At 51.7% G+C, this 68104-nt stretch overlaps 4 protein-coding genes and 1 long non-coding RNA gene across 21 annotated transcripts; 2 read left to right on the forward strand and 3 right to left on the reverse strand.

Annotated features, from left to right (window-relative positions):
• Positions 1-5450: 5450 nt before the first annotated feature.
• On the forward strand, positions 5451-21614 carry KCNN4 (potassium calcium-activated channel subfamily N member 4). 4 transcript variants are annotated; one of them, XM_038528679.1, is made up of 10 exons: positions 5451-5534; positions 8767-8975; positions 12079-12174; positions 13428-13855; positions 16299-16434; positions 18590-18700; positions 18863-18981; positions 19291-19360; positions 20490-20657; positions 21078-21614. In XM_038528679.1, exons 2-9 carry the CDS (start codon positions 8817-8819, stop codon positions 20652-20654), a joined length of 1284 nt encoding a protein of 427 aa, XP_038384607.1. In that variant the 5' UTR covers positions 5451-5534; positions 8767-8816; the 3' UTR covers positions 20655-20657; positions 21078-21614. The 4 variants fall into 4 exon arrangements, with proteins under 4 accessions (XP_038384607.1, XP_038384606.1, XP_038384609.1 ...); XM_038528678.1 differs by lacking the exon at positions 5451-5534 and adding an exon at positions 5626-6491; XM_038528681.1 differs by lacking the exons at positions 5451-5534; positions 8767-8975 and adding an exon at positions 5628-6491.
• Positions 19588-30610, reverse strand: LOC102153684. 2 transcript variants are annotated; one of them, XR_005354574.1, is made up of 4 exons: positions 30170-30610; positions 29486-29540; positions 28181-28322; positions 19588-21579 (listed from the first exon to the last, which is right to left on the reverse strand). It is a non-coding gene; the product is annotated as an uncharacterized LOC102153684 (long non-coding RNA). The 2 variants fall into 2 exon arrangements; XR_005354573.1 differs by having other exon boundaries at positions 19588-20705; positions 30170-30603.
• SMG9 (SMG9 nonsense mediated mRNA decay factor) lies at positions 30357-52058 on the forward strand. 9 transcript variants are annotated; one of them, XM_038528668.1, is made up of 15 exons: positions 30357-30652; positions 31347-31478; positions 33252-33407; positions 35855-35929; positions 36021-36285; positions 36379-36476; positions 38012-38124; positions 41264-41375; positions 43242-43337; positions 43756-43841; positions 46365-46471; positions 47201-47308; positions 47482-47610; positions 47850-47994; positions 51682-52058. In XM_038528668.1, exons 3-15 carry the CDS (start codon positions 33258-33260, stop codon positions 51821-51823), a joined length of 1626 nt encoding a protein of 541 aa, XP_038384596.1. In that variant the 5' UTR covers positions 30357-30652; positions 31347-31478; positions 33252-33257; the 3' UTR covers positions 51824-52058. The 9 variants fall into 9 exon arrangements, with proteins under 9 accessions (XP_038384596.1, XP_038384600.1, XP_038384604.1 ...); XM_038528672.1 differs by having other exon boundaries at positions 51685-52058; XM_038528675.1 differs by lacking the exon at positions 51682-52058 and adding an exon at positions 48468-49019 and having other exon boundaries at positions 30359-30652.
• LOC612400 (interferon-inducible GTPase 5-like) lies at positions 50982-55858 on the reverse strand. 5 transcript variants are annotated; one of them, XM_038528687.1, is made up of 4 exons: positions 55732-55858; positions 54106-54234; positions 52381-53025; positions 50982-51748 (listed from the first exon to the last, which is right to left on the reverse strand). In XM_038528687.1, the coding sequence occupies exons 3-4, from the start codon at positions 52981-52983 to the stop codon at positions 51737-51739; spliced, it is 615 nt and encodes a 204-aa protein (XP_038384615.1). In that variant the 5' UTR covers positions 52984-53025; positions 54106-54234; positions 55732-55858; the 3' UTR covers positions 50982-51736. The 5 variants fall into 5 exon arrangements, with proteins under 5 accessions (XP_038384615.1, XP_038384610.1, XP_038384611.1 ...); XM_038528682.1 differs by having other exon boundaries at positions 52381-53300; positions 55732-55857; XM_038528683.1 differs by having other exon boundaries at positions 52381-53300; positions 54106-54386; positions 55732-55803.
• Positions 55859-56230: 372 nt separating this feature from the next.
• LOC476445 (interferon-inducible GTPase 5-like) lies at positions 56231-59365 on the reverse strand. Its single transcript, NM_001286980.1, has 2 exons — positions 59291-59365; positions 56231-57764 (listed from the first exon to the last, which is right to left on the reverse strand). The coding sequence occupies exon 2, from the start codon at positions 57697-57699 to the stop codon at positions 56305-56307; it is 1395 nt and encodes a 464-aa protein (NP_001273909.1). The 5' UTR covers positions 57700-57764; positions 59291-59365; the 3' UTR covers positions 56231-56304.
• Between the last annotated feature and the right edge of the window lie 8739 nt (positions 59366-68104).

A 68104-nucleotide genomic window follows, 5' to 3' on the forward strand; every position in this document is an offset into this window, starting at 1 on the left:
TGTATATACAGTGTGAGGAAGGACGATGAGGATGAAGAGAGTGGCAGGGTCCCCAAGGGCTTAAAGTGTCAGGTGAAGACAAAGTTCCCTGAACTTGTCCCTACAGCCAATGGGGATCTATGGAAGGACTTAGAGCAGGGGAACAGCATGGTGGAAGCCCAGTGATGGGAAGCTCTCCCTGTGACCATGCAGGGGACAGACTAGGGGGACTAAGACTGGAGGCAGGGAAAAGAGAGAGGAGACTCGTCTCTCATTCAGGGCCAGAGTCCACTGAGTGTTGAAGGGTTGGAGAGAGAAGGAGGGAAAAAGAAAACTGAGTGTGTGAGGGCTGTGGGTTAGGAGGAGTAAACTTCCCATAAGTGGAGGTAGTGGTTTCCTCTGGAAATTGGGAAAGGACTGTTGTCACAAAGGAACGCCAAGAAAGGTTCTAGGGAGGAACAATATAACAATATTCTCTCTGGGTGCCCAGGGTGATTTCACGGGGGTTCACAATATGACTATTTGTCCAAAATATACCTCTGAATGTTATGTACTTTCTGCACGTATGTACATTTCATACAAAAAAAAATAATGCCAACAGCAAAGTTAAGGCCAGATCCCAGGTCTTTGGACTCCCATATGGTGGCCTTTTAATCTTTGGTGATAGAAGTCAGAATAGTGACCATCCCTGGTGTGTCAGTTGGGAGCAAGAACAAGAAACCCTGTTGTGACAAGAGAGATGCCCTATGGCTTGATCAGGTGCTGGTCACACATGCCCATACACAGAGAGAGCTGCATCAATCTGCGCGCTTAAGATTTTCAAACCTTACAGTGTGTAAGCTGTAACTTAATGAAAAGAAACAAAATTCAAAATACGACATATAATTAAATGATATCATGTCTGGGATTTGCATTAAAATAATAGAGGAAGTGAGGAAGTGGGTGGAGGTTAAATGCAATTAGCCATGAGTTGGTAGTTGTTAAGTGGGTACATGGTGGTTTATTATACTCTTCTTTTCACTTCTGTATGTTTGAAGTTTTCCAAAATAAAAGTTTATATGTATGAATGTATGTATATGTGAATAGATAAGCATGTAAATAGTTAAGACAAATACCTACTGAATGCACAGTGACCTGGGCATTCCTTCCCTTAGGAACTCAGATGTATGCCTTTTCTCAGTGATCCAGATGTCCCAATGCCTGGACGGATCATATACGCATCACTCCTTTCCCAAGATTCATCTGACCTCTCCAGCTCAATGGAAGTGGGAGCCCTATTCAGCACCAAGGACAGATCTGTAGCTTTGGGTCTCAGAGCCACAGACCGCAACTTAACAAATTGGGGTGGAGGGACACAGGACAGGGAAATGAAGAAATGGCATCCTTCCCACCTCCAGGACAGTGTGGAACAGGAAGAGGGTAGAGTCAAAGGACAGCCAATCAGTACCATTGAATAAGAACATTCCTTTCACAAATATCCATTGGGGATCTCCTATTGCCAGGCACTGTTCTGAACACTGGGGATGACAAAATCCCTGTCCTAAGCAATTAAACAAATAAGAAAATAGGATTATTTAGATAATCCCAAGTGCCATGAAGACAAAACAATTAAATAGGATACATTATTCTTTATAGAGGAGGGGATCATTTTTAAAGAGATGGTCAAGAAAGAGGACTATATCTGAGCAAAGGACTGGATGACGTAAGAGGATGATTCATGAGGAGATCGGAGAGCAAAGCACTCGGGCAGAGGGACAAGCCAGCGCCAAGACTCTGAGGCAGGAAAGAGCTTGGCAGGTTTGTGGATCAACAGGAAGGCCAATGTGATAGAACAAAGCAGATGGAGGGGGAAAGTGGCAGGAATAGTTTTGGTAAGATAGGACTAGACATGCAGAGAGAAAGAGAGAGGAAAGGTATGAAACACAGAGATTGGAAGCGTCCAGAAAAACCCAGAGGTGAAAAGAGAAGCAAAATGATACCATCTGCAATTTATAAAGTACAATTTCTATTATCTATTCCATTATATATGCGGAATATATATATTGATATATGTGATATAATATATATATATATTGATCTTTGAACAATGTGGGTTTGACCAGTACAGATTCACTTATACACAGATTTTTTTTAATTAATTTATTTATTTATGATAGTCACAGAGAGAGAGAGAGAGAGGCAGAGACACAGGCAGAGGGAGAAGCAGGCTCCATGCACCGGGAGCCTGACGCGGGATTCGATCCCGGGTCTCCAGGATCGCGCCCTGGGCCAAAGGCAGGCGCCAAACCGCTGCGCCACCCAGGGATCCCATACACAGATTTTTTTGATAAATACAGTACTATAAATGTATTTTCTCTTCCTGATGGTTTTCTTAACATTTTCTTTTCTCTAGCTAAGAATACAGTATATAATATGTATAACATACAAAATATGTGTTGATCAACTGTTTATGCTGTCAGTAAGGCTTCCAGTCAACAGTAGGCTATTAGTAGTTAAGTTTGGGAGAAGTCAAAAGTTATGTGTGGATTTTTCAACTTTGTGTGGGGACCGTACCTCTAATGCCCCCATTCCTCAAGGGTCAACTATATACATATTCATATGTATACATATATCTTTTTATTATGGAAAACTTCAAACATGAAAGAGAACAAAATAGTATGATATTTATTATTATTGTGTAACAAATCACTACAAAATCTAGTGTCTTTTAAAAAAGATGTTATTTATTTGAGAGAGAGCTGAGAGCACGAGTGGAGGAGGGGCAGAGGGAGAAGTAGACTCCTTGATGAGCAGGAGGTGGAGGCGGCGCTTGATCCCAGGACTCTGAGATCATGACCGGAGACAAAGGCAGATGCTTAACCACCTGAGCCACTCAGGCACCCAAAACAAAATAAAAAGTATATTATTTCTAGTGATCCTGAGGGTTGACTGGGCACTTCTGCTTGCCTCTCTAGAGGTTACTCATGCTGCTTTATTCAGTTGGGGCTAGACTGGGCTTTTGGCCAGGGTGGCTTGATTCTCCTCTGCATGGCCTCTCCATGGGCTTCGTCACAGCGTGGTAGTCTTAGAGTTCTAAGAGAACCAAAGAAGAGGCTTCTAGTTCTCTGAACAACTGGACCTCAAGCAGGCCAAGTATCATTTCTGCAACAAGCAAGTCACAAGCCAGCCAGATTGAAGTCACATGCCAGCACAGACAGGAGGAAATATTGGCAGCAAGCTTTAGAGACAATCTACCCCAAGTGCTTAACGTACACCCAGGTGCCTGGGTGGCTCAGTCAGTTAAGCACTCAACTCTTGATCATGACCCAGCTGAGGTCATGATCTCAGGGTTGTGAGGTCAAGTCCCCTCTGCACTGGACATGGAGCCTGCATATGATTCTCTCTCTCCCCCTCTGCCACTCTACCCTCTAAAAACAAAACAACAACCAAACACATATCTGGTCTTGTGTTGAGGACTGTGGATATTCATCTAATTCTCAAGCATTCCTGTGACATAGGTATCATCCCCTTTTTACAGGACACACAGCTAAGGATCACAGAGCTACACGTGAACACAGGTCCATCCCTGACTCAGGCTGTAGTCTACACAAAAATAGTCAGTGGCCACGACTCCCAGACTGTGAGATATAATTATTCAGTTTTATACTAAATAGTATATATATTAAATTATAAACATAATTTAATGTATATATGATGTAACATAATGTACATCATTTTTAATTGGTGGAGAACAAAGATATATAATGGACGAAGTAAAAAAAAAAAACAGAGAGAAAGAAAAAGGTATGCACTTGGAGACAAAAACCTGGAGATATTGGCGGCCCGGGTGGCTCAGTGGTTTAGCGCTGCCTTTGGCCCAGGGCCTGATCCTGGAGTCCCGGGATCGAGTCCCACGTCAGGCTCCCAGCATGGAACCTGCTTCTCCCTTTGCCTGTGTCTCTGCCTCTCTCTCTCTCTCTCTCTCATTAATAAATAAAATCTTAAAAAAAAAAAAAAACACCTGGAGATAGAAACGGAGAAACAAAGCCGATAAGATACAGAAAGAATCAAAGACTTAGAATGAGAGGCAGATCGAGGGAACCACCAAACTTCCTTTAGCCTGAAAGCTTTCTGAGGGCAGGGATTTTGTTTAGTTTTTACTACACTCTCAACAAGAAGCAGAACGTGGCACTCACTCAGTAGGTGCTCAATATATGCTCACAGGACACTAGACCAGCAGGTGCCTGCGGCTCCCAAGGCCACCACGAGGTGGCAGTATCCCGTGCCCTGAAGCCTCCAAATGCTTAAATCAAAAAGCCCAGCCGTGGTGGATTTGCCTCCACAAGCCTCTGACTTTCGTGAAGGATGTCTTCCTCCTGGCTCGCCCCGCCTTTCCCTGCACAAGCCCGGGGCGACGAGTGACCTTTCCGCCTGAGACACCCTCTTCACTCTCCTCCACCACCCTGCCCAGTTAAACAACCCTTTGTCCTTAGCCCCTTCCGGCTGGGCCCCAAGGCACCTGGGACCTTTCCAGGCCCGGAGATGGGGCTGGGATGAAGGTGGGGCAGCTGGGATGAGGCCAAGGAAAAGTCCCAGGGACTTTGGAATCCGTTCTTCTAGCCTTCCTGGACCAGGAGCATGAGATCCAGCCCCCTCCTCCCTCGACCCCCAGCCCCTCCTCCCTCAGACCCAGGAGTCCAGGCCCCCAGTCCCTCCTCCCTCAGACCCAGGAGTCCTGCCCCCAGCCCCTCCTCCCTCAGACCCAGGAGTCCAGGCCTCCAGCCAATCCTCCCTCACACCCCCAGTACCCCTTCCCTCAGACCTCCAGGCCCCTCCTCCCTCAGACCCGGGGGTTCCAGGCCCCCAGCCCCTCCTCCCTCAGACCCAGGAGTCCAGGCCCCCAGGCTCCTCCTCCCTCAGACCCAGGAGTCCAGGCCTCCAGCCAATCCTCCCTCACACCCCCAGTACCCCCTCCCTCAGACCTCCAGGCCCCTCCCTCAGACCCGGGGGTTCCAGGCCCCCAGCCCCTCCTCCCTCAGACCCAGGAGTCCAGGCCTCCAGCCAATCCTCCCTCACACCCCCAGTACCCCCTCCCTCAGACCTCCAGGCCCCTCCTCCCTCAAACCCAGGGATCCAGCCCCCCAGGCTCCTCCTCCCTCAGACCCAGGAGTCCAGGCCCCCAACCCCTCCTCCTTCAGACCCAGGGGTCCAGGTTTCCAGCCCCTCCTCCCTCAGACCCAGGGGTCCAGGCTCCCAGCCCCCTCCACCCTCAGACCTAGCAGTCCACATCCCCCCTCCTCCCCTCAAAGTCTCATGCGGCAACCCACCCCCTCCTCTGAGAGGAGCAACCTATGCAGAGAGGTCCCCTGGTGTTCCTCCTCCCTCTCTTTCACAGAGACCCCTCTCCCTCTCCACTCCCGCTTCAGGGTTGGGACCAAGGGCTGAGTCACAGGAAGCTCTGGGGCCCTGAGTCACCCCCACCCCCTGGCTCAGCCCCTCCCTGGGCTGGAGGGAGCTGGCTCTGGAGCGGTGTGTCCTACCGACTGACCCCCACATCCCAGAACTTCCGTTTGGAGGCAAGTGCCTTTCCCACTGTGACCCCATTGCTGCCCACCCTGGCCTCTCCCGTGGCCAGCCTTTGCTCCGTTTTTCTCTCTTAGTTATTGTGGTCTCTTTGGAGACAAAACTCCTGTCTGCTCTGACTTTCATGTCTCGATCCCAGCTTCTGCTTTCCCTTCACCTCCACGTCTCTTCTCTCCACCTCTTTGTTTTTCTCACATTCTCTCCCTGTCTCTGCCTCTCTCCCCCTCCAGCTGCACCACTCGGGGGCTCTCTGGTTGTCCTCCCACCCCCACCCCATCAGTTTTCACCAGGGCCCCGCACTGAGGCAGGGCTGTGCAAGGGCTGGAGGTCTCCGTTCCGTGGCCTCCGACTCAGGCCGCTGCAGCCTCTGTTGTCTGGCCTCTTGCCCCTGAGTGAGGCTGGTGGGAGAACTAGAAAGGACAAGGCTGCCCCCAGGAGAGAGCAACTGAGGCAGAGACAAGCATGGAGGGGTCCAGAGAGAGAGGCAGAACCAGAGACAGCCAGACAGAGAGAGGCCTAAAGGAAGTCCGGAGGCAGAGGAACTGAGTCGCAGACAAAGACAGAAACCTAAGGTCAGCAAAAGGCAGGGACACAGAGCATTCCGCCGAGAGAGAGAGAGAGAGAGAGAGAGAGAGAGCGAGCATAGAGACAGAGACAGAGACAGAGACAGTGACAGGGAGAGAATGAACTAAAGGAACAGGGGGACACAAAGATGGAGATACAGAGATGATGCTAAGAGAGACACAGAGACACAAAGAGTCTGAGAGACACAGAGCCAGAGACAGGAATGGAAACAGACACAAGGATGGAGAGAGTCAGAGATCCTGAGAGACAGAGCTGGAAGAGATAGAGGTAGAGAAACAGGAGAGACAGGGAAAGGCAGAGCCAGAGCTAAAGTTAACACAGACCCAGAAGCTTCCAGAGCAGGAGAGACAAGGGAGGAGTCCGAGGTAAGGCCCGAGAACCGGAGAGGGGGGAGGAGAAGTGCAGAGACCCGTGCCAGGCCACAGGGGTGGCAGGTAGCAGGGGTGCTCCGGCTGTAGCCTCAAGACTGCCCGGGGCAGCGTTTTCTCCCAGCGGGCACACGTGTGGTATCTGGGTGTGCCCGGGTGTGTCTCCATCACTCTCCCGCCGTGTCTCACCCACAGTGGGAATCACATTTGTGCCATGGAGCGGGCGGGGCACCGGCAGGGGTTGTGTTTTTGTCACTGGGCGTGTCTGTGTGTGCGGTTTGGTGTCTCTGGGTGTGTCTGTGTGGGTTGTGTTGGTGTGTTGCCAGACGTGTCTGTGCGTGAGTGTCTCGTTTCCCTGCGGCTGGCGGGTCCATGTTCCTGCATGACATATGGAGTGGAAGAGAGTGGGGTTAGGTCTGTGAGTTGTCGCTAGAGTGGTGACCTTGCTGCCACCAGCAGTGTCTCAGAGGTCGGTGTGTGCAAGGTGTTCTGTGTTCCCAGGCCAGCGTCTCCCGATGTGTTGCCTGAGGAGGGTTTGGATCTGTGTCCTGATGGGCAGCACACAGATCTCATGTAGTACTTCCATGCTGCTGCACGCAGGGACATTCCACACTGTGTCACTCTAGGAGTCACAGTGCATCACTCTGCATTGCATTTGTTCTTCTGTATGTCACTGTGTGTTGTGTCTCTTTATGTGTGTTATCTGTGTAAAGGCGAGCTATCATTCAGAGATGTGACCTTGTGTGTCATGTCCAGGGATATGTCCATTTCACGGGCCTCTCCTTTCCCTGCTAAGAACACAACCTGGGTGGCCATCCTCAGAGCGTGTTGTGTTTGTGTGGCTGTGTCTTATACTGCACCGGAGGGTATGCCCTGGTGTTATGTGTGGTGTCATTGCAGGGGTAGGTGTTGGCTGTGCCAGTGGGTCCCTCTGTGTTTTATGTGATACGTGGTGTCCAAAAAAGGTTGTGTCATTCTGTATTTGTGTATGGCTCTGCCTATGTTGTGTTTGTGTGGCCATGCATGTTGACTATATCGCGCGACAGGCCGCATGTGGGCATAATTCAGATGTGGCTTGTCAGAGGAGACGTTGCATGTTTTACTTGGTGCCTGTTGCATTTGGGATTCGGGATCCATGTGGTCTGTGCCCTGCTCCTCCTTCCCCTGGGTACCATTCTGGGTTGTGTCTTCTGTGATGCGCCAAAATATATCAGAATATCTTACTTTGGGTATGCGCTGTTTGGGTTTCTGTGTGGGTCTCTTCATGCATCCATTCCCACTGTCCTAACTGTACATTTGAATGGCATTGTGCGCTGGGGTATATTGTGTGTCGTGGCGGGTCTGTATGTGCTGTGAATCATTCTATGAGCATATATATTTGAGTTGCCATGTGCCACGATGTGTATCAGTGTGCATTTCTCTGTGTGCTGGGCGCTTGAGGTCTGTTATGGTGTGGACACAAAGCTTTGGTCTGCACATGTCAGGTGTCACTCCATGGGTGTATAATATTTAGGACACTATTAGTGCATGGTTTACACAGGTATATGAAGTGTGGCATTCGGGTATCACTAACATATTGTGTGTCTGTCTAATGATTAGTATGTGTTGTGCTAATGTAGCTATAGATGTGCCTCAAATGTGGAGTCTGGCAGTGGCTGTTTGTGTAAGAGAACACTGTGCCAGTTTTGACTGCGGTGTTTTTGCCAGTGTGTGGACAATGTTTGGGTGGTCATGTGCACCACAGGAGCACTGCCTTCCTTGCTGAGTGCCGGCGTGTGTCACACCATATGTGTGGTGTCTGGGTGTGGCTGTGGGTTTCCGAGCTCATCGGGAGTTGTGAGTCACTCACTGTAGGTTGTGTTGTGTGCCCATGTGTGTTAGGCTCCGTCTCCGGCCGTGCCGTGTGTGAGGGTGTATCAACCGGTGTCTTGCGGTGTCTGAGTGTGGCTGAGTTTAGGAGTGTATTACACGGTGCACCGTTGTGTGTGACACAGTCTATTGTGTGCCAGTATGTGTCTTTATCCACGTGGATGCACGCCTCTTCCTTGCTCTGCCCCAAGACACACCCCGGTCCCTCCTTAGACTGAGAAGGGAGGTTAGGGAGCCTCCCCTCTGCCCAAGGGCCACGCCAGCCCCTCCCCGCCCTGCCCAGCCGTCACCACCCCCAGAGGGCACAGACTTCTTCTGTGCCTCAAAGCAAGAGCCCCAGAGCAAGGAGCAGAGCGGGCCGAGGACCTGCAAGCCACAGTGGCTGCCCTTTGTGTGCTGCGAGGTGGGGGACCCTGGGCAGGAAGCTGGCTGAGCCCCAAGACCGCAGGGGCCATGGGCGGGGAGCTGGTGCCAGGCCTGGGGGCCCTACAGCGGCGAAAGCGGCTGCTGGAGCAGGAGAAGTGGCTGGCTGGCTGGGCATTAGCACTGGCGGGAATTGGCATCGGACTCATGGTACTACACGCGGAGATGCTATGGTTCGGAGGGTGCCCGGTGAGTGGAGCTCTTATCTTGGGCCATGGGAAGGTGGGGGCTGAGACTCCTGGGTCTGAGGGAGGAGGGGGCTGCGGGGTCTGGACTCCTAAGTCTAAGGGGGGTGGACCTGGGCGTCTGAAAACCTAAATCTGAGGGAGGATGACCTGGGGGTCTGCAAACCTAAATCTGAGGGAGGAAGAGCTAGGGCTCTGTGCTCCTGGGTCTGAGGAAGAGGCAGAGAGCCTAGACTCCCTGGTCTGAAGGAGGAGAGGGTGGAGGGTCTGGACTCCTGGGGCCCAAAGGAGGTAAAATGCTCAGGGCTCTATGCAAAAGGAAAGGACAGGGTTTGAAGGTTTGCAATTGGGCAGCTGCAGGTCCAGGAGCCCTGGAGGCCAGGGGTTGGGCTTATCAGACCATCCAGTCTCCCAAGAACAGATGAGGGGAGAGGGAGCCTCAGGTTCAGTGACAGGAGGGTGGGGAGAAAGGCTAATTTCTTCCAAGTAGGCGGCGGCTCCTTGGTCCTTATCTAAACTCAGGTTTACCCAGGGCCTGGGTGGCCAAGAGCAGGGACCAGAAGAAACTGGCTGGGGTGGGGGTGGAATGGAAATGGAAACAACCCCCACCCCTCCCATGTTCCTCATTCCCCACCTCCCCAGGGTCTGCATGCTATTTAGTCTGGGAGAAGTGGGTTCACAATGGTCTGGCCTCCTAGGTCCCAGAGGAGGGGGCCGGGAGCCCGGGCTCCTGGGTCTGAAGAACGAGTCTTAGAGCGTCTCTGGGGGAAGGGGCACCTGACCCAGGGTAGTGTGAGCAAGGAGGAAAGGGACAGGTGGGGCCAGAACAGGTCTGAGCAGGCTCTCGGCACATTCCAGCCCTGGTCTGGACCATGATGGGGCAGATAGAGGACAGGGGTCAGAATCAGTGGCTTAAGGACGGAACGGAATTGCTTAATCGGAAAGGAGGGGTTGGAGAACTGTCTGGAGTAAAGGATGTGGAATTGGGCTAGCTGGGGGTTACTGGCCTGAGGATTGGGTTGGGGGCATTCTTGGAGGAGGGAGGCTCACATTTGGATTTGGGGGCAGAGGAGGAGGGCAGTTGGAAGTGACCAGGAGCCACATGGAGGTTTCAGGGCAGGCCAGCTTCCTCTGGCTGGGCAGCCGAGGCCAGGGCAGCGGGCACAGAGGGGGTGGGGCCACCGAAGCCCATGCCAACAGGAAGCATGGCCAGGGACTACCCGCCGCTCCCACGCTTCAGCACCCCGCCCTGCAGGGGAGGTGAGGACATGAGCTCTGGGCAGATGGGAAGGGACGAGGGGGTCTTTCCTACCCCGTCCTTCCCTCCCTCTCTCCTCACCTCTCCGTTCTTCCTTCCCTCTGCCATTTGCCGGGCTGCTGCCTCCAGCAGTTGAACTCTGGGGAAACTGCTGCAGCTTTCGGAACCTCAGTTTCCCCAACTGTAAACTGGGGGTGAGGGTTGAGATACATGGCCCTAAGGGTCCTCCTCAGCCCCCTTTCTACTTGTGCCTTGACAACACCCATGCCTCCTCCCCACCTCCATTGCTATTCTTAGGAGCTCATTTTTCAGGGACCCAGACACCTGCTGGGGGGGAGGGGCTGGAGGAGAGGCAGGTGCCCAACTGGGCCAGTGCAGGGGAACACGATGGAGATATCAGGAGGGGGAGGGGCAGAGAGAGGCTGGATGGAGAGACCGAGACACAGAGAGATAATGGTGGTGTGAGACAAGAGACAACAATATAGTAGGAGACAGAAGTACAGCCACAGAGAAAGACAGAGCTTCCCCCAGTTGAGGTAGGCACAGAGAGATGGAAAGTCTGACAGAAACAGAGACCCTCAAACGAAAATAGAGATCGAAACAGAAACATACCCAGAGGCAGAGAAATTTCAGAGACTTAGTCAGGGATTTGGGGGAAGAGGAACTAGCAAAGTAGAGGGCCCCATCAGAGAAGTGGGTGCAGTGTGGGCAGGGGGTGTGTCTAGTGGAGTGGGACTGGGGACAAGGGAAAAAAAAGAGTCAGGGAACTGGGGAGCCTTAGAAGGCTGAAGGGGTAGGGGAGGGCTGGGAACAACAGTACCATTGTTCAGGGAGGGGTGGGGGGGCAGGCCCCCTGGGGCAGGAAGCTGGCCCTCTTCCCCTGCACAGAGGTGGGGCCCTGGCCCAGCAAGGGGAGCTGGCAGTCATCTGAGGAGAAACAGGTGCTAAGCTCCGCCCGGAGCCCAGGTGGCCCCCTCTCCCTGACTACACTCCTCAGGCAGGGACCCCTCCCCACTCCTCCTACGGGATTCCAGCAGTCCCGGTCCCCCCTAAATCCCTCCTTCCAGAATTCTAGATCTCTCCAAGGTATTGCCACACAAAGAAAGGGGAAAAAAAATCTCTCCGTGGTTTCTGGAGGCCATGTGCTTCCGGCCAGATCTGCCCTGGGCTTAGAGCCAGGAGAGAGGGCAGGGGGAAGGAGACACAGGGGCCAGGACTCCCGGGCCTCCCTCAGAGCTGGGGCTGGGGTCTCAGGGACCCAGTTCCCTAGGTAGGGAGGGTTTGGGGGGTGGGAGGGTGTCATTCACTGCTTGGATACTGGATGGGTGATAATTTCCAGGCTCCTTGGGAAAACTTCTAGGGCAGGTTGCTTTTTAGGGCATGACCAGCTGTGTGGTAAGGGAAGGGAGGAACTTTCTAGAGGCCAGATGTCTGTTTCCAAACCTCCCCACTCCCCGACCCCCTAACTGAGGAACTGAGGGGATGGGGGAATTAAAAAGAGACCTAGGAGACTTTTGAGTTGCAAGGTCTCCCCTCACACGTGGGTCCTAGGAGAATGGCCGAAGAGGAACGTAGACACTGGCATCTGAGCCAGGGAAGGATGGGCAAGGGAAGAAGGCTGGGAAGGATGAGGGCAGATGATGGTCTCCTTGGGGACAAGATGATGGTTTTGAGAGTTCCCCAAAACTGAGACATCAGGTAGAACCAGGTCTGCCAGGGGGACAGGCTGGGGGATGGGCAGAGGAGGCCAGGAAATTAGGAATTGAGAAGGGATGGCATTATGGGAGGAAGGTAGAGGGGACTGGTTGGGGACCTAGGATCTTACCCCTTTTTCTATCCCTCCCAACAGTGGGCGCTCTACCTGTTCCTGGTTAAATGCATGATCAGCATTTCCACCTTCTTGCTCCTTTGTCTTATCGTGGCATTTCACGCCAAAGAGGTCCAGGTAGGGCAGACCTCACCCCTGGGCCCCTTCCTGCTACTCCCCCCCCCCAGCCCCCACCACACCCTGTCAGCTCACATTTTCCACCTTCTCCTCCTCCTGGTCTGAGTAATGAGGTTTCTCCACCCTGAGATTTGTCCACACCCTCACCGACCAAGTTGAGAATAACCACAGATAGACAGACTGAGCCTCCTGGAGATCCACCTGCAGCCCCGTCTCCCCTTGCACTCCTGTGATGCTGAGAGCTCCCACCCCCAGGCAGCCTCACTCCAGGCCCAGCCCCCTAGATTTCTGTCCTCCATCCCTGCAGCCCCATCTATTCCAGTCCCAAGCAACCTGAAGTCTAGGTTATGCACCTGCGGGTCCTTATCGACTCCTGAGCTCCCCACCTCTGTGCCAATTACCTCCTAGACTCTGGGGTGGGGGTGGGGTCTTTCCACCCATTGCCCCCTTCTATTTCATGTCTCACCCAGACACTCAGCTCTCCACCCTCCTCCCCTCATCCCATCCCTCACATCCCCAAATCCTGTTGCGTTCACCCCTTTCCTCTCTACCCCCTCCCCCCAAACCTTTGTATATAAAATGGGGTTTACCCGTCATGAGTAGTAATTCCCCCTTGTGGGGCCTGCTGAGTAAAAAGTACACGTTATCATTAATAACAGTCATTCGAACAAGTCAGTGGCCTGGTTTTGTAGCTCAGCTGTGCTGCTACACCCAGGGGACCCGGGCCTCAGTCTCTGCATCTGCAAAATGGGGGTAAAAATGCTCTCGATTTCACCGTGTTGTGACGATTCCCTGAGTCATACATGTGAAGGAGATAGAGCAGTGCCTGGCACGTTCAAAGTGCCCTGTAAATGTTAGTTGTCATTGCTAACGGAATGAGGTTTACAGTTAGTTGCTACCCCTGTCCCCAGAAACAGGAGGAGGAGAGGGCTCTGGGCATGTGGAATGTCAGCTGCAGGGAAGCAGGGATTTCTGTTTTGTTCCCCTGTATCTTCAGTCTATACAGCCACGTGGGGTACACAGGAAGTTCTGGAAGTGGGCTGAAGCTGAGGGGGTGGGTGGTGGTGAAGAAGAAAGTGAAGAGACGTCCTCCCCAGGTCCTGCCGCTGCTCCTCCTCCACCTTCTCCAACCCCACCCGCCCGCCCTCCCGCCCTGGCCCCGCGGGGCGCGCCCCCCTTATCTCCTGGCACCGGCAGGCAGGCGGCCGCCTGACCTTCATGTGACCCCCTCCCCGTCTGTCCCCTCCCCGCAGTTGTTCATGACCGACAACGGGCTCCGGGACTGGCGCGTGGCGCTGACCGGGCGGCAGGCGGCGCAGATCGTGCTGGAGCTGGCGGTGTGCGGGCTGCACCCAGCGCCGGTGCGGGGTCCGCCGTGCGCACAGGGTTTGGGGTCCCGGCCCACGGCGACGCAGTCCTGGCCGGGCTTCCTGGATGAGGGGGAGGCGCTGCTGTCGCTGGCCATGCTGCTGCGCCTCTACCTGGTGCCCCGCGCCGTCCTCCTGCGCAGCGGCGTCTTGCTCAACGCGTCCTACCGCAGCATCGGCGCGCTCAACCAGGTCCGCTTCCGCCACTGGTTCGTGGCCAAGCTGTACATGAACACGCACCCGGGTCGCCTGCTGCTCTGCCTCACGCTTGGCCTCTGGCTCACCACCGCCTGGGTGCTGTCGGTGGCCGAGAGGTGAGGGTGCCGGGGGTGAGGGGTGCGGGTACCCAGAGCATCTGGAGGAGCCGCTAACGGCCACGGCTGCCCCGCGCGGTGGTACAGCTCGGGCCCCTCTGGGGCAAAGCGGAGGAGGAAGCTGTCTGCCCACACTCACCCACGGGGGCGCGGGAAGAACCAATGGGCCAGCTCCTGCCCTTCCCCCACCTGGCAGCCTCAGTCTCCCCAGACACACACACACCCTAGCAAGCCCTTCCTTTCCCGCTTCGTCACCTGTCCTGCCTCAAGTCTCCAAGCACCTAGTCAGTCTCTAAACCCAGGTACTGGGGGCTGCCCAAAGATTGCAGCTGCCTCCTTGGAGGTCAGAGACACCTGTTCTGAATCAGCACAGATGCATTGTAGGTGCTGCCCATGATCCTGGGACGGTGGTGATTTAGGGCTGCTCTGGAAGGGAATTCCTGAAGGAATTGAATTGATACAGGATTCCAGGCTGCCTGCTGGACAGACTAGATGCTGGGCCTGTATCCTTTCGGGCCCTCATGTGCTCTCTCTTGCAGATAAAGTGAGGGGGGGATCTTAGCCGGTGGTTCTTTTTTTTAAATATTTTATTTATTTATTCATGAAAGACAGAGGGGGGAGAGAGAGAGAGAAAGAGAGAGGCAGAGACACGGGCAGAGGGAGAAGCAGGCTCCATGCAGGGAGCCTGACGTGGGACTCAATCCCGGGACTCCAGGATCACGCCCTGGGCCGAAGGCAGGAGCTAAACCGCTGAGCCACCCAGGGATTCCCCTAGCCGGTGGTTCTTTTTTTTTTTTTTTTTTTTTTTTTTTTTTTTTTTTAATTTTTATTTATTTATGATAGTCACAGAGAGAGAGAGAGAGGCAGAGACACAGGCAGAGGGAGAAGCAGACTCCATGCACCGGGAGCCTGACGTGGGATTCGATCCCAGGTCTCCAGGATCGCGCCCCGGGCCAAAGGCAGGCGCCAAACCACTGCGCCACCCAGGGATCCCTAGCCGGTGGTTCTTAAAGTGTGGTTCCAGGACCAGCGGCATCACCTGGGAACTTGCTGCAAATCCAAATTCTTAGGCCCTACCCACACCTACCAAATCCAAAACTCTGGCAGGTGGGGGCAAGCAATCTGTTTTAACAGGTGATTCTGACCCCTGCTCAAGTTTGGGAACCTCTGGTTTAGTACATCTATCTGGCAAAGGATTCTAGAGGGGAAGCGGGGAATGATAAGAGCTGTCTTTAGATCCTCTCTGACCCTAATTGTAAAATGGGTATCAAATTGTACCAACTTTGAGGTCTCCCGGGCAATTCTAATCTTGCACAATTTAAAACTCATTCATCTTGCAAGATCTCAGTTTTCCTCCCACATGTTTCTCATCTGAAACATGGGAGGGTGGGGGTGGGTCAAATTTCTAAATCGCAAAGCAGAAGTCCTCAAACTTGAATATACTTTGGGATGAGGGGAGTAGGGCTTAACAGTGCAAATTCAGTCCCCACCTCCAGACACTAGTGTAGTGGGTCTGACATGTCTGGAGCCTCATGAATGAAGCTTTCCCTGCTGACCCTGATGCAAGGGATCTATGGGCTCAAGTTTAGACAAATCAGGATTTTCAATCCTTTCCATGGCTGGAACTAAATATCCCTTTTTATGAAGTGAGGGGAAGGGAGGGCAGGATCTTGCCTTTTTAGTCTTGACAGGGGCCTCCTGTATAGGCCCTACAGCATCTTTATGAACATTAGAGAAAAGTGCCCCTGGGGCGCCTGGCTGGCTCAGTCAGTGGAACGTGTGACTCGATCTCGGGATTGTGAGTTTGATCTTGGGATTGTGAGTTTGAGCCCCATGTTGGATGTAGAGATTACTTTTTAGAGTTTTTTTTTTTTTTTTTTTTTTTTTTTTTATTCACGAGAGAGAGAGAGAGAGAGAGAGGCAGAAACACAGGCAGAGGGAGAAGCAGGCTCCATGCAGGGAGCCCAATGTGGGACTCGATCCCAGGACTCCAGGATCACGCCCTGGGCCGAAGGCAGGTGCTAAACCGCTGAGCCACCCAGGGATCCCCGAGATTACTTTTTAAAAAATAAAATCTTTAAGAAAAGAAAAAGGTGCCCCTTCCTCTGGGCGGATGCAGATCCCTGCCAGGGTGTGACAAGGGGACCTTGGGCTGGGTTTCTGACCCCCTCAACCCCTCAACCATGCAATCTGAAAGCAGCAGTCCTGGTAGCCTAGCTAAAACCAACAGGTTTTGCAATTGGCTGGATCTAGGTTCAAAACCCACAGCCTAGAGTGGCTGAGCATAACTTGCCCAGCTCACACAGCAGAGAGGAAGTCAGGCAGGCTCTCCTTAAGCCCAGAACTTAACTTTTTCTCTGAGTGCTTCAGGGGACTGTAGAGTATCAAACATCATGGGAACCCCTGGGGTAGAGTATCAGAACTAACCCATCCTTCCCCATAGGCAGGCAGTTAATGCCACTGGACACCTTTCAGACACACTGTGGCTGATCCCCATCACATTCCTGACCATTGGCTATGGAGATGTGGTGCCAGGCACCATGTGGGGCAAGATTGTCTGCCTTTGCACTGGAGTAATGGTGAGTACAGCCCTCTCAGAGACCCTACCCCTGTCCCCAACTGCTCATCCCCTGGACCCAAGGAAATCATGCAGCCAACAAAAGCACTCAAGGACACCCCCGAGAGATGTGGGTGTCTGGATGCCCACAGCCCCATTTACTTTCAAAATCCAGGAATCCATCCCCTAAGTCCTTGCTCTCTTTGGAACCTAAGACCCTGGACCCCACTGTCCTCAGGAATGACTTCCCAGCTCCATTTCCTTCTAGAATCCAGGAATCCATCCCTGAGCCTTATGAAGGCTCCTCACCTGTCTACCCTCTCAATCATCTAGGACACAGGCCCCTGGTTTCTCAGCTCTAGGCTCCTCTCGGACCCAGGAACCTAGTCTCCAGTCTCCATTAAGGCTACAGATTCATGAAAAGCATGCCTGGAAAAAAAAAAAAGAAAGAAAGAAAGAAAAGCATGCCTGGGGTGTCATGCTGCCTGGCTTCAAATCCTGCTCCTGCCACTGCCAAGCTGAGATCAAGCCTATAATCTCCCAGTTTCCTCATCTATAAAATGGGGATATTGATAACTAGTATACTCTCATGGGGTTCCTGAAATTAATCAAACCACATAAAGGGTTTCAGGTAGTGCCCATCACATAGGAAATGCTCGGTAAATGGGTCATTGGGTGGAGGTGGGAAGGCTGTTATTTGTAACTGGTCCCAAGCATCCAGCTGCCCCCACCCTAGCTCATGTCCTCAAGGAAGAGGCAGAGACTCCCCAGAGTCGGCCTCCTCCTGAATCCAGACATCTACCACCTTCCCTTCATAGACCTAGACATCCAGTTCCCCCTACATAGCCCCTATCCCCATCCAGGACCCAGCACCCAAGGCCTTGGCCTTCACTTCCCCATGAGACCTGGCTCTTCCCACCCTCAGGGATTCAGGTCCCCAACCCCCAACCCTTTCTGGGACATGCTGCATTTCCACTGGTGCTGGATGGGTTGACAGGGAAGTTCAATCCCCTCCCCCACAGGAGTCTTTGGGACCAGGAAAGAGGGCAGAGATTTGGCCAGGGAAACACCAAAGGGTCAGGGACCCTCAGGGCTGCCCAGGACCTCCTCCCTCATTTGACACAAAGAGAAACAGACTTAGAGAGATCAGGCAATTTGTGCTAGAGCTCACAGCCCAGCTCCTGGCCAAGAGGTTCCCCGGCACAATGGAATAATCATAACTAACTTTATCAAGTACACACTCTGTGCCAGCCTCTGCTCTGAACACTTTCCAGGTGTTAGCATAAGGAATCCACAGAGTAATACTGTGAGGGTGTGCCCATTTTACAGGGAAGAAGGTGAGACTCTGAGAAATTAAGGAACGTGCTCAGAGCAGGGCTTGGAACACAAGGAATCCTGGAGCCAGTGTTTGTAACTAGCAAATTGTTCAGAGTTTTCATGAGCTAAGCTTGGGGAAGGGGAAGGCTTCAGAAGAAAATAAATTGTAACTCAAGGAAGAGCAGCAGGTGCCACCAAGCAGCTGATGGATCAGAGGCTTTGGGAGAAGGGAGGAGTGTTTAGACCAAGATGCTTGGGCAGCTGAGGCAGAATGAAGCCAGACTGAGTTGTCTGGAGGTGAGGCCTAGACCTTGGAAGGCTCTGAAAGAGAGGGTAAGAAGTTTGGGGGCAATGGGAGCCTATATTAGGGTAAGGGGGCAAGGTCATAATTGTTAGATCTCCCTGGGGTCCAGGTCAGGAGAGGGAAAGGCTGAAGATGGTCCAGAAGGGAAGTGGTGGGGACAAAACTGGGCAGAAGCCAAGGGGGCTGGAGGAGGGGGAGGGACACCTTTGGTGACCTGATGGCCAACTGGACCTGAGTAGTGGGGAGGAAGGGCTCCCGCAGGAGCCCAAGGCCTACTTCTCACCCAGAATCAGTCCTTCTCCCCTTCTCCAATCATAACTTTAACGAAAGAGGGCATCTGGAGGTATAAACACTACAAACACAGTGGGACTCAGACACATGACCTCTGATCTCAGCTCTAACCCTCAGGGCTGTGGGACCCTGCTTCTCCTCTCTGGGCCTGCTTGTCTGTCAACCAGCGGTGGTCATGCCTGCCTTCTGTGGCTGTTGTGAGGGTTCAAGGAGGGAGTCTGGTGGCACGGGAGCCCCAGAGGCCTCCTGTCTGCTGTGCCCACAGGGGGTCTGCTGCACAGCCCTGCTGGTGGCCGTGGTGGCCCGGAAGCTGGAGTTTAATAAGGCAGAGAAGCATGTGCACAACTTCATGATGGACATCCAGTATGCCAAAGAGGTGAGGATGGGTATATAGCACCCACAGCACATGCCTCCCTCAGATCCAGGAGTTCCCACCCCATCCCCTCCTGCTCCAGCCCTCCCTCTCCTCCCTCAGACACCGTCCCCTCCTCCCAGAGCCCCAGGTGTCTGCCTCTGCTGACACTGTGCCCACCCCCAGATGAAGGAGTCAGCTGCCCGAGTGCTGCAAGAGGCCTGGATGTTCTACAAACACACACGCAGGAAGGACCGTGGAGCTGCCCGCAAGCACCAGCGCAGGCTGCTGGCTGCCATTAACAGGTGAGGACCTCTCTCTGTGTGCACATCTCCTTTCTGCATGGTGTGCAAAGATGAATGTGTGCCCAGGTCGAGACACCTGTGTGTTTGTGGCTTACTGAACAGCTGTCCACCTAGACTTCACAGTAACTGTCTATGATGATTTGTCTTGCACGTCTCAGTGTCTGGGGGTCAGGATGGGCTAGGAGATGGGCTCATGGGTGCTTCAGCACTGGCAATGCTTCCTCACTGTACTGCGTCTGTGTGAGGCTCTCCTCCCCTTATCCCACCCCCGAGCTGGGGTCACTTCTGACCTCCATCTTCTTCCCACAGGTTCCGCCAGGTACGGCTGAAACACAGAAAGCTCCGAGAACAAGTGAACTCCATGGTGGACATTTCCAAGGTACTGGGGGCCTGTGGGAAGGGTCTGGAGGTTGGCACAGCTGCTGGGGACAGCTGGCTCCAACACAGGGAACATGTGTCTGGTGCACACACATGCACTTGATAGAGGTTTGTGGTTGAATGAATGATGTAAGAGTTTCTTAAACTCACGGAGGAGACCCATCCCTTTTAAACTTAAAAAAAAGAAAAGAAAAGAAAAGAAATTGCACAAAGAACTCCAGTGTTTGGTTTTACATTATTTTTATTGTTGAGTTACATGTGGACGGATATAAAATTCCTTCCAACTATGACTCTGAGACAATAATAAAACCAAAGCAAATATACAAACCAGTTCAAACACAAACGGTAAAACCAATAAAATGCAAATTAACAACACTGACACAGACGGGGCACATGGTTTTGGTAAAAGCCAGGCTCTGTTACTATTGCAAAGAGGGGCCCCAGGCCACGGGGGCTTCCGCACTGGGCAAGCTGGCTTGGCCAAGGCTGACTCAGCTTGCCCTTCTTCTGCTGGGACCACTTGATTCGGCCAGTGCTTGGGGATGGTGACATCACATCCCTTTGTTTGGCTCACAGCGCCTTTTGCTTATTATCAAGTGGCTTTGCTTTTTCTCATTAGCCCGAGACAATTCAAATAGTGGCCCTTGGCACCAATGCCATGGCCAAGTACAGTCACAGATGCAGGTCCCTAAACTTCATGGCAGGTCTCAGCAAGGAGTGGTGGCCTGGATCTGCCAGAACTGGCAGGTCGTAATTTCTTAAGATTATCCAGCCCCAAACTGAGAATTCAAGAATTCTCATAGAAAGGTCACACACCCTCAAGGATAAAGCTGTGAATCCTAGTTTGAGAGGGTAATGAAAGGGCTATGTGGGTTTTGAAGTCATTCATCAATTCCACAAATACTCAGTAAGCACCTATCTTCTATGTACTGGGTCTGACTCTGGGTGTTGCCTTGGGCATGTATTTAACTGCTCCAGGCCTGTTTCCAAAGCTGTAAAAACGGGAATGGAATCCTCACTCCCTATGCTTTTAAGAAGATGTAAACCATGTGTGAAAAACACCGAGCCAAGAGCTGGGTTAAGGAAGAAATCTACCTCAGCCTGATATCTCTGACCCCCTCTCTGCCCAGATGCACATGATCCTGTGTGACTTGCAGCTGGGACTGAGCAGCTCACATCAGGCCCTGGAGAAGCGGATGGATGCACTGGCAGGGAAGCTGGACACCCTGACCGAGCTGCTTAGCACTGCCCTGGGTTCAAGGCAGGTTCCAGAACCAAGCCAGGAGGCCACGTAGCTGGTGAGGAGGCTGGGACTCGGGCAGACAATGATCCTGGTGAAAGGGTACCTGTGGATAACACCCCATGTGGTTAAAGGGGTAGGGGATGGCCTTGGAGACAGTGCTACTGACTGCTCTTCTGCTCTGCCCGTCTGGAGGAAAGGACTTGAAGTTTGGGGCTGGACTGGCAGTAAAGGAAGGAAACATTCCTTCCCCCCTTTGCTGTCAATACCCTTTCCCTCTTTCTTCATATGGTTGGTCTGCCTGTCCCTGGGTGTGTTCGTGCCCTCTGTCCAAATGCCCAGTCTCTTGGTGGCAGGTACACCCATTTCTTCCTTCCTCCTCTGTCCACTGGTGTCTATCTCTACCTCAGTGTCCCTGCTCTTGCTCTCTCTCTGGCTTCTGGCCTGCTTATCTATCCATCTCTGTTTGTCTCCTCAGGATCCATGGAGGAAGAACCAAGCTACTTTCCCTAGGATTGAGGTCAAGGACATTGTCTCTGCTACTCCTGACCCAGCCCTATGAATAAGCACCTCAGGTGCAAGGACCAAAGAGGCCCCACCTTAGGGTGGGCTCACTCACTGATGGCTGGAGGAGACACTGGCTCAAGGAGAAAGGCTGTGGCCACACACACAGCCCCAACCCCTGCCCCAAATGGGAAAATGGTCACTACTACCCCACATCCCCTGGACAAAACCATCCTCATTGTGCTGCTACGGATGACCTCTGGCTTTCAGTTAGAAGTGGAGGTGCCTGGGGCGCTGAGACTCCTGGGTCCCAGAGAAGGTGGGGACTGGGGGCCCAGAGTCCAGGATCCTGGGGTTCTTCAGTTACCACTGGATAGCGGAGTGGAAGGAACCAGGCCTGAAGCTGAGAGGTGGCAGGAGGCAGCGCCCCCTGGTGGGAGAGCAAGGAGAACACAGTTTCCAGAGCTGCAGAGAATCTGGTGGGGAGAAGGCGGGTGGGGTGGGGGGGCACAGTTCACCAGTCTCTGCTCTTTGTAATAAATGTTCAACTAAGCCAGAAGTTGCTGTCTCTTTCCAAACATATGTATACTCCCAATAGGCAGGTCATCCAGCAGAAAGCTCTTGTCCTATCCATTTCCCAATCTATAAAAGACACCTCCAAGTGCCCTCCCAGCTCTGTAGGCAATGATGTCCTCAACAGCCCACACTCCCACAGATCTGTGGCCAAGAGCAAAGGCGTCAAATCCAGGATTTGGTTCAGGGTCCAAAGCCCAGCTCTGCTATCCATCGGCTGTGTGACTTTGGGCAAGTGACTTCACCTCTCTGAATATTTTACCTCCCCTCTAAGATGGGTCCACCTTCCCAGAGAACTGCTGTGAAGATGGAAACAGGGAGTGACACAGAGAGTTGGTCACTTAGTAAGAACCAAGTACACGAGAGATAGTTAATCATTTTTATTATTGCTACTGATGTTCAGACACAATGGATGGCTGCTCTTCCTTCTGCTGCCCTCCCCCCCTCCCACTCATCTCACCAGAACCTAGATGACTACTCACCCATCAGGAGACTAACAGGAACCCCAAACCATACCACATAACTCATTCCATCATCTGCTAAGACTCAGAGGGGAAAATGGAAGGGGCTAGCACTTCTGGACATCCTACTGTGTGCCTCCTTTTGTAAATCACCATGACCACATCCCACCCTGCTGCAACCCATTGTAAAGAAACAAAAACTGAGGTTTCAAGAGGAGCCAGGTCTAGAGGTGAGAATCTGGCTGCAGGGCCCCAGTTCATACCCAGCAGCTAAGCCCTGTCTGAGGTGAGTCAGAGGCAGAGTGGCCTTGGACCTCCGACAGAAGTTTCACTTCCCACCATGGCTTCATTCTACTTTGAGAGGCTGATTCATCCTTGCTTCCTTAGACTTGCGGGGAAGCCTGGACTGCGAGTCATCCTTTTCTGCTGAGCTATCTTTGGATTTCCCTCCAAATCCACAGCCAGCCTCATTCCTTCGCCCTGAGAGCTAAACTGGGGCTGCACCACCCACTGCCATGGACAGCCCTTCCTCTGGACGCCAGCCCCTCTGGCAAGAAAGGAAATGGGAACTGGAGGGGGTCTCTGAAGACATTTCCAGCACTCTCCCACTGCAGGAAGCCCTCGTGCAATGCTGCCAGACCCCCTACCATACTCCTTCCTCCTAGTCACACCCCACTGCAGCCTGGATGTCCCCTTCCCTAGGAAGCCCTTTCTGAAATTCTCACAGCCCCCGGGGAATCTCTCTCTATCACAATCGTTTTTGAGCCCAGCACCATGCTAAATCCTTTATATAAATGACCTCACAAAATCTCTAAAAGGGAGGTAAAGTGGGCATTGTGGTCCCATTTTACATACGAGGTAACCAAGGCAGAGAGAGATTTAGAAACCTGCCCATAGCCACAGTAGAGATGGGCAGCTGGGATCTGACCCCAGGCAGCCTAGCTCCAGAGCCCCAGCACTTAGCCCACAGGCCCATTCAGAAGCTGAGATGTTTGCACCGTATTTTCATTTTTGTTCTCTACTGTGTCTTCAATGTCAAGGGCTAGCATATGCAGGATCTCAGTGAAGGTGACTGAATGAAAACAATGAATACCTGGTGTGGCCCAAACTTCTCACCTTCTACCACAGTGGTTTCTGCTGACACAAGGTAGGAAATGGTGAGAAGCGGCTCCTCACTAAAAAACTAAGAGAACACATGAGAGATCTGCTCTGAAGTATCTCAGATCTGTCCCCATCTACCTGCACCCACTCCCCAAAGTGGGGCATGGGTCCTGAGGCTCCCCTTTCAGCAGTTTCGCACTTCTCCTCACAAAGTCAGCACTTCCTAGAGGCCTTGCACCAGGGGCTAGGGCTGTAGGCATGAATCAGAGGGCTCAGTCTCAGGGTGCTCTGGGCTTCTTCCCTCCCCTACTAGTTTTGCCTCCACTTTCATGAGAGGACTGGATAGGGAAAAGAGGGCCCAGAGAGGGGTGGGTGGGGGCTTACCAGGGTTAAAGAGCCAGTCAGGAGCTGAGGCTGAGGCGGATTCTTCTTCCATGCACTTGCCTCCCCAGACACTGAGGACTCTCCCAACACTCAGATAGGACTGGGTCTACCCCTGGCTCAAAACCCTTCTGTGGCTCCAACCTGCCCTTCCATCAAAGTCTAGCTCCTTAGCTCAGTCATTTTTTTTCTTTTATTAAGATCCATTTTACATAAAGCACAAACATTTTAAATGCAGTCTCAATGAACTTTTACGAATTTATTCACCTGAGCAGCCACCACTCAGATCAAGCTAGAAGTTTCCAGCCCCCTTAAAAGCTCTCCTGTCCCTCCCTACCCTCTTCCATCCCCATTATCCACCATCCTGACTTCTTCTGCCCAACTCTGAACCCTGCTCTACATGCTAGTGTGTACTGGCTTCTTGGGCTCTGCACAGTAGCCACAAGATCCACCTAGGCCACTCACTCTTTTTCACTGCAGAATAGTATTCCATTGTATTAATACACCCACAGATCTCACCTTGGCAGCGGGGAGGCCTCTTCAGGCTCTGGCCCCACTCCTCTTCCAGACTCCCTTGACCCTATCCCAGCTGCTAATGATTCTGCACCCAATTCCAGTATGAGGGTTTTTCCCCCCACACCAAGCAATTCTCAGACACCAGCTGGGTGTCCTACAATTCTGCACTATCTGGAGACAGAGTCAGATTCCACAGGTTAAGAGCTCAATCCTACAAGATAGCACTCCTCCCCCGCCCGCCCCCTAACCTTCAGACGCCAGTTGCAAGGTCAAGGTTGACACCTGTGCTTCTGACCAACCAGCTACAGATTGCAGGTTCCAACAAATGCCCCCTTAAACTGGATTAATTTGCTAAAGTAGCTCAGAGAACTCAGAGAAACATTTTACTTACTAGATTTCTGGTATACTATAAATCAGTAATTATTATAAACTAGGATAAAACTCCGGAACAACCAGATGGAAGAAACATACAGGCAAGGAATGGGGAAGGGTAGAAGCTACCATGCCCTCTCCAGGGGCAACACTCTCCCCCATATTTCCACGTGCCCACCAACCTGGAAGTTCTCAAAACCCTGTCCTTTCGGGTTTTTTTCATCCTTTTGGGTTTTGACCGAGGCTTCATTACTTGGTTATCGTTAATTAAATCACTGGCCACTGTCAATTGATTCAACCTCCAACCTCCCTTTCCCTTCCCCAAAGGCCAAGGGTCAGACCGGATATTCTAACCTCTAATCACAAGGTTGGGTCTCTGGCAATAAGCCCTCAGCTCTAGGTTACCTAGGTACTTTCCAAAAGCCGCCCCATTAACATAACAAAAGACACGGCTAGGGATTAGGGATCTCACCACAGAAAATTCCAAAGGTTTTAGGTGCTATGAGCCAGCAATGGGACAAATACCAAATATATTCAAATATATTATTATAAATCATAGTATCACAGCTGCTCCTGCGGGGGACTCCTCTTACCCAACATTGCTTGTTGTACCTGCCCACCACTGTCCCATCCACTATCGCATTTACCCAGTTTTTCATTATGGTTCATAAAGGTGGCCCTACCATTTTACATCAACACCAGTCTGTAGTCCAAAGACCTATTTGGAACTTTTACACTGTGTGGAATAGCTGCCGACACCCAAGAAACACAGAAAAGAGTGGTTTTCACAATTTGGAGGGAAGGTCAGATGGTACAGCTTTCCTTTCTCTTACTGGGATGAGTGGGCCCCTCTTGGATTCAAGTCCAATTCCTCTCTCCACCTGTCATCTGTCAGCACCACAAACCCCCTTACCACTCTGAGGACCCGGTTCCAAAGTCTCTATGTCCATGGAGACTCTACCACTCCCATCAGCATATGAACATTATGTAACTTCTCCCACCTTAAACACACCCCACTAGGCCTTTAAGCACCTTAGATCCTGCATTACGTTTAAAGTTCACCAGGTACTAACCAAATTGCAAAATATCTGGAATTCAAATTCTGATTTTAACTATTGTAAAGCCTTAACAGTTCTTACAGAACCAATCCCCTTTCATACAACATGGAAGATTTTCACAGAGCAAAAGAAACCAGACACACAGGAGACCTGCTGTGAGATTTCATTTATCTGAAGTTCAAGAGCAGCCCACAACCCATCTATGAGCAGAATCAGATCAATGTGGGGTGGGGGAACGGACAGGAGAACTGCACCAAACAAATTTCCGGCGTTCTGGAAATGACCTCAATCCTGATCTGGTTAATGGTTACAGCAGCATATAGATTTATTTTAAAAATTCACCGACCCGTACCCTTCATGTCTGTGTCCTTTATGTGCTTTACCATGTTTAAGTTCCAACTCGCCAAAAGAGTTGAAGACAAATACTTACACTTTTCCTTACGGATACGATAGTCAGCCATTTCCCTAACAGACTGGGGGATAAAGCAGCCATGTAGACCCCACACCCACCTCTAACAAGTGCCCTGGACCTCTGGTCCCCAGCTCATCACTGTCTCTTTGGAACCTTTTGTTCTCTTGGCTCCAGGTCACCCCCTCTGCTCATGTTCCTATCATCTATACACTAACAGCTCCAAATGGAGCATACTTGTACAGTTGCTAATAAGATGACAGGACATCTGAGATTTGCATTTAAAAAAGTAAAGAAGGATCCCCGGGTGGCACAGCAGTTTGGCGCCTGCCTTTGGCCAAGGGCGCGATCCTGGGGACCTGGGATCGAGTCCCACGTCAGGCTCCCGGTGCCTGGAGCCTGCTTCTCCCTCTGCCTGGTCTCTGCCTCTCTCTCTCTCTGTGTGTGACTATCATAAATAAATAAAAATTTAAAAATATATATATTAAAAAAGTAAAGAAACTCCAAGTAAAAAGTGTGGTTATGTGTTAGGAGAATAGAACAAGAGAATTAAAATATAGATGACTATCAATACTGAGTGATGGGTATGTGAATTTTTTTTGGAAGATTTATTTATTCATGAGAGACAGAAAAAGAGAGAGAGAGAGAGAGAGAGAGAGAGAGAGGCACAGACACAGGCAGAGGGAGAAGCAGGCTCCATTCCATGCAGGGAGCCCGACGTGGGACTCGATCCCAGGTCTCCAGGACCACACCCTGGGCTGAAAGCGGCGCTAAACCACTGAGCCACCCAGACTGCCCTGTGAGAATTCTTTATAGCATAATACCTTTGTTTATGCTTTTAACATTTCATAATGAAAAAAAATTCATGAAATTTCATAAAGAAAAGTCAATAAAAATTGTATTATCTACAAACCCTGGCTTCTCCTCTAACTGCCACTCCTTACTTGATGTCCAGTTGAGTATCTCAGAGTTAGTTCAAAGCTTGTCAATTTCCCATCAAGAGGACTCTCATGCATTTTCGCCAAAAAGCATTACTCTTTATTCAGTTGGTCAAACCTCAAACCTTTTGGATAACTTTTAAGTCATCCCTGATTCATGCTTCCTCTCACACAACCCTCTTCCTGAGTCACCATCATCTCCTGTCCAGGCAGGGACATGGACTTCCTCATCGCCTGTGTCCACGCCTGCCCAGCTGCAGGTCTTTCTCCTTGCAACAACTAGCACCGCTTTAACTTTTTTGTGCATAAACAGTCAGATGGCTCAAAACTGCAGAAGTCTTAAACAGTCATCCTCACAACTCTGATCCATAGGTCTATGACCTTCATCCCCACAAGCAACCACGGTCATTAATTTGGGGTGTTCACTAGAGATATTTTGATTAAAAATACATTCCAACATGCTGGTCCTTGCTCATGGCCCTTCAATGGCTTTCTGCTACACTTGGGAAGTGACTTCCAAAGCCCTTACCATGGCCTATAAGACCCTATGGAACCTGGCCCCTCTCCATAGCTCCATTCCTAAACAATCCTTCTTCTCTTCCCTTTGCTCTGCTCTAGTCACTCTGGTCACCTTGACAATCAATCTCTGAATACCCATCCCCTCTCCCACTTCTTCCAGAGGTCTTTCCACGGACTGTTTTTCAGCATCTTCATGTGGCTCATTCCCTTACCTTTTTTCAGGCCTCTGTTCAAATGTCTGACCACCTGTCACTCTGACCTCTGTTACTCGAAATTTCCTTATCCTGACTTTTCCTTCCAAGCATCTTTTACCTGACATCAACTTCTCTACTAGAATATCTGCTGGTGGAGGGCAGGTGCTCTTTCCTATTCACTGTAGGATCTCTAGCTTACAGGCCATGCTTGGCAGCTGACTAAACTTCCATAATTCATTCAATATATGAATGAATAAAATTAATAGAGACGTGAATGAAGAAATGGATTTAGCAATGGCTCTCAACACTCCCTGGCTTGTACCCTGGACCCACCAATTCTACTTCAAACAAGATATCACTGATAATACTGCCATATACATGCAATCAGATATACAAGGCTATTAACTGCAGCAAATGTTTGTGAGAGCTAAAGTTCAGAAACAGACTAAAAGTTTATCAATAAGGACATGGTTAAAGCATGGTACATCCACACAACTATTTCACCAATATAAGAAAAGGCAGGTCTCTGGGTGCTTGTCTGCACCACTGACTCACCACGAGGCAGGCTGCCCACTGCCAGGGGAAAATATGTGGGCTTGCTCTGTGGTGAGACAGGCTTGCATTTGAATCCAGGCCCTGCTGCTTCCCGGCTACGGGACTTCAGTAAGGACTTCTCCTTCAGGCTCACTTTCTGCATCTGTTAAATGGGGAGGGGAAAGGTTTATTGCTGTATATAAAACACAGCCTGGTACACAATGAGCCCAATGTCAATGTTAGGCCCTTTCTTTTCCCTTTTAAGTCATTTCCACCTGAGGGTTGCTCAGATTTGTGAAACTGGCATGGAGGGTAATCCGGGATTGGGAAATTTAATCTAATTAAGAAAAACTGATATCAGGACACCTGGGTGGCTCAGTCAGTTAAGCATCTGCCTTTGGCTTAGGTCATGATTCCAGGGTCCTGGAATTGGCCCCATGTCCAGCCTCATGGCCACTTCCTGCTCAGCAGGGAGCCTGCTTCTGTCTCCCCCGCTGCTTGTGTGTCTCTCATATCCATCTCAAATGAATAAATTTAAAAATCTTAAAAAAAAAAATCTGATATGACCTGAGATGAAGATGCTAAAGAGGAACACTGACATAATACAGACGGCCTGACTGTCATGTATGTCTCTGGGAAATACCCATTTGGTCATCTGTAAAATGGACTCTCAACTTAGGTCTGTGTGACTAGTGATTTCGCCCAGCCTGTGGTAGCCTGGAGAAACACTTCCACCTGGCACAGGTACTGAGAAAATGGCAACAGGGATGAGGCTTAGAGGGGAGAGGGGAGCTCAGAATCAATTGCTATCACTACCATCGTAAGCCACAAAACACGACAACACATAGTGTTACTATGCACCAGACACTGTTCTGGACACTTTCACCCATTTAACCCTGCCAGTAACATCACAAGGTGCTGCCATCTCCATTTTAAAAACAGGGGCGGGGGGGGGGGGGGGGGGGGGGGGGGCGGTGAGGGCACTTGGCTAAGGTCGGCTGCCATTTATGTGAACCCAGGATCAAGCTCTTAACCGCCAATGCTTTGCTTAACAGGAGTTCCAGAAGGAAACTGGGAGCCAGTGCTTTAGAAACAATATGGCTGGGATCCCTGGGTGGCTCTGCGGTTTAGCGCCTGCCTTCAGCCCAGGGCATGGGATCGAGTCCCAGGTCGGGCTCCCTGCATGGAGCCTGCTTCTCCCTCTGCCTGTGTCTCTGCCTCTCTCTCTCTCTCTCTGCCACTAATGAATGAATGAATAAAATCTTTTAAAAAAAATAAAAAATAAAATCTTAAAAAAGAATATAGGAACCAGAGTAGGAGACTTACTTTTATTGTGTACCCCACTGGCTGCTTGAATTTTGTCAGAATGTACATGTATTCCCTGTTCAAACAGAAATTTTAAAACACTAAATAAGACTTCAAATGAAAAATGGTCAATTCCCCCATTCGCAGATATGAACGAATCACTCTCCTGCAACTAAGGTGTAACCGCCGGCCTCGGCTCAGGCGCTGCGCATGCGCCCTCCGCGGGCCGCGCTCTCCGCCCGCTATTCCCCTCTGGCGCGCACAGGGCTTGACTTTTCGACCCTTCGTCCTAGGTTTCTCTGCCCCTGCAGCCGCCGAGGGACTTACTACGTGTCCTATTCCTCCCAGTCCGTGTCTCCCATGCCTTCGGGATAGAATTTGCCCCCTTGGAAGCCCTTCAGGATCTGAACTGCCCTTCTGTGCGCCCTCACCTCCCAACCCTGGGAAACTGGATCCAAGCCAATCTAGACCTTTCCCTGTTGGAGTGCCCTTGGCCGCCCTTCAAGGCCCAACTGGACCCGGACCCTTTCCCTAAGTGATTTGATCTGTCTCCCTCCACAGAACGGGATGTCTTTCAGCGTCCACGCCGGGTCTGTTTCATTCCTGTGTTCTCGGCACTTACTCCGCCCAGGACCCTGAAATCCCTCCCAGCCGCCCCCGCCCCACCGAAGCCAGCCAACTCCACTGACGGGGCGGGACTCGAACCTGCCATCTCCGGAACTGCCCTCTCTCCCTCTGCGTTAGACTGCCACACAGCCCCCGCCCCAGATGCGCACGCGCACTAAGTCGGAGCCGCAGCGTTCTCCCTCCTCCCCTCCGTCGTCCGCCAGCGTGCTGAGGCCAACCACCGCCATCCACGCATGCTCAGCCCGGCGCGGACGCTCAGTTCTCGCGCGCCCAGCCCTCGGCGCATGCGCAAGGCCAGCACCCGGCGGTCCAGCTCTCAGCTCAGTCCCGCGCTACCTCCTCTTCCTCTTTCAGCCCTGCGTTTCTTGGGTGCAGCTTCCGGGGTGCCTAGGCCGGTTCCAGAGTGGCCAATTCCTGCTTTTTCGGTATTCGTCCCACGCCCTTTGTCCCCCAGACGCCCTTTACAGGCCCGTGGCTCGTGGTGGAACCTCCCCCGACCATCCCCGTCACGGAAAGCGCGCGTAGCGCTGCGCCCCAAGAGCCAATCAGCAGCCGCCTTAGGTAAGGGGCCCGCGAGCCCGCGCGAGGCTCGTGCGCCGGCAGGGGGCGGGGCGCGGGGGCGCGTTGGGGGCCCCGCCCCCCTTTCGACCGTTAAGCGGTGGCTCTGACCCCCGGCGGGTGTGTTACTGAGTAGGGAGCCAAGAGCGAACCTTAAATTACCGGGTTGGCGGGCGTGGGGGGTTGGGGCCGGTGAATAATGTGTAAATAGGGACTTCGGTTCTGGGAGGGCCCAATAGGGCCTGTAAACTGGCCGTGAAGTATTGCAAAGATCCCAGCGATAGCGTTTAAAGGGAAACTTTAAGTTTGGGGAACACGCTCGCAGAGGGTCTACAAACAGACGCTATACACGCGGAAGGTTTTCCATATAGTGTGTAAAAAGGAAACTTAAGTTGTAGGGTTCCCCACAGGAAGCCTCTTAAGCAGGTGCCTAATTTGGGCGATGCCCTCTGAATACAGTCCATAGACTCCTAAGTTGTAGGGGGGGCGCCCCATGGACAAAACTTGTAAATACACGTGTTTAAGTGTCAGTCCTTAGAAAAATCGTGTGAATCGACCGTTAGGTTCTGGGGGTGGGGGGTGGGCATAAATACGGAGTTAGGAATTAGTGTGCAAATAGACACTTGGGTTCTGGGAGCGTCGCCTGCAAGGGTCACGGGAAGAGATGCGCCAAGGGCTGAGGAAACTTCCCCCACAGAATGCCTAGGTAGATTCCTGACGTCGAGGAGGTCGCCGACCAGAGTCCTGTAAATAAACACAGACTGGCTTCAGAACGTCTTGAGAGAATCGGCAAAGGAGCCTGGAAACATTGGAGGTCCCCAGATTGCATGTAGGTGGACTCAGATTCTGAGGAGCTCCCCCTCCCCCATGGAGCTATCAAGTAGAGGCAAATACTGTGGAAGTGCCCAGAATAACCTGCAGAGGGACATTTTCTGTGTGGGAAGGGGGTCCTCTTGGTGTGTAAACAGACATTTGAGCCCTAGGCTGGATGGAGTCCTGGTGGAGGAGAGAAAAGAGACACGAGGATTGGAATAGGGGGTGGGGCCATCTCCAGAATAATGTATAAACCCACACTTAAGTGCAAATGGAGGAGTCCCAATTTCTGGGGGAATCTCCCTCAGAGACTATAAACAGTCATTGAAGTGCTGAGTGGATCATTTTCCAGAAGCATGTGTAAACAGGCCTTACCCTCCTGTCTCTGAAGGCAGTCTTCAGCTCGGTTTGTGGCTGGAGGAGAGGTCACTTGGAGCAGTGAGGAGCTAGACAGGCCCCTGCCTGGCTAGCAAAATTACTCCCACATCCTGTAAACACCTAACTGCAGTCTGGAGAAAGGGTCTCGCACAGGGACCTATTAGTCACTGTTTGTTTGGATGGGGTAGGGGGGGATTCATAGGATAATTTCACAGGCACTTAAGAGCTAACCAAGGGTCAGCAGACTTTCTGTAAAAAGAGGCAAATCGTTTGAGATTCTGCAGGCCACACTGCCTGTCTCAACTACTCCGCCATTGTATCAAGAAGGCAGCTGTAGACAATGTGTAAATTGATGGATGTGGCTGTGTTCCAATAAAACTTTATTTACAAAAACAGAAGGCAGCCCTGATTTGGTCCATAGACTACAGTTTAACTTGACCTGTGAGCTATATAGTAAATGGCCTCATAGCAAACAGACTGTTAAGTACTCTGACACTTCCCTAGAAGTGTAAACAGCTGGGGAAACTCCCTAGAGGGACCAATAAAGATAGTTAAATGATAGGGAGTGGATTATATAGGTAGCAGTACATTTTATAACATCTTAGGTTAACCACTGGTGAGACGTTGGAGTGTGAGGGATGGCAGACCATCAGAAATGGAAGGTAAACAGACTGACACCGGGTGAGACACCAGATGAAAATAGGCCCTTAAATGCCCCGCATATGCCAGTGTTCGGTTATCAAAACAATAGTTGTTGGAATGAGGACCATGTTACTGATTTGTAAGGAAATGGTTTGCTGCAGTTTGGGAAAGAAGATGTCCCATTTTTATGTGACCCTCCCCCTCCCTCTGAGTTATACTTATTTTGGGGGCAAAGTAATTAATAGTTGGGAATAGTTTTAGCTACAAGTAAGATAAAAATGTATTTGTTTCTCAATACATCCAAAAGTAGACAACATAAGGTTAATAGGGGACCCCTGAATCATTTTCTCCCACGCCTTCTTTCCTTCCTTCCAGTCCAGGGTGGCTGCTTGAGCTCCAGCCTGCACACCACATTCCTTCCAGCCAGGAGGAGGGCAAAAGGCATGTTCTAGTGTCTGAAGGGAAGTTTCTGAAAGCTGCCAAAACACACTTCTGGTGTCCTACCATTGGCCAGAAAGAACTTAATCACATGGCCATCTACCTGCAAATTATGCTGAGAAGTGTGTTCTGGGCAGCCACGTGCCCTGCTTAGAACTGAGGGTTTTAATTTTTTTGGAAGAAGTGAAGGTAGAATAGATCTTGAGCCAGCTGGCAATCACTACCACAGCCACAGAACTCTCTGGAAAATAAGTGCCTTCTTACTCCAGGGTAAGCCAGATAGATTTAAGAGCATCTCTTCACCCTGAAATCAACCTCTTTCTCTCTGTAGGCAATCATGTCTGAGTCTGGCCATAGTCAGCCTGGGCTCTATGGGATAGAGAGGCGTCGGCGGTGGAAGGAGCCTGGCCCTGGCGGCCCCCAGAACCTTTCTGGCCCTGGTGGTCGGGAGAGGGACTACATTGCCCCATGGGAGAGAGAGAGACGGGTGAGTGAGTGGGCAAGGGCAGCATCCCTGTATCCACTTGTTCCACAAATGTTTTTTAAGCACCTGCCATGTGCCAGGCACTAATCTAAATGCTGGGCATCTGTCTGTGAACAAAACTGGCCTCATGGAATAAGGGCAGAGAGTGACAAAGGGAGCTGTCTTAGATGAAGTGGACAGAGAAGGCCTCCCTGAAGAGGTGAGGAAATACACCACGACAAAATCTGAGTGAAGAGCGTTCTTGGACAGATATGAAGCAGATGTGAAGGCACTGAGCTCTATGTCTGGTATATTCAGGGAGTAGCCAGGAAGCCAGTGTGGCTGCAGAGGCTGAACAAGAAGGGAAGGTGATAGAAGATAATGTCAGAGAGGTAACTCAGGCCAGATCACGTTGGACCTGAGAGGCCTGGGAAGGGACTTGGGATTTCACTGAATGAAATTGGCATTGGAGAGTTTGAGCTGAAAGGTGCCATAAGCTCATGTTTTAAAGAGTCATATGATAGCAGCTGTTTCTTTTTCTTTAAGATTGATTTGATAGGGAACACGTGCATGCACAGCATGCAAGCCAGGGGAGGGAGAGAAACAAGCAGATTCTGCACTGAGCTCAGAGCCTGACACAGGGCTAGAACCCCTGACCCCGAGATCATGACCTGAGCCGAGATCTAGAGTCACATGCTCAACCAACTGAGCCACTCGGGCCCCATAACGACAGCAGCTGTTACTGTCTGTTGAGCAGCATGTGGTATGCTGGCACTGTGCAAAGTGCTTTAACATCATTTGGGTCTTCCTGAACCCTTTGAGCTACCCCATGAGGTAGAACCTAGGATAGATAGGATTTCCACTAATGAAAGAAAATGAATCTCAGAGAAGGGACTGCCCCAAAGTCACAGTCAGAAAGCTTTGGGGCCAGAACTCAAACCCAGATCCAGCTAAGCCCAAGTCCAGCCTGTTCTGTGTGCTGTAGTGTCCTGGGTGGTGAGTCCGGAGTCTTGACGAGGGCACAGATCCTGTCTTGTTCCTGTCCTGTGCCTAGGGGACTTCTGCCAGAACCTGTCCCTGCCCCCCCCCAGGTTCTTCATCCAGGGCCCTGCCCACCTCTGAGAGGTTTGTTGGGGTGGAAGACCGGTAATAATTGGGACCAGTTTCTGAACCATAAAAGTGCAAATATGAAGAATAATTTGTTCACAGTGAGCTCAGCTCTTGCTTGTTCCTTCCCTTGGGTTGTAGCACAGGTGAGAACAGAGGGTCTCTCTTCCTTCCACACTCAGGCCTGAGGAACATTCCTATCTTCCTATACTGTCAGCTTAAGTCCCTGGTTGAGCAACTCCAGTGTCTCTTGTCTCTGTCTCTGATTTTGCCATTGAGCCCTGGCAGCCTCCTGACTGGTCAGTGGCCTCCTCACACCCTCCATGTCCCCTGCTGCCCTCAGCAACTTCCTCCCAATACCCATGACAGCCCATCGGGTATCATCCTGGACACCCCCACCCCACGCCTGTCAGGCACCAGTGCTATACATTGTGCCTCCTGAATACCATCTCCTGTCCACCATCTTCTGTCTACCCTCCCAGCCTCGGCCCCGGCTGTCCTCCCTCCTCCCTGGCCTTTGGAAAGCCCACAGTCTCTCCTGTAGTTCTGTCTCAACTGTTGCCTGCAGAGTACTTCTCATGCCCTCTTGTTTGTTCTTCACCATAGGCCAGTCTCTCCAGTATATGGGGAAGAAACAGTCCCAGTGAAGGTTCATGGCTCTCATGAGGTTCCTCAGGGAACCAGGAAAGAACAAGGCTCAAACTCAAATCTCTCCCCTTATTAAGCTGACCCTGGGGGTGAGTCAAAAGAAGCCTGAGGAGGGTGAGGTGTGGGAATTAGACCACTGGCTTGGCAAGCACAAGAGTGGAGCTGAGGGAAAATCGGGGTAGAATCTGTGAGATAGCAAGCCCCTGTCTCCCCTCTGCCTCATGGACCGTGGACCGTTTACAAGTTCATCTGCTTTCAGCCTTGCGGCAGTCCCATGAAGCACTTCTATCCTTGTTGGCCAAGTGAGGAAATTAGCCGAAGTGAGGGTGGTTCCTTATTCAAGTTCACACAGCCAACAAAAGGCAGGGCCAAGTTTGAACCCAGATCTAGCTCCAGAGCCCTGGCTCCTCCTGCCTGGTCTTGTTATCTGGCAGAGGCAGCCAAATGTGTCCTGGAACTAGGCTGCCAAGGCTCAAATCCTGGCTCTGTTGCTTATTGACTGCATAACCTTGGGCAAGCCATTTCAACCTCTCTGGACCTCAGCCTCTTCATTTGTAAAATGGAGATAACAGTATGTATATCTCGGGGTTGGTGGTGGAACTGAAGAAGTTAATACATGAAGGTATTTAGAATTGTACCTGGCACATGAAGGCCTTCGGGAGTGTCCAGGAGAGCCAGAGGAGCTGTTCCTGAGTCACTGCTCTCCCTCACCACAGGATGGCAGTGAAGAGACGAGCTCTTCGGTCATGCAGAAAACCCCCATCATCCTCTCAAAACCTCCAGCAGAGCGGGTGAGCAGGGAAGAATCTTCTGAAGGGGGGAGGCCGGGAGCATTTAGGTCAGTGATCTCTCCCATTGACTGGAAGCTTCTCTGTCCCATAGTCAAAGCAGCCACCACCTCCAACAGCCCCTGCCGCCCCGCCTGCTCCAGCCCCTCTTGAGAAGCCTATCGTCCTCATGAAACCACGGGAAGAGGGGAAAGGGCCTGCAACTGTGACAAATGCCTCAACCCCCGAGGGCACTGCCCCTGCACCCCCTGCAGCCCCAGCACCACCCAAGGGAGAAAAGGAGGGGCAGAGACCCACACAGCCTGTGTATCAGATCCAGAACCGAGGCATGGGCACTGCTGCACCAGCAGCCATGGACCGTGAGTTGGGGCCGGGCAGGATCTGGTTGGGAGCTGGAATGCCTTCACACAGACCCTTACCACATCCTGTATCCTTCTTTCTCCTGTCTCCAGCTGTCGTGGGCCAGGCCAAACTACTGCCCCCAGAACGCATGAAGCACAGCATCAAATTGGTAGACGACCAGATGAACTGGTGTGACAGCGCCATTGAGGTACTGAGATGAGAGGTTGTGTCTCCATGTCCCACATCTCGCCACCTCCACCCCACCTCCCGACCTCCACTCTTGCCTCTTGCCAGATAGTACCAGACTAGACAGCTTTGAGGCGATGATAGAGAAGGAATCAAAGTTCTCACCTGCCCAGGACTGAATTGCAGTGGCTTCCACTAGATCAGCTGTGCTGGTAGTTAAAATACTGAGATAGTTTGATACTGGTTGGCAAGAAAGGACTCCCCACTACCTCCCAGATGCCCTGGGATCTCGGTACCGTCCCACAGCAGGGCAGCCTCCTGGACCCTGCTCCTGTTCCTTTCCTAATTGGTTGGAAGCCATGCTGTACCAGTGATAACTGGTTTAAATGGCACTCCCCTGGTGGCCCCTGCTCTCTCGCTCAGGCCTCACGTTCCTGGACCGTCCTACCTAGCTCCAGTCTCCGCCCAGCCCCGTCACACCACATCCCTGCCCAGATTCTCCTACGTGTGTCTCTTTTCCTTCTCCCAGCAGCTTGGACTAAGACAACATGCTAAGCCCATCTTTTATTACCTGGCCTGCTGCCTTTGTACGTCTACTGTCTCACTGATACCGACTGGGGAGCTTTAAAACAAAACAAAAGCTGGTGTTTAGCAGGCCTACCCTTCACTTGAAATAGAATTCTGCAGTGTTGAGAATATATTTGCACTATCTAGTATGATAGACACACTCCTTCTACATGGCTGTTGGGCACTTATCCACTAGTATAATTAAGGAACTGAATTTTTAGCTTTGTTTAATTAAGCTTAAATGGCCGCATGTGGTCAGTGTCTGCTCTTATAGGACAGGGCTAGCCCTAGGTATTCTGCTCTAATGTGTCTAGGGTTAGGCCCAAGAATAGCTGCTGCTGCTGCTGCTTTTTTTTCCTTTTAATAAAAGCTCCAGGTGGCTCTAAGGAGCCAGTTGAGGACTTCTTTGTTTTTCTTGAGGAGTGTCTCTCACACCCCCTGGTGGTGGAAGGCATCAGAACTGGTGGGCCAGAGGTGAAGGTCTCCGGATTTTCCAAGACTCTTAAATACCACAGACAAGAGCCAGGATGAACTGACCTCCCCTTCCTGCACTCTTTTCCCTTTTTCACGCTTTCATTTGTTTTCCAAACCTGCCCCAAGCCAAAAGCCCTCCAAGAGTCTGTTCCAATGGTCCTGTCTTCCTCCACCTGCCCTTCATTTCTGTGCCTTTGCCCTTCCCCTCACCAAAGTCAGGTTTCCCTTTTTCCTACCGTGTTCCAGCTGCACTGATTTCCTAGTAGCTTCTTGATCTTGCCAGGCTCTTCTCTACCTTGGAATTCTCACAACATCATTCTTTGTGCCACCACATTCATACACAGGCCCTTTGCTCAACTTGGGGTATTGAAGCCATCCAAGTTTTTCTTCATATCTGACAAGGCAGGCAGGCCAGCCACAGAAGTATCCACCCCTGCCCCCTCCCCTACCTCACTCCCACTCCTGCTCCAGCCACTGACAGATTTACGAGAGTCACACGCCTTCATCTTCCCCCAGTACCTGTTGGATCAGACTGATGTGTTGGTGGTCGGTGTCCTTGGCCTCCAGGGGACAGGCAAGTCCATGGTCATGTCATTGTTGTCGGCCAACACTCCTGAGGAGGACCAGAGGTAAGGGGTGTGGAAGGCCAGGAGGAGGGTGGGCCTGGCGATTATAAATGGTGTTACCAAAGGACTTTCACCTCCCTTAGCCTCAGTGTCTTTGTCAGATGAGGATGATTAGGGACTGAACTAAATCTTTGTGTAGCTCCAAGGTAACCAGTCCTTTTCCTCACTCCCTGCATTGCCCCAGGAATGGTACAGAGCCCAGCTTTGATTTAAGCTGACTTCACTCTGAGCCCTGCCACTCACTAGCTAGTTGACTTTGGGCAGGTCATTTTACTTGTCAATATCTCACTTTGTCATCTGTGAAGTGGGTTTTTGAAGGATAATATCAGGAAGGCAATAGTTAACAAGAACCTGACACAGAGCAAATGCTTGCAGGATATTGCTTGATAAGGCCTGGTAACTAGAACAGGGAAAGAGACCTGGATGTAGGCCATGGGTTCTAGAGCAGAACAGAAGCTGTTCTGTCCTGCATTCTTGAGGAAGGATGGGGAGGATTGTGAAGAGTAAAGTATGAAATCACAGGAGAGGATTTGGAGGAAGAAGGAGCTTAAGAACTAGGAACCAGAACTGAGAGTAGGAGAAAAAAGAAAGGGGCTAGGGAGGATGGAACATGTACAGTCTGATTAAGGAAGATTCAGAGTGAGGAATGAGAAAGGGTAGTAGCCACTTGGGATTGTTTAAAATATATAGGGGTTTATCTTTTTTATAAAATAATAAATACTACCATGCTACAACCTTGCATTCTGTGGATGGGCACCGGGGCATATCCACAAACCTCCTAACAGTATATGCAGAATTTTACACATACCTGCAGTCACGCTTTTCTTCTAGAGAAAGGATGTATAGCTTCTACCAGATCTTAGAGGGGCTTGATGGAGACCCAGAACAGGTTAAGAACCACCATTGTGACAATATACATCCACTAGAGCCAGAGCTGTGGGGGTTTCCCTTCCTCCCAGGTCACCTCCATCTCTTCTTTTCTCTATTCAGTCATAAGTTCACCTTGGCTGTGCTTGGGAACAGTTAACAGCTCTCTCAGATGGCACTCTCCATCTCAGCATCCCCCAAATAGCAAAGTTTCCCCTCAGCTCCAAGTTCAGATTCCTGAGCTAGAGAGACTCCTGCTGGCCTACCTAGTCTTTTTGAGCTGCGTCATCCTGTGGCATGGTGGACTTTGATGCCAAATCTAGCCATCAAGTCTCTTGATTAGGTTAAGAATTCATCTGCTTCTCCCCTTCATTCCTATCTCCTGGTCTAAGCCTCTGACATCTTCCCTGGAGGATGCCAAGAACCTGCTTATTGGTTTCCCTGCTTTAGTTCAACTAGTATTTATTGAGTGCTTACGATGTGTCAGGCACTGTTCTGGGCGCTGGGGATATACAGCCAAACAAAACTAGCAAGAACGTTTGTCGTCATGAGGCTTAATTTTAATAGGAGCAGTAGCAAACAAAATAAGTTACTCGACATGTTAGAAGATAATAACCACACGGGAAGGGATTATAGGGAAGCGGTATGGGCGCTAGATGACAGTTCTAAATCGAATAGTCAGGGAAGGCCTCTCTAAGGGGGACACTGAGAAAAAGCAGACTTGGCGGAGGGAGAGCGTTCTAATCAGGGAATGGCAAAAGCTGGCCTCTGCAGCAAGAGCTTGCCTGGTGTATGTGCAAAATGACGTGCAGGCTGTTGAGCTGGAGCAGAGGGAGCAAGACGGGAAGTCCTAGGTGATCAGGTCAGAGAGGATAAGGGAGGCCCGGGGTGTTGGGCCTATAAGTCGTCATCCACTCTTTCCACCCTACAGCCCTCACAGCATAGCACAAGGGGGAGCTTTTCAAAGCCCACATCCAGTCCTGTCACTTCTCTACTTAATTGTCTTCAGGGCTTCTCCAGGCCCATGGGCCAAAGCCCCAGCTCTTTGCCATGCCCCACAAAGGCCTATGTACCTACTTCTTGGTCCCAGGGTCCCTTGTTCTCTGCTTTTACCACACTGGTCTTTGTTGCCTCATACACACCACCTGCCTTCTGCCTGGGATAGTCTCCCATCCTGCATCCCCCCTGCACTTCCCTCTGTAACTTAATTAAATTTGCTTAATTAACTCTCTTCTCTCTCCCTCAGTGTGGTCATTTGCCTCTTTTATGGCATGCCTTCCTGGCTCTACTATCTGAATTATCCCCACTCAGAGTGCTACACATCTCCTCTTCCTGCCACTTGAAGTTAACTGATAGCTGTTAATTTGTAAGGTAGACCAGAAGGTAGACCTTCTCTCCATGGAAGCAAGACTGTCCTTACTGCCACATCCTGGTATCTGGTACATAGGAGGTCTTCTGTACAGTGTTAAGCAGGAGGATATTTGCTCTGTGTCAGACAGCATGCTAAGCATTTCAGGGAGGTGGGGGTTACCTTTTGAGAAGTAGGTACTCTTACCCTGATTTTGCAGTTAGAAAGAGGAAATAATCTCTTTGTCCAAGCCACAGAATGTGACCAAGTTGAGCTCAGTGGTTAAGGCAAGGCTCAGCTCTGCCTGCTTTGCTCTCGTCTCCCCATCCAGCACAGATAGAATTGAGGGAGACTCTTCTCATAGGAAAAGAACTAGGAACTGAGTTCTACAACCAAACAGCCTCTCACTCTGGGGGCGGGGAGAGCTCAGTGCTGTATCTCCAACGCCTGGCCTGTGACAAGTGCACTTGGTAATTAATAGCTGACAGTTACACATCACTGCATATCAGGCAAGTTCCTAAGGGCATTACATATAGTAGCCTCATAGTAACCCTAAAAGTTTTGAGACTGTTGTTATCCCCATTTACAGATAAGGCAACAGAAGAGAAAGATTAAGGACTTGCCCAAATCCACATAGCCAGGAAGAGGCAGAGCTGATATTTGAATCCCAGCAGTCTAGCAAAACCCCTACTCTTAAATACCTCAGGTTGCTGACTTCATTAAGTGAGTTAACAAACCTACTTATGAGTGGGGGTAAAGTTATATGGAATAAAATGTAAGACCCCAGACAGCAGGGGCCACAGATGGAAGGCTTTGTGGGCAGGAAGGAACCATGTCCCACATGCTCCTTTCACAGGGTCATACTCCGGAGGTGTCGGAGGCTGAGAGCCAGACCTCTTAACGTACTCCACCTGTTCCTCTCCACAGGGCATATGTTTTCCGAGCCCAGAGTGCTGAAATGAAGGAACGAGGGGGCAACCAGACCAGTGGCATTGACTTCTTTATTACCCAAGAGCGGATTGTTTTCCTGGACACACAGGTGCCAACCTCCACGTGCCTCACCCTACTGCATGCCACACTCAGCTCCACCCCTGGGTATTTATAAGCCAGAATCCTGCTTGGATTCCATGTGGTTTTAGCCAAGTTGTGTCTTTTCTTGGCCTTTAGTCTCTTATCAAATTTTGCCACCCTCCCCTCCCATCCATTCTGTACATAGTAGCCTAAAGAATCTTCTAGCAGAGTGGTCAAATGTGTGGGCCCTGGAGTCGGTCTGTGTATGTCCAGATTCTGCCTTTAATTCTTAACAGTTGGGTGACTTGAAGCAAATTTTTTTTACCCTCCCAGACCTCAGTTTGTCTATAATTGGGGACAGTAATTGTACTCAGTTTCACAGGATCATTGCAAGGATTCAGTACAACAGTCCAGACCAAGTGCTTAGCATAAGACCTGGCACGTATTTAATGTTTGGGCCCATCACTATCATTAGAACTGACCCGTCATATATTTGGCAGTTTTCCTCGTGTTCTCCCTTGCCCTCAGGCAGAGTCCCTATTCCTTAGTGTGGCATTCAAGGCTTATAGGGCTTGCCTCCTTCAGACTCTAGTCTCCCCTTTCTGATGTAGCTCTAGCTCCACCACACACACCATAAGGCCTCACCATGATCTCTCTTCCCTCTGGGCTGTCCTCATCCTGTTCCCTTTATCTGAAACCGCCTATTTCTCATTTTTCTTTAGTGGGAAAAATATTATTGCCTACCTGCAGGGTTTTGTGAGGCTCCATTCAGGGCTTCACAAGTAAAGTCCTAATGACAGTACCTGACAAGAAGTACATACTTCGTACTCTTAGCTGGCAGTACCGTGACCACAAGAACACTGTCCCCTTGCCTTGTTGCCTGGCTAATGCCCAGAAGACTCCGCTGGGGTATTGCCTTCTCCCAGAAGTCTTCCCCTCAGAGTACCCACCAGTGCCATGTGCACCTTCCATCACAGCACTGATTTATCACAGTCTGCTTTTTGTGTACTGCTCCCACACCTGATCTACCTGGAGCTCTTCCAGGAGGAACACTGTTGATCAGGGCCTGGCCCATAGTTGGTACCCACTGAATGTTGATGGAACAAAGTTCTAGTCACCGTAGGCATTGATAGCACAGAGAGTGGAAAACCTACAAATGTGGTGTGAGATCTGTGAGCCAGGCCTATGCAGGGGCCACCGGGACCTAAAAACAAACTAAATTGCTGTGATCTGGTTCCAAGACCCACATGGAGCAGAATGGGAGCTAAAACAGGACAGAATAGAGCATGGAGTGCTGGGAGTTTTAGAAGGCCAGCAGTTGGAAAAGCCTCTTACTTAAAGAATTCCACTCACTGCACCAAGAAGTCAATAAGACTGCCAAGCCGATTTAACTCTTATGGTCTTTAAATGGAATGTTCCTTTGAGAAAAGGTGATGAACTCACCACTGATTTTTTTTTTTTTTACACCCACTGATGCAATTTTTAAATCTTCACCAGTTTTCACACTATTCATTGTTTTTTGACCAAAGTAATTATCATAGCAAAGTTTTGAAAGCATTTGAAACAACTAAGAGAAGAAAAGGCTCTTGAAGGGACATGACTCCTTCAAGTCAATATTACATTTATTAGCACTAGAAGAGTTCCCTTTGAGCATGAGGCACTTGAGAGTGGTGATTTTGTAAAAGAACTGGCAGAAGTGTACCTGCTTTGAAACATTGTTCTCTCACTTCCTCTCACTGACTAGCACTCACTTATGAGAAACCACCCATGTTTCTGACCTTATTTAGTCCCGAGAGAGGTGAGGTATTTGCCTTCAATGTGTGCAACTTAGGTGGTTGTGACCTTTAGGGTCCTGGCCACCAGTCCCTTTCCTGACACCTTCTCTTCCTTGCAGCCCATCCTGAGCCCCTCCATCTTGGACCACCTTATCAATAATGACCGCAAGCTGCCTCCAGAGTACAACCTGCCCCACACCTATGTTGAGATGCAGGTGAGGGGGCCAAACCAGTCCTTGGGGAGAGGTCTTACCCTTCCCCTCAAGATTTGTGACAGAGAGCTGGTGGGTTGACCTAGTTTCTGCTTCATGAAGAGCCTTGGGTGCCCCAAGAACTGTAGGAAAGAACAGTATTGAGAGTCCTGTCTGGCTGTGTTCCTTGGAAAAGGCATTTTCTCCCCCCTCCCCCTCCAGCCTCATTATCTGCCTGTGTAAGGTGGGGGTAATCATTCCTACTTTGCCTAACTCAGGGATGGCCATAAAGGAAGTGCTAGGATAGTCTGGGCACACAGAAGGTGCTTAGAGGCTCTGAGGCCCTTGTCCTGCTGCCCCCTCAGCTAAGTCCTGGGAACAGGGACCCCAGTCTGGGCAAAAGGGACCTTCAACTCTCTTGTCCCTTCCTGCCCATTTGCAGTCACTCCAGATTGCTGCTTTCCTCTTCACGGTCTGCCATGTGGTGATCGTTGTCCAGGACTGGTTCACAGACCTCAGTTTATACAGGTGAGGAGCAAGTGGGGAGGGGGAGCCAGGCAAGAGATGGGGACCAGAGACCCAGCCACTTGCCCACGTCTCTACGTTCCACATAGCAGCCACAGGGACCTCTTTAAAATGTGAGTTGGAGGGATCACTACCACCCAGTATACACACACTTCTAGCTCTCCACTGACTTTATGCATCACTCAGAATAAAATTCAGTCTTCCTACATACAAGATCCCCTACACGGGATAGTCCCAGTCACCTCACTGACCTTCTCTTCTACCACTTTCCCTCACTCCTTCCATTAAAGGCCTGGTGACCTCATGGCTATTTCTCATGCAGCTTATGATCTCTGCACTCTGTCCCTCCCTCAGCTGGAAAGAGAGGTCTTCCTGCAGACCTCAAACACCCTCCCTCATGTCTTTTGGACCACCTCAGGCTGTTCCTTATCTTACAATGTACCGCCCCCCTTTCTTCCCTGCCTCTTATCTGCTGTGTTTTCCTTCATTACATTTATCACTCCCTGACAAGACATCACAGATCTCTACCGTCTGTCTCCCCCAGTAGAATGTAAGCCCCAGGAGGACAGAGTCCTGAGTGCCTCACAGAGTGCCTGGCACAAGGTAGATAATACACATTTGTTGAGTGAGTAGCATAATCGGAAACTGGCTTGTCCATCTTATCCATCTCCTCCAGGCATGTGTACCATTCTGTTGGTACCCTGGCAGGTAGGCAAAGGGAAGGAGTCCTGCCCGAAGCAGCTGGAGGTTCTAGAAATGCGCCCTGGAAAGAACTGGCTCAGAACATGAGGCCAGCCGCCTTGGGCACAGAACTCAGACAAAAGGAAGGGACAGGAGCTCATGGGGAGGGGAGAGCTGAGCCAAGGGAAGCAGGTATCTCCAAAGTGAGGCAGCCCTGGGTTTGAACCCTAGCTCTTATTAGGTGAGTGTCTTCTTTTTCCTTAGCTCCTCATAGATCATTTTATGCAGATTAAATGAGTTAAAGAATTCAAAGCATTCAGCACAGTACCTGATACCTAGTAAGCAATTGATAAATGGAAGCTTAATGTTTATTTTAGGAATCCTGGGCGTGGTGGTGAACTGTGGGTCTGGCCAACAGTAAAAATGAGCTTCTGGGAGAGCCAGCTGTCATGACCAGATCTAAGGGTCTTATTTCTGAGACAGCCACCGCACCACCACCTCCACTATTGTGTATTTGAATTCATTCACATGACAAATATATTGAACATTTACAAATGCCATTTAGTGTTCTGGGTACTGGAACACAAGTGTGAAAAAAACAGACTGCCCTGTGGAGTTTACATTCTGATTGGGGCATGGACGTGGGCCAGCACATGGCACAGCCTAGCCATGGGCTTCATAGCAGGTGAACTCCTTGAAACTGTGGATGACATACAGTTTGTGTCTGTATGAGGAGAATATCTATAATGCTTAATTGGGTCCCATTATCCCCTACTTCAGATAGCAGATTTATTCTATTTACATATTTGGAAAACTTATTTTAAAATAGCATAAATTGAATAGCATAAAATAGCATAAATTGAAATTTAGGTCCACACAGAAACCTGCACATGGATGTTTATAAAGCATCTTCTGACTCTTGATTTCGGCTCAGGTTGTGATCTCTGGGTTGTAAGATCGAGCCCTGCATCAGGCTCTGTGCTGAGTGTGGGCCCCCCAACCCCTTCTGCAAGCTCACATACACATTCTGTCTCTGTCTTCTTTCTCTCTAACAAATAAAACAGCATTATTCATAATTTACAAAACTAGGAAGCAATCAAGATATCTTTTAGTAGGTAAATACATAAACTGGTACATTTAGACACTGGAATATTATATCAAACCATGAAAAGGCATGGAGGAAGTACATATTCTTAAGTGCATATTACTAACTAAAAGAAGCCAGTCTGAAAGGGCTACTGTACCATTCCGACTATATGACATTCTGGAAAAGGCAAAACTGTGGAGACAGTAAAAAGATTAGGGATTAGGAGGGGAGAGAGGAGTGAGTGGATAGAGCACAGAGGATTTTTAGGGTAGTGAAACTATTCATTGTAAAACCCCGTGGTGGATACATGATGCTTTTGCCAAAACTCATAGAATACACAACATCAAGAGGGAACCTTAAGTAAACCACAGACTTTAGGTGATAACGATGTGTCATAGGTTGGTTGGAATGTTGATGGTAGGGGACGCTATGTGTGGGGGGGTGGGCAGGGCATCTGGAAATCCCTGTACTTTCCACTCAGTTTTAGTGTGATCTTACAAATGCTTTTAAACAATGAAGTGTTTTTTTTAATAGCATAAACTCATTAAAAGGCACGTACAGTTGGCATGGGTCCACAGATTGGTGTCTGAGAGAGTTGTCTCTGAATTCCCTAAAATTATGTGAGAAATAGATATAGATGCAGCATTTATCTGAGTGTGGTTGTCGCTTTCATCAGACCCACAAAAGGAGCCCTGACCCTAGGCTGTGAGGTAGGGGGAGCCAGTGCCAGAGCACCAACCCTTGGCCCCAAACCCCAGGTTCCTCCAGACAGCAGAGATGGTGAAGCCCTCCACCCCGTCCCCCAGCCATGAGTCCAGCAGCTCCTCAGGCTCCGATGAAGGCACGGAGTACTACCCCCACCTGGGTGAGAGACTTTCTGGGGGCTGGAGGGGTGGGCAGGGGAAGAATGAGGGGTGAAAACCAGGGGCACAGGGGAGGTGGAGAGCTGGGAGGAAGAAAGAGCAAATAGCTGCTCCTTCCTCAAAGGTTCCCACATGGCCACCAAGGGCATGTACAAGGGTCTGGGTCTGGCTTCTTGATCAGAATGAGCACTTTTTGCAGACAGGACCCACATGTGCCCAATTTTCTAGCCCTGGTGTCTCCACAGATTTCCAGAGTGAGTGTGGATTTAACCCAAGTGGCCCCAGGTGCCCTGTTCTTTCCCTCTTTCAGCTGCACACATGCCAATCCTTTGCCAGTTCTGTCCTTGCTCAGCTATGCTCTACCTATGTCCTGTTTTCAACAAAGATCTGTCTAGTTCACTTAATGCTACCCTAGGTGGGGTCTCTTCTATTTCCTGTCTCCCAGGCCCTTGGGGGCCTTCCTGTCATACTCCTGATCCTGTGGCTATCATCCTCTTCTGTCTTTTCCATCCAGACTGGGGACTCTGGGGGGGTGGAAGCCAGTTGTGACTCCTATCTAGGTCCCCAGCATCACCCCGTGCAGGGCCTGGTGCTAAAGCAAAGTGACATGTCATGTAAATATTTACAAGTGCTCTGAACCCAGGGGTGATGGCCGATCTTTGGCATGAGAAGGGAAGTCCACATAGCCAAATCCCAGCGGCCTCACGGGACCACATCTCTCCACCCCTCAGTCTTCCTGCAGAACAAAGCTCGCCGAGAGGACTTCTGTCCTCGAAAGCTGCGACAGATGCACCTGATGATTGACCAGCTCATGGCTCACTCCCACTTGCGTTACAAGGGTGAGGGTCCCTGAACCACCCCCCAAACTGGCCAACAGTCTCTCGATTCCTGATCTGGTCCCCTGGCCCTGATGTCTACACTGGCCTCCTGACCCAAGTTAGACAATCATCAGACCTGTGCCTCCCCTGCCCCTCAGCATAGGACCCGCAGGCTGATGGGTTCTCTCCTCCAGGTACTCTGTCCATGTTACAGTGTAATGTCTTCCCCGGGCTCCCACCGGACTTCCTGGACTCTGAGGTCAACTTGTTCCTTGTGCCCTTCATGGACAGCGAGGCAGAGAGTGAAAACCCACCAAGAGCAGGTATGGTTCTTCCTCAGGGGAGTCTGGTCTGGGACGATAGAGACCCACACTGGTCCCTAAGGTGCTTGGACCCTTTCTTAGGAGCATGTTTTCAAGTTGTGGAAGTACGGGAAGAGCTGGGCTGGGTCTGAATGTAGAGGTACTCCTGGTATTTCAGCCCAGGATTCTAGATGGCTAGGAGAAGGGAAAGGCCCTCCCTGCCAGGCTGACCTCCTTATCCCCCAACCTTAACTGTCCAGGACCCGGTTCCAGCCCTCTCTTCTCCCTGCTCCCTGGGTACCGCGGCCACCCCAGTTTCCAGTCCTTGGTGAGCAAGCTCCGGAGTCAAGTGATGTCAATGGCCCGGCCACAGCTGTCACACACGATCCTCACGGAGAAGAACTGGTAAGAGCTCTTGGCAGAGGGGTCAGTGTGAGGGCCCCACCCTGGTGCAGACAAGAGGAAGTTCTCAGTGGTCTCGCCACATCTCTATTTCCTTTTCTGAAACGGTGGTAATTGCTTCCATGCCAGGCATTGTGCTGTTTCATGTGATCTTGAGTCCTCCCCAGTAGCCAGTGGGGTTTAAGTCCTGTTACCAGTTTTACTAGTGGGGAAATCTAGACTAAGAGAAAGGAAATGTCATGTAGCACCATCACACACCTGTGGCTAGGTGTCATTTGATGGTGAGTAGTAGGACCAGTGAGCCCAGTCAAGCTCGAGGAGGGTTTATTCTGAGGCCCTGAGTGTAAGCCTTGAGGCCCTGGAATGCCCCCACAGCAGCTGCATTCTCCAGCTCTCTCTGGATGGCACAGCTTCACTGTCCCCCTCCACCTTCCCTCCTTCGCTGGCCACTGGCTTTCTCCGCCCTGCTGTCACAGAGCCCTGAACCTCCCCAGCCCCAACATCACATGACTCTCTGTGTCCGGAGCCCACAACACATCTGCCAGATCCAGGTCTGTACCATCTAATTTCTAGAAGACACAAATTTGAGAGGGAAATAGCTTCACCTGGTGCAGCCTTTAGCGTGGCTCCCCTGGGCCTGCAGTCAGCTGTGGCAGAAAGGGCTGGGAGCTCTCTTCCTTTCACTGTCTACAGCAGAGGCCAAGGCAGGCAAGGGTCATTACAAGACCCTGCAGGGAGAGAGAGGGAGAACCCCAATCCACAAAGGCCAACACCGAGTATGGAAAGAAGTTTGGTCTCAGAGTTGGGGCTTTGAGGCCTTTGTCCCAGACCAGGCACCCTCAGCTTTGCTCACCCTGGGTGAGGTCTGAGAACCTAGGCCTCTCCCGTCAGCATGGCCATCTTCCCTGCTTCTTGACCAAGGAAGCTCTTGTCTCAGGTCATATGGCTCGTACACAGGACCTGTTTTCCCTCCTGGCCAGGGTCAGCATGAGGCTGGTGGGCCACAGCCAGGCAACTGACTGTGGACCTCCTCCCACAGGTTCCACTATGCTGCCCGGATCTGGGATGGCGTGAAAAAGTCCTCTGCCCTGGCAGAGTACAGCCGCCTGCTGGCCTGAGGCCGAGGGAAGGAACGTCATGCAGAGAACCCCCTTCTGGGTCCCCATGAATGGTTAGGGAGCATCACGTGTCCTACTCCCGTGCTGGGGTGGAGCGTGGCAGCAGGCCTGATGGATGAGGGACCGCGACGTTCTCGCCCAGAGACATGAGGTGTCCAGGGCCAGGCCCCTCACCCTCAATGGAGTATTGTTCCGGGGGCAACTTTGAAATCCCACCCCCACCCTGGGGTAGGGTGGCCCATCCTCAGTTCCCCACAGGGACAGGCAGTGGGAGTCGTCTGGATGGTCACCAGGAATCCCAGGTTCCATCTCGACCTCCCTCTGCAGGGACAGGAGCAACAGGTCCCTCCTCCCTGACTCTAAGCCTGATCCTGTAAGGTGCGGCAGGGTCTGGGGAGCTCTTTGTTGGGGCAGATCTGGTGGTTTGAATAAAAACAGTCATGCAAGCCTGTTCTGGTGCTTTTCTTCTGCTCTCCCCAGCATGTTATCCTAGGGAGCAGGGCACATTTGGGACACAGCCACTGTAGGTCATAGAGCTGTCAGGAGCAGATGAAGACAGTCTCTGCTAAGGAGGAAGCCCCTAGAAGGGAGTATTCTGTTTCTGGGGTGACATTAAGCCTCCCATCTCTGTGCTACTGATAGGAAAACACAGTCCCTTCCTTTGGCTAAATGCAGTTACTACCCTCGTGTCCTCTGCTTTCAGCTGAAGACAGTTTCTGCCTTCGGTGAAATGCCTAGCTAAATACAACGCCTAATTCAATACATGGTTAAAAAGAGCGTACCCTAGTTCAATATAGTCCTTCCCCTGATTGAAACAGCTTCTGCCCTTATGCAGGTATTCATATGTTACCCTTACGTACAGTGCCTACTGTTGGTTAAATATGTTGGCTTCCTTCCCCCCATAGACCTCATCAGTTCTTGCTTAAAAGTAGTCTCTACCCTTAAATCCAGAACCTACTCTCAAATACACCATACACTTCAGTATGGGACCTACCTTCATCTCAGTTTAAATACGCTACATCTTAGCTTAACGTTTCCCAAAGTGTGTCTCCAAATGAATCTGGCCACCCCACCCATCATCCCCAGCTAGTCCTGACTTTCCAATCCTGCCACTCCACCCTTTGCTAACGCAGTTGGTTCCTGTCACCAGCCGAGTCTGTCCGCCTACCACCCCGTTCCCCCTTGGTCTCCCTGCCTTCCTCCTGCCCTGGGGCATATGCTACAGCCCTCTCGCATCCTTGTCATGGGAATCCTGGGTGTGATGAAGAAAACACTCAGCCCAGGAGTTGGATCTGCACGATCTCTAAAAAAGGAAAGGGGTGAGGTTTGGGAGGCAGGAGACCCAGGGCAGGCTCTGGCCCTACCATTTGCTGGCTGAGAAGACCTCAGGCAAGAACCTCCCCTAATGATCCTCAAGGCCCTTCAGAGCTGTGACATTCAGTGCCTTCTTAGGGAAATGCTTCTGCACCTTTTGCCCCCTGCACACCTTCTAAAGTGCCCTTTCTAGGGGCACCTGGGTGGCTCAGTGGTTGAGTGTCTGCCTTCAGCTCGGGTCGTGATCCTAGAGTCCTGGGATCAGGTCCCATATTAGGCTCCCCTCAGGGAGCCTGCTTCTCCTTCTGCCTGTGTCTCTGCCTCTCTCTCATGAGTAAATAAATCTTTTAAAAAATAGAGTGCCTTCTCTAGCTAGACAACTGAGTTCCTCTCCTTACCTTGTTGAAATTCACCTGCCCCATGCCCCATCCCATCCCTCCCCATCCCTGGGGAACTGCTGGTTGATGTGAGGGTTCAGAGCAGGAAAGGTGGGGCAGTGGCCAGCAAGGGCATAGATCCAGGACCCAAAAGCACAGAGACAGCACACGGGGCTCAGTCCAGGAGAGTTAGAGCTTGCATTTCTTTCCATCCCCCAACACCACACAGCCTGGGGACAGATAGAACCTATAGCCTCCCAGCCCTTCACTACCACTTCCAGCTGGCCTAGGGTCAGGGCTGGGATTGTTGATTGGATTTATCTGGGATCTTGTGGTTGGGCTTGTCGAGGAAGGCCTAAGTCAGCACTTTCTGGGCATCCTTGATCACCTTATCCAGAGACGTGCGGAGCATCTGGTAGATGGTAGCAAAGGAGATGCCACAGGTGACCAAGGTGCCTAGGACAGGCACGTTGAGGAGCTCCTGTGTGAATGCAGAGGCATCCCTGGAGGCCTGGCCCAGTAGTTCGACCACTAGTGCCTCAGTGACTTTGGTCTTCAGGCCCTGTACTGCCTCCAGGATCTTGTGCCAGGGCTGGCCTGTCTGCTCCGCCAGCATTATGAGGGAGTCCTTGTCTAAGCCGAAGCTGTGGCAGTAGCCTTCCAGGGAGTTGATGAGCATGCACAGGTCACACACCACATCCTGCACAACTGGCACAGGGCTTGGGTTGACACCGCAGGCCACAGTGGTCACCAGCCAGAGGTGCTGCTGTAGCGAGGCTGCCTTCTGCTCTAGGATGGGCTTCGAGATGTTGGGCATGGCCAGCAGAAACGCATGCCGCTTATGGCTGTTTATGGAGTTCCTTCACCATCAACTCCTCCAGCAGGTCGAAATTGTACTTGCCCAGCTCAAACATGGAAAGCCGGAAGACGGGGCCTTCACGCCCCCCACTGCAGGAGACAAGAGCACCACTGGGTTTTGGCACCGAAGCAGGCCACCGTGTTCTGACAGCTGCTGAGGCATGAGCATTTGCCAGGACGGCACAGCACGACATTGCTCTAGAGTGTTGGCCCTGGAACTGGGCGCCTGAGTTCAGATCCCAGCCTTGCTACCTACCACCTGTGTGGACTTGGGCAAGTTACCAAATCAAATAAGGGGATCATTGTACCTACCTCCTAGGGATACTGTGGTAGTGAAGCGAGTGTGTGAAAATGGTGCCTCTGGTAATCCCTTAATAAATGTTAGCTGCCCTCAGCCACAGCTGCCAGCATCCCGTAGGCATGTGGCATTTGCACTGCTCTAACTTGGCAAATACACAAGCCAGCACATGTCCCATTTCCTTATGCAGGTAATGGGTCTCTGTCACCTGTGACCGAGCAGTGCCAAGTCTCAGGAAATGAATGGCAGCTGTGAGCATTATTTCACTGCGGGGCTGAGTTCAGTCACGCAGTGTGACCTTGGACGACCCCTTCCCCACTGTGGGCCTCAGCTGGAAGAGGAAGGGGAAGGGGCGGGCCATCCCTCCAGAATCCACCACCCCCAATGCTCCCACCCGCTTCCACCGGCCAGAGCCTAAGCTCACCTTCCAGCCGTTGCCAACAGTCCTCCCGGGTCTGGCTGAGTGCTCTTTCCTCTGAAAAGGTGCTGGGGCGCCGGCTGCATGAGGCCGCATGTCCACGTCCACCTTGGAGCGGATGAAGTAGAAGCGCTTGCCCTGCTGCAGGATCTCACAGGCTAGCTGGGTATGGTGGGCAGTGAAGCTCTCCAAGGTGATGAGGAGGAGGAAGTCATAACGGTCCAGCAGCACCTGCTGGAGGTATTTTTTGGCTTGGAAGGTGGGCGTGTCAATGCCCAGCAGGTCCCAGATGACAACGTTGGGGTACTTAGGGTGTGCATATGGTGTGGGGTCCACCGACATTTCCACCACGCCCGTGTAGGCTGATCTGGGGTCCTCGTCTCCCAGCCCCCTGATGGCATTGACAAAGGTCGACTTGCCTGAGCCTGTGCCCCCAGTAATGCCAGTGTCCAGCCTGGCGTTCTCCGGCAAGTGAAGTGTGGCCTGCAGCTTGGTGGCTACTGTTGGCAGGTCCCCCACCTCAAAGGCTCCCTTCAGAGCACTGGTGTCCCTCCATAGCTCCAGTATCTTGGACCAGGTGAAGTTTGACTGGAAAACTCTGCTCGCCATGGGCTACCTGAGGTACAGGCTTCTGTCTTCAGGATGGATGACCTTCAACAGGACGGGTAAGAGTATTTTCCCTCTCTCTACATCCCTCATCATGTCTCAGGTATTTGAGGCATCACCAGCAATCGTACTGAGAGTGCAACCATATGCCAGGCCTGGTGCTAAATACTTTAGTTCAGTTCACATTTATTCATCACTGCCAGGTTCTCCTCCTGGAGTAGCTCATAAAATCCTCATAACAGCCGGAAGAGGAGATTCCCTTACTATCTGCGTTTGGCGCTAGGAGGAAAAATCATTTGCCGAAGGCCTCCAGCTAGTGCCTGGAATATTGGGAATAGAAATTGGGTCTTGTGATCCTAGAGTTCAAATTTTTTTAAGATTTTTAAAAAATTTTTAGTTTTTTTAAGTACTCTCTACATCCAACATAGGGCTGGAACTCACAACTCTGAGATCAAGAGTCGCAGGCTCCATGAACCAAGCCAGCCAGGGGCCCCTAGAATTAAAATTCCTAAATAACTTTTTGTGGCATTTCCCATGCACCAGGCACTGTGATCAACAATGTAGGGCAGTAATTAAGAGCTAGAACCATCATCATCGCTGAAGGCAGTTTATACTTGTTTACTCAGGGCCAGCCACTGTTCTAACCTCATGCATAATTTCATTAAGTCCCCATTGTACAGAATAGGAAACCAAGGCTCAGGGAGTAAGCCTCACTAAATGTCTTCTAGTCTGCACCAGAGCCAGGACATGGGCCAGCTCCCTCTGATCCTTTTGCCAGACAACCTCCCCATACCATCTTTGTACCATTGATCACCCGCTGTGTGCCAGGACCTCTCTGGGTGCTACAGTTCCAACACCAGCAAGAGACTCGATGGAATAGGCCTGGTGCATCTGTGAAGACACTGCCCCCCACGACTGCTGGTTTCAGGGACCCACATCTGCTCAGGACCCACAGTGCACACTTCCATGAGCCCCGCCCTGCTCTGAGCCTCCGAGTCCTCCTTGGTGTGATGGACTAGGGTACCAGCACGACTCCAACTAGTCCCAGCCATACCAGGGACATGGGTGACATTGCGAGGGTCATGTCCCCTCTGCAGCCTTTAGTTCCCCCTTCTGCTTCCTCACCTGTGAAATGGAGAGATGACTCCCCAAGTTACTCCAGCTCTGTTTTCAGAAGACTCAGGGTCTTATTGTTGACAAGGTTCAAAGGCCAGCTTGAAGTGGTCTTGGAGCATCAGACTGAGCTTGATCTTTCTGTGTGGGTTGCCATGGAAGGGTTTTCAACAGGGAAGGGAGAGGTGCACAGTGGGCATTGAGCCCTCAGTGGACTTTGGGGAATAACACCAGAGCCTGGGAGATGAGGCAAGGAGCAGGGGCAGGAGCTGCTGGAGAGGGTGAGGCCTGCCCTAGAAGAGGGGCCGAGTGGGTGAAGATGGGGGATGAGGAAGGGACAGATGGAGGCAGAAAGGACAGGACAGGGCAATCAGTGGATCTTAACCTTAGGCGCAGTGTAGGGAGAGTATTGCTATTCATGCCTGACCTTCCCATCCCAGCCCCTCGGGGCCCACGAGTCCTGTGTTTAAGACAATGTCTGAGGGTTCACAGGGGTAGGGATGTGAGCTGTTTTTTGAGAAAAGATTTGGAGTGGACCATCTGTCCTCATATCTGGGGGTCTGGGATTTCCCTACCCTTATTCCCCACCAGCTCTTTGGTGCAAAAAGATCCAAAAGCAGTCCCGGCAGATCCAATGGGAAGGCCTTCCAGGAAGAGAAGAATCCCTTTGCAAAGCACAGAGCTCTTCAGCAAAGAGAACTGGCAGCCCCTGTAAATGGCCAGGTGAAAGCAGCCCTTCTTAGTCTGGAACTGGTTCACAGGTTCAAGGTAATTTGAGGCCTTCAAATGAGGCTAGAACCATCACCAGATCTGGGAATCTCTGTAGGCAGTATGTGTGAGCAACTAGGGGTGAGGCCACCTCCCCTGCACTGGAGTCCCTGCTTTACCACCAGCCTTGTACACAGCCTCCAGAGCCTTCCTGTGAACTCACCTTTCTCCGCACCTAAATCTGACCCTTCCCTGACCTTATCCAAGCCCACAGAAGCCCTAGGGGCAGCCTGTCCTGTCCAAAGCCCCTACTCAGGTACTTTTTTCAACTTTTAGACATATGTGACCCTTGACTTGGCATGTGAGGTCAGGCTTTGGTGGGTATGAGGATGTCAGGTTCACTTGTGCATTCCCACCGAAGAGCCAAGGACAGAGCAATAGGGAGTACCCCGGGATTCAGTTTTGCAGGGACGCCTGGGCAGATGCAGATCCCCTCACCCCGTGTTGTTCACGCCCATCAATACCTACAGCCACATGGAACTTTCAGGAATCCCCCTGCCATCACCATCTCTCAGCCCCATGCCTTTAGCACAACCCCACCATTCCTGCACCCACAGGCCATGCAGAGACAGCAGGTAACCCCAGTCAGCAGACTGCTTACAACCTCTGACCCACAGCATCAAAATCCAGGACACTTACCAACACTCCTCCCAATCACAGGCACACCAGAAATCTCATTACCACACACCTTCCCACACACACACCTGCAAGCTCTCCAAAACAACTTGTTCGAGGTGGCAGGATTCACCCCCTGACCCTCTCTCCTTTGATGCAGAGAGAAAGAGCCCACCAGCCCTCTTGCCACCCCATTCTCCATACAGAGACCAGCCCAAGGCCATGGGGCCTCCCCCCCCTGCCACCCACACTGACCATCACTCCCTGCAGCAGCGGGGCTGGTCCGGGATGACCAACACTCACTGTGGCAGGGGGGCTGGCCCCCCACCCTGTTTAACCAGGTTGCTAGGCACCATTGTGCCAGTCCTGGGCACTGATTGGCTGCCCCTCCCTTTCTAGAGGAAGTCTTTGAGACCCTGGGCTTCTCAGAAACAGACAGATGGCGGCATAGCCAGCCCTGAACTGCACCAAGTTACCCGCACGGGTTGACAGTGGGATCCTATCTTGGATCCGGGCCTGGCTATCCTAATGCCCCCCAAATCTCCCTTGACTACCAGGGGACCAGGGAGAGAGATTCCCACCAAGGGGCCCTTGGTGCACCATCCATACCTCGAAGCTCTCCCCGCCCAGATCAAGTCCCATCGGGGTTCAGTGTGTCCCGTCTTCAGCCCCTCCACACCTCCCCACCACACGCCCCCCCAAAACCCCACCAAGACAGCAAGCTCTGGTGCCCTCAGCATGCAGCACACATTTTCAATACACTGGCTTGGTTTAGTTGGTTTTGCTAAGGCTCGGTTTGTGGGTGAGGCAGGGGGTGGGGCTGCACGGTCACTTCTCTTCTGACAAGTCACGCTTCTTCCAGCTGTCGAGAATATACTTGAGGAGGAGGCCAAGCTTCCGGCGAGCCGAGAGCGGTGCTTCCTCACAGCCTCCCTCCCCAGATCCCCGCTTTTCCACACCATTGTCACCGGCTGCCTCCAGGCTGACCTCAGACTGGGGCTCGTCCTCCTCCAGGGCCTTGATGCGGACCCGCTGGGCGTCTTCGGCCATTTCATTGAGGCAGCCCTGGAGCATGGTATAGACGGTGCCAAAGCTGATGCCCCCGGCCACCAGCGTGCCAAACACAGGGATCCCCTTCTCAAAGGCACGGGCCACCCGCATGGCACCGTCAGATGACTGTGAGTAGAGCCGCAGGACGGTTTCCGGCGAGACCTCGTTGGCCAGCGGGGATCGGATGACGGAGCGCAGGTCACCTGCCTGCTTGCCCACCTGCTCAGCCAGCTTGGCCAGCGAGTCGTCATCCAGGCCGAAGCTGCGGTGGTAGCCACGCAGCGAGCGGATGAGCAGAGCGTCGTCGTAGGCGGCCGCCAGCCCTGGCACGGGCAGGGCCTGGATGACGCCTGACACCAGGGCTGTCTTGAGCACTTGCTCCTGGAGCATGTCCTTCTTCTTCTGCAGGGCCTCCAGCGAGATATCGGGCAGCGAAAGCAGGCCAGCGTGGCGCCGGTGGGCAGGCAGGTCGTGCTCCCAGGTGGACATGAGCAGCGGAAAGTCGTAGCGGGCCGGCGAGAGGTTGGACACGAGGAAGATGCGCGGGTCGGTCATGCCGGCCACCCGCAGCCGCTCGGCGCAGTGGTCACGGATCTCCTGCAGGACGGCCGCCTCACTGAAGCCCGAGGGCCGCTGGGTACGGGTGGCCGCCAGGTCCTCGTCCACCTTGGTGCGCACAAAGTAGAACTTCTTGCCCTGGCGCAGGATCTCCGAGGCCAGGCGGGTCTCCACAGCCCCGCAGCGGCGGGGAGAGACCAGCAGGAAGAAGTCATAGCGGCCGAAGTCCACCTGCTTCAGGTACTTGTCAGCTGGGCAGCCCGGAGAGCCAGCCCCCGGCAGGTCCCACAGGGTCACGTCTGGAAACTGTGGGTGCGGGTAGGGCGAGGGCTGCATTGTGGTCTCCACGACGCCGGTGAGGGCCGCGCCGGGGTCCTCGGCCCCCACACCCCGGAGGGCGTTGATGAGGGAGGACTTGCCAGCGCCCGACTCGCCTGTGACGCCCACCTCCAGGCGGATGCTCTGGGAGGAGGCCAGCAGCTCCCGGAGGCGGGAGGCCGCCTGGGGGATGTCGCCCGACTCAAAGGCGCTGCGCAGGGCCTCCAGCTCTTCCTTGGCCATGAGGATGGTGGTCTCCTCCTCCCCGGGCACTGCTCGCAACTTCGAAGTAGCCATGGTGACCAACGGTTCAGAGGGCGCAGGGTTTGGGGGAGAGTCACAGGACGCGTGGTCCTCAGCGTCTGCGGGGGCACAAGGGAGCCGTTCACTTCTTCTGGGCCTTGGCACAGGGTAGGAAGAGAGAGAGACACCAAGGATATAAGGGAAGTCTGTCCGGCACCTCACAGCCCAGTCCTTCTTAAAACAACCTGGGTACATCTTGACACAAGGAAGGGGGCTCTAGAGTCCCACACGCCCAGGCTCCCATCCCATCCTTGCCACTGACTTGCTGTGTGACCTGGGGGCAGAATGAAGTACCTCTCTGAGCCTGTTGCTCTGCGTAAAGGGCATGGTGACTGGCCTGCCTCCTGAGGTGCTCAGGAGTCCTCAGGGTAACAGTTTGATGGCAGCTTGTGACAGGGCCCCAGGCTCAAAAGGCTCAGCTCTTGGCTTAATGCTCTCCTGACACTGACTGAAATTCTTAATGATATTTGAACCAGGGCCCCTGTGTTTTCATTTTGTACCAGGTTCCACAAATTTTGTACCCAGCCCTGCAAAGCAAAGGGCTTAAGCCCCGCACCAGGACCCAGGCAGAGTACGCTGTATCCTGCTGCTGCTGTTGGGAGCAGCGGGAAGGGGTAATGAAAAGGACCCACACCCTGGAGCCAATCCTAGAGTTAAATCCGGCTCCCCTACATACACACTGAGTGACCTGGGGCAAGTGACTTGAAATTCTCTGCCTTGTTCCTCTCATCTGTAAGATGAGGCCAGTAGCTATGATAATAGCAAACCACCTCCAGTTGTTGAGAACTAAGTGAGTTGATACAGATAAAGCATTTGGAATAGTGCCTGGCCCACGGCAGGTGGTCTGTGTTATCTTATCCCTGTTAATATTCCTAGCTGTGTGACTTCAAGCAATCCCCTGCAGTCTCTGAGTGCGCCACAGGCAAGCAAGACCTGTGATGATTGTGAGCCCACCTATCTATACCCTAGGCCAGTATTCTGGGGCTCAGCTGGTGGAAGAAGCCTGGCATGAGGGGATGCCCAGACACTGGGAGTCCTCATTAAACACCCAGATCTGCCCTAGTTGCTAAACTCAGCTCATGCTAGGGATCACTGTCCCCATCAGACAGGAGGGACTGAGACTCAGACTACACAAGTGATGTCCCTGCACAGAGGCCCAGCCAGGACTCAAACTCAGGTCCCCGGGCTCCCTCATCCCTCTGAAGAGCTGCCCTCTCTTTAGCTACATATATTTGCCTCCCTGCTTGTCTTCTCCCTCCTTGTCTGGGCTGTCCTCGTTCACCCCCCACAGAAATGTGTCCTCATTACATTATTCCCACCAGGTCTGTTCCCCCAACCTAGGTGGAGGCATTTCTCCCATGCTATGCCCACTCTCCCTACACCCTGTCCCCCTAAGCCATGTAAGGATATGGCCCAAGGATCGGAGAACAGGTGCTAGATAGAGCAGGTCCCAGCAGCCAGGGCCAGACAGGTCAGTGGGCCCTGGGGTGGGATTAGGGCTGAGGGAGCTAGGATTGGCCCTGGAAGTCCCTACCTCCCTTCACCCACAAGCCCATCCAGACAGCTCTGCCCTCAGGGGACTTACCTGCCCTGCAGGCTCTCCCTCTCCCCTCACACTTTCCCCGCTGGTGGGGTCTCCTCCCTTAGCCCAAGGTCAGACCCGTTGCTAGGACCCATTATAATAGCAAGCAGCAGCTTATTGGTCAGCCAACCCTAATGCAATAATGTGACAGTGATGTCAGGGGGCGGGGTCCCATGGCAGGGCAGGGACCCCATCCCCCAGCTGCTGCTGCCCCCCCCCCCCCCGCCCTTGCTTGGTCACACTGGTCCCTCCGTCCCCCACAAGGGACTCAGAGAGATCTTTGTAACACCAAGAAGTTCACAACCTATCTGTGGTCTCCATCACCTGCAGGACAAAGTCCCAGCTCCTCAGCTGGCATCCAAGGGCCTGACGCTGCTCACCACCCACCCTCTAATTCTCCTCCTTCTAGGGGACTATTTCCCAAACAACTCATTCATGTTCCCTTTAGGGCACCATCTACTCACCTACCACCCCGAGGTATCCCATGCGTGCTCTGAGGGTGCCAGTTTGGCTTCACCAGCGCTACCAGCTGGGGAGAGGCCAGGTGTGAAACCACCCCCACAGTCACTGCCACCATGCCTTAGCCAGGACTGGCACCCATGCAGCACAGCCCAGTGCCAGCACCACACCCCAATTCAGTATCTGGTATCTAGGCTCCCAGGTTCTGGCCTCTCCCTCCCCAGAGCTTTCACGTCCTCTCCTGCCCACTCTAGGGTGACAGCTTGGTCCCCTCTGTCCCTCTCCCGCCTCTGCCGCCTTACGACCACTGCAGGTGCCAGCACTGGGACAAATTGGGAGGCAATCTGAATGAGAAGAGAGCCTGAGGTGGGGTGGGGAAAGAAATACTCCAAGAAGACAGCAGAGGAAGAGTCCCGCCGGAAGACAGGGTGGACAAGAAACCACCTCAGAAGGACGCCTGGGTGGCTCAGTGGTTGAGCATCTGCCTTTGGCTCATGATCCTGGGGTCCTGAGATCAAGTCCCCACAGGAAGTCTACTTCTCCCTCTGCCTGTGTCTCTGCCTATCTCTGTGTCTCTCAAAAATAAATAAAATCTTTAAAAAAGAAAAAGAAACCACCTCTGACAGAAGCAGGAAGGGACCGGTCAGAGACACAGGTCACAGAGAGGATGAAAATGTACAGAGCCTGAGAGATGTGGGACCAAGGCGTGGAACTGAAGGTCAACAGATTTAAAAACATTTGCAGACCTTCCCAGACACTGAACACGTAGACCCGGACTCCTCCCCTAAAGTCACAGACGTGCACACCTGGCCCAAGAGGGAAGGTAGAGGCACAGACCCTCCGGTTATTTACAGAAAAGCCCAAGTCAGGCAGATATGCAGCCCACACACAGCCAGACACACACAGACCCGCAGACCAGCCACGAGAGACTCCATCACACGCAGGCAACATACGCGGGTCATGGCCCCTGGGGCCCCCTCACCAGTCCCAGCCCTCATGCATTCAGCCCCCCTCTCCTGATCCCCAGTGCCCAGCCAGCTATGAGCCGATGCTCCAGAAGTGCGGCAGCCCCAGGCTCTGCCCTCAGGGTCTCTAGGTTAGAGGGAGGGGACATGGTCACAGCCCCCCCGGGGTGACTGAGGGCCGAGACAGGAGACAGCCGCTGGGCACCTGCAGAGATGCATCCGACGCAGGAGGGCACACTGCCAGCTCCTGAGAGCTACCAGCCCAGGAGAGGCTGCTCCCTGGCCTGTCTGCCAGGCCTCCTCTTTCCTGGTCATTCATCACACATTCCGCACCTCTTCAGGCTCCATCCTGGGCTGGGTGCTGGAAACACAGCAATGACCAAGACAGCCCTGAGCTCTGTCCCTCCTGGGCTCCCAGTCCTGTGTGGGAGTCACATCCATCCACAGACAGTGATGACCCAGGACTGGAATAGGGGACCCCAGAGGGCTGTGGGAACACAAGGGGCAACTGACCCAGCCTGGGGGGTCAGGGAGGGCTTCCTGGAAGAGAGGGCACCTGAGCTGCGATCTGTGAGCCTGGTGGCGTGTTGGGGAGTTGTATCCCAGGCCATGGGACCACCCTGTGCAAAGACTGAGTTGACGGAGAGCTCTCACTCACCCAGTAATTTATACAGTTATCTGGTCATTCCCCAAACATTTGCTTAGACCTGACCCTAGGCCAGTCCCTGTAATGGTCCAGAGGTGTGAATCACACTCATCCCTGCCCTTCTAGACCTCAAAGGCTGCTGGGGGCTGCTGACACAACCACACACAGGGCAGAGTGCTCACTTACTGGATGTTTACAATGTACCAGGCACGGTGTGAATTCCATCAGATGAAGTAGCTCATTTAACTGGGACTAGAATTCTGTTCTCCCCACCTGTCATCCCCAGACAGACACAAACCCCAGGAGCTGAGACTGGAATAGGGAGGCAGACAGAGACAAATGAGATAAACACATTTATTCATTCATTCTTTCCACAGATTCCCTGTATAATCAGATCTATGGTGCCACTGGATGTCAAATGCATCATTTTCTGTCCCACTAACAAGGGCAAAAATTGCTGCCAGTACATGTATGATACAACATTCCCTTATCACCTAAAATTTTTATTTTACACTTACTCTTTGTAAACTTAGAAAATACAGATTTTTTTTTATATCATTTATCACTTGCATGTGTATCTAACTGGGAAAATACAAGGGAAATAAATTGGCGAGGATGTTCCTAACCACGGAGTCTGACTGTGTGGAATCACTTCCTCCTCTGAGCACAGGATGCTTTCCGACACTCCACGTCCTCGTCCTCTGCGCCACCAGGAGCACTGATGAAGCTGTTAAAAGCAGCTCCATTATCACATCAAGGCAGTGACAGCTACGTCACAATGGCTGCCTGGCTGACAGTGATTGTAAGGTGCCATCAGCTGTGACTTTCCCGATTTCAGAATTGCTAAAATGTGGGGGCGGGCGGAGGGAGTGCACCTTAGAATCGGTGAAGGTGATTCCTGAGCGTCCACTGTGTGTCTGCCAGGCTGGGAACAGCAATAGAGACAGTGGGGTGGGGGCCCTTCCTGCGGCATGTGCGTGCTGTGTGCCAAGGACCCGTTGGTTGATGTTTGGAGCCCAGCCGTGACCACAGGCAGCTCCAGCCCTGACCCCATAGGTCTCAGAGTCCGGTGAGGGACACAGAATCCTCCTCTGACCGTGACGACCCACAGGGGTGAAGTAGGGATGGAGTCTCCAGACAAGTGTGAGAGCCAAGTGGGTGCCTGACCCAGCGGGGGTTCGGGTGGAGTCAGCGAAGGCTCTTTGGAGAAAGTTCATTCACCAAACACACTTCCTGGGGGCACCTACTGTGTGCCAGGCCCTGCTTCCCTCACGAAGCTCCAAGCACTCTACCTCCTCTTCTTCCTATTTCTTAATCTTATTTATTTAGTTATTTTTAAAGATTTTATTTATTTATTCATGAGAGACAGAGAGTGGCAGAGACACAGGCAGAGGGAGAAGCAGGTTCCATGCAGGGAGCCCGACGTGGGACTCGATCCTGGGGACTCCAGGATCAGGCCCTGGGCTGAAGGCGGTGTTAAACTGCTGAGCCACCCAGGGATCCCAGTCTTTTTTTATTTAAATTCAATTAATTAACAGACTGTATTATTAGTTTCAGAGGTAGAGGTCGGTGGTTAGTCAGTCTTATAGAACACCCAGTGCTCATCACATCACGTTACCCCCTCCCCGCATTCTCTCCCCTCCAGCGACCCTCAGTTTGTTTCCTAGAGTTGAGAGTCTCTTCTGCTTTGTCTCCCTCTCTGATTCCATCTTGTTTTATTTTTGCCTCTCTTCCCCTGGATCAAAAGACTTAGAGAATTTCCATGAGGTGCTGTTGAGGTCGAAAAGCAAGATGCAGAGAGCTGTGGCTAATGTCCTATTAAAGACTAAAAAACCCTTATACCAACATGCATGTGTATATGTGTACGTGTCTACACAGATACTGATATCAATGCACGCATAAGTGTGTCCCTATATGTATTTATGCATCAAACGTCTAGATGGAATTATATGACTTCAGGGAATAACAGGAAGACCTACGGGAGGCTGTTAGTATGAAATCCTGGGGCGGGGGGTGGGGGGTGCCTCTGGGCAGAGTCTACAGGGAGAAAAGAGGGAGAGGAGGGAAAAGCAAAGGGGGGAAAATTCAAAGCAGGTACATTTGTAGCAAAAGTACAAGTAGGGTGTTGTTCAGGGTAGCACTTATCTCAGGAGAGGAAAGGCATTTGGTCAGTGAAGGGGCCACTGGGGATTACAGCTGTTTTGATGTTTCCTGTCAGCTGAGCGGTGAGAGACACTGCTTACTCTTTGTTTTTGTATGTCCTAAGTAATTTGTAATAAATTTTAAAAACTTGAGTAATGTACTCACATTGGTGCCCTTACAGAAAAGCAGGAATGTACAATAAAATTGAACTCTCAAAAAACAAAATTGAACTCTGCCAGGGCTAACCTCCTCCCACTCACCCTGACCCACCCTCTCTAGACTCCAGGGTCACAGTCATCAGATGGCTGATGCTGCCTGCAAGCATTTCCTGAGCACCTCTGTGGGCTCCCAGCTCAGCTGAGGTGGATCACGTCCTGACCCCATCCCCTGGGCCTCCAATCTCACAGAAACATCTCCTTCCTTCCTCACCACCCCAGGCTCCTCTGCACCCCACCTTACAGCAGACATCCTCCAGACAGGAGGGCTTCCTGGGGAGCAGAGAGGGGCTTCTGAAGTCACACACCCATCTGGGCTGTGTAGCCCCAAGGGCGCTCCCCTTCCCCAATGATAGTAGATAAAGGCTATTTTTACTTGTATTGAACTCTGATTTCTGTGCACTTATGGTCCTCACCCAAGGTCACAAAACTAGTAACTGGCAAAGCTGGCATTTGATCCCACAGAGACTGGTACCAGAGACCACACTCTTCTTTTATTTTAGAGAGAGAGGGAGGGAGGGGAGCATACGAGCAAGGGGGAGGGGCAGAGGGAGAGGGAGAGGGAATCTCAAGCAGGCTCCACGCTGAGCATTGGGGGCTCAATCTCATGACTTGGAGATCATGATGTGAGCAGAAATCAAGTCGTATGCTTAACCGACTGAGCCACCCAGGCACCCCCAGAGTCCACACTCTTAACCACCATCCCTCTCTGATGTGACTCCCATCTGCATATCAAAGTAAGCAGTTTTCTTTTTTAAAGATTTTATTTATTTATTTGAGAGAGAGCATGAGAGAGAGAGCTTGCAAGCAGGGGCGGAGCGGTAGAGGGAGAAGCAGACTCCCCACTGAGCAGGGAGGCCAATGTGGGACTTGATCACAGGACCCTGGGATCACGACCTGAGCCAAAAGCAGACGCTCAGCCACTGAGCCAGCCAGGGGCCCCTGATAAGATTTTTCTATGAAGACTTGAGAAGAACACCACAGCCCTGGGGGTGAGGGGAGCTCTCCCCTGAAGGCCAGGACATTCCAGGGCCTTCTGCTAATGGACAGGGATGGGGGCAGGTCAGGGAAGCTCTCAGCTGCTTTATTTTAGACTGTCCTCCCTCCCAGGAAGGACACGTAATGCAGGGTCATGTGTGCAGGCTCTGATGCACAGTGAGGTATTTCTGGGTAAAATGTGATGTCTGGGATTTGTTTTAAAACTTCTCAGCCCAAAGCGGAAGGAAGGGAGGAGGGGGTAGGAGTGGGAAAGGAAGGGAGGGAGGGTGGAGGGGAGAAGGAAGAGAAAACAGACAGGGGGAAGAAAAGAGGAAGGAAGATATGGAGGAGAGGAGGGAGGACGGGGGAAGAGGAAGGGAAAGGATATAAGTTGCAGAATATGGGGAATTTATGATGTGGGGGCAGGAGCGGTAGAAGGGGCATAGAGAGCTAAAGGATCATTATACTGTTTGCTCTGCTCTTGTGTGTGTTGCAGCTTTTCCTCCGTGTTTAACAGGAGGAAAAGTTTATCTTCTAGAATCAGGCTAATCCCACGGCTGCTACTTACTAGCACTTTCTCCCATGAGCCTCAGTTGTCTCTTTCACACACATGGACAAATAATAGTACAGCTGCCGTGATGAGTAACACCCTAGGAGGTGACTGCTTCCGTCTGCTGAAAGTTGAGGACGTGCCAAGCCTTATGCTTGACACACCTTACAGTAATGGGAGGTCAAACTCTTACTGCCTCCATCTTCCAAGTGGGAATGCAGGGCTCTCACAGATGTTACGAGGCTTTTCCAAGGCCACACAACAGATCACTTGTGAAGCCACACTACAAACCCAGGTCTGAGTCCAGAGATCTGAACCAGACTCTGTCTAGAGCAGCGGTTTGAGATATGTGGCTCTACCCCCACACCCCGCCCCGCACATCTGTCTTCCCTTTCCTCTGTGATCTCTGTGCTAGGCAGCATGGGCCAGGTGATGCCACGGGAACAAATAGCGCAACGTATTGGTGGCTTACAACAACCACTCACACGCATGTCCCCTGTGGGTGAGGCTGATAGAGTCTGTGGACAGTCCCTAAAAGGACTGGGCCCGGTGACTCTTCGGTCTACAGAAATCATGAGCCACAGATGAGTCCCGCTACTTGATGGGTGACTCCGAGGTGGGGACTCAGAGGTCCCTTATCTGCAAAATGACAGTCTACAAGGCCTACGTCACAGGGCATGAAGTAAGATGAATAATCTGAAACCCCAACATGGTGCTTACCACTAGTAGTAAGTACCACTTCCTTCCCTTTTTCCTCTCAGCAGGGTTATGAACTAATGTTTGTGTCTCCCCAAAATTCATATGTTGAAGCCGTGGCCCCTCGATGTGATGGCATTTGGAAGTGGAGCCTCATGATGGGATTAGCATCCTTAGACCAAAGGAGGAGGAACCAGAAGGAGCTCCCCGTTTCTGCCACATGAGGACACAGCAAGAAAGCATCCATCCAGGGGTCACCTGGGTGGCTCAGTGGTTGAGCATCTGCTTTCAGCTCAGGTCATGATCCTGGGGTCCCGGGATCGAGTACCACATCGGTCTCCCCACAGGGAGTCTGCTCCTCCCTCTGCCTCTGTCTCTGCCTCTCTCTGTGTGTCTCATGAATAAATAAATAAAATCTTAAAAAAGAAGAAAGAAAGAAAGAAAGAAAGAAAGAAAGAAAGAAAGAAAGAAAGAAAGAAAGAAAGAAAGAAAGAAAGAAAGAAAGAAAGAAAAGAAAGAAAGAAAGAAAGAAAGAAAGAAAGAAAGAAAGAAAGAAAGAAAGAATCCATCCATCTGGAAACCAGGAGGAGGGTCCTCACCAGAACCCAACCGCACTGCACTTCCAACCTCCAGAATTATGAGAAAATGTCTGTGGTGTAAGTCACCGAGTCCGTGGTGTGTGCTATGGCAGCCCGAGCTAAGACCAGAAGCATCCTAACAATTGCCACTCTCTGAATGCTTATCACCTGCTAAGCACTGTATGTCTACGTTCACTTTTTCAGGAACAATTACAGCTCCCAGTTTGCAGATGAGAAAACCCGGCATGAGAGAGAGGAGGGGTCCTGCCCAATGTCATTGCCTGTCGTCCCTCAGTTCCGTATCCACCCCTCTCTGCCCTGAAATGCTGAGGCTGGGAGTTTGAAAACTACATTTCCCTGGACTCCTTTCCCACCTGACTTCTGCAAAGAGGAAGCACTCCAGGTCAGAGGGTAAAATGTGCCTCCTCCACCTCTGCTTCTGGCAGCATCCATGGGACCGGCTGTGGTGCTTCCTGTTTGGCCCCAGCCCCAGCCGCACCACCTGGGTGGCTCAGTCAGTCAAGAGGCCAACTCTTGATTTCAGCTCAGGTCGTGGTCTTGGGGTGGTGAGATCGAGCCCCGAGTTCTGGCTCCACACTCAACGGGGAGTCTGCTGGGGATTCTCTGCCTCTCCTCTGCCCTTCCCCCTGCTTGTGGGCTTTCTCTCCCTCTAAAATAAATAAATAGATCTTAAACATATATATTTAAAGTTCCATATATATTAAATATATATTCCATATACATTAAAATCTCACCACCCCAAGATCATGACCTGAGCTGAAATCAAGAGTTGGCCTCTTGCCTGACTGAGCCACCCAGGTGGTGCGGCTGGGGCTGGGGCCAAACTGGAAGCACCACAGCCGGTCCCATGGATGCTGCCAGAAGCAGAGGTGGAGGAGGCACATTTTACCCTCTGATCTGGAGTGCTTCCTCTTTGCAGAAGTCAGGTGGGAAAGGAGTCCAGGGAAATGTAGTTTTCAAACTCCCAGCCTCAGATCTTAAATATATATATTTTTTTGGGGGGGGGGGTGCAGAATGTGGGGCAGCCATGTACCTTATGAGAGGCTGGGGCCTCTCTCAACCCCAGGGACTAAAGCTTGATCAGCTGAAGTCAATCAGGATTACCATCACCTTGACAGGGATTGGCTGGCTCCATTTTGGCCAACTGGAGGGGACGTGAGGAAAGTCTGCCAGGGGATAGGGTTTCTGGGAAGACAAAGATGGGGGGCCACCTCCGCCAGCTTTGGGTGTGGTTGCAGGAGGGCATGACGCTGGAGCTCCAGCCACCATCATGCAAATACCAACATGCTGAGGATGGCAGGGTGGCAAGAGAACAAGGTAGGTTCTCAGTGACTCCGTTGAACTGCTGAATTAAGGACCCCTGGGGACCCCTCCCTCCTTTCTTCCTGTTCAGATGTGTATTAGCTATTCCTACTGCTCCTCCCTCAGGGCCTCTGCCTTTACAGCTCCCTCTGCCTGGAATGCTGCCGTCTGCACCCCACACAGCTGCATGGCCCTCTGCCTCACTCCCCTCCTGGTCTTCACTCAGATGTCAGCTTCCTGACGCCTCACATATAAAAGCGCACCC

The sequence above is a fragment of the Canis lupus genome, chromosome 1 (genome assembly GCF_011100685.1).
Source record: "Canis lupus familiaris isolate Mischka breed German Shepherd chromosome 1, alternate assembly UU_Cfam_GSD_1.0, whole genome shotgun sequence".
Taxonomy (NCBI): domain Eukaryota; kingdom Metazoa; phylum Chordata; class Mammalia; order Carnivora; family Canidae; genus Canis; species Canis lupus.

Bases quoted from the DNA above. Each gene is read 5' to 3' on its own strand.
- KCNN4 (XM_038528679.1), top strand. From the start codon at position 8,817: ATGGGCGGGGAGCTGGTGCCAGGCCTGGGGGCCCTACAGCGGCGAAAG. The intron at 18,701-18,862 runs GTGAGGATGGGT...GCCCACCCCCAG, and splicing joins ACATCCAGTATGCCAAAGAG to ATGAAGGAGTCAGCTGCCCG. The intron at 19,361-20,489 runs GTACTGGGGGCC...CTCTCTGCCCAG, and splicing joins CCATGGTGGACATTTCCAAG to ATGCACATGATCCTGTGTGA.
- LOC476445 (NM_001286980.1), bottom strand. From the start codon at position 57,699: ATGGCTACTTCGAAGTTGCGAGCAGTGCCCGGGGAGGAGGAGACCACC.
- SMG9 (XM_038528668.1), top strand. From the start codon at position 33,258: ATGTCTGAGTCTGGCCATAGTCAGCCTGGGCTCTATGGGATAGAGAGG. The intron at 35,930-36,020 runs GTGAGCAGGGAA...TCTGTCCCATAG, and splicing joins CAAAACCTCCAGCAGAGCGG to TCAAAGCAGCCACCACCTCC. The intron at 47,309-47,481 runs GTGAGGGTCCCT...TCTCTCCTCCAG, and splicing joins CTCCCACTTGCGTTACAAGG to GTACTCTGTCCATGTTACAG.
- LOC612400 (XM_038528687.1), bottom strand. From the start codon at position 52,983: ATGGCGAGCAGAGTTTTCCAGTCAAACTTCACCTGGTCCAAGATACTG.